Source organism: Acomys russatus, chromosome 9 (assembly GCF_903995435.1).
Source record: "Acomys russatus chromosome 9, mAcoRus1.1, whole genome shotgun sequence".
NCBI lineage: Eukaryota > Metazoa > Chordata > Mammalia > Rodentia > Muridae > Acomys > Acomys russatus.
Window position 1 is genome coordinate 26,253,369 of NC_067145.1, and position 72,089 is coordinate 26,325,457.

The 72,089-nt window shown below is 42.5% G+C and overlaps 1 protein-coding gene across 1 annotated transcript; it reads left to right on the plus strand.

Moving 5' to 3' along the window:
* The first annotated feature begins 52,633 nt into the window (after positions 1–52,633).
* On the plus strand, positions 52,634–53,569 carry Tas2r1 (taste 2 receptor member 1). Its single transcript, XM_051150888.1, has one exon. It carries the CDS (start codon positions 52,634–52,636, stop codon positions 53,567–53,569), a length of 936 nt encoding a protein of 311 aa, XP_051006845.1.
* Positions 53,570–72,089: the final 18,520 nt, after the last annotated feature.

Sequence of the window (72,089 nt, forward strand, 5' to 3'; positions counted from 1 at the left end):
TTTATGGTCTCTGCTGAGAAGTCGGGTGTAATTCTGATAGGTTTACCATTAAATGTTATTTGGCCCTTTTCCCTTGCAGCTTTTAATATTTTTTCTTTGTTCTGCATGTTTTGTGTTTTGATTATTATGTAGCAGGCAGTTTTTCTTTTCTGGTCAATTCTATTTGGTGTTCTGTAGGCCTCTTGTATGTTTATAGACATCTCTTTCTTTAGATTGGGGAAATTTTCTTCTATGATTTTGTTGAGAATAGTTTCTGGGCCTTGGAGTCTGATGTCTTCTCTTTCTTCAATGCCTATTATCCTCAAATTTCTTCTTTTCATGGTGTCCTTAATTTCTTGGATGTTTTGTGTCAGGAATTTTCCAGATTTGGCATTTTCTTTGATGGTTGCTTCAAGATCTGTGATTGTATCTTCTAGACCTGAGATTCGTTCTTCCATCTCTTGGATTCTGTTAGAGAAGCTCACCTCTGTGTTGCTCGCCTTCTTCTCTGAGGTCTCATGTTCTCGTTTTTCTTCCGTCTGTGTGTTTATCGTTGACTCCATTTTCATTTTCAGATCTTGAAGTGATTTTTTGATTTTTTTTTCATCTGATTGTTTGTATATCCCTGAGTTTCTTCCATTGCCTCTTTATAGATCTTCAGAGCTTGAACCATTTTATTTATTTCTTTCATTTGGTTGTTTGCATTTTCCTGCGATTTTTCCAATTCCACTCTATGTGCCTCTTTTATGTCTCTCACCTGTTTGTCTGCGTCTTCCTGGATTTGATTATGAATTTTATTTGTTTCCTCCATTATCATCCTCATTACTAAGGAGTTGAGGTCATTTTCTTGTATTTCCATTGTATTTGAGTTCTCTGAGTTGTTTTCTTTGGGATAGCTGGAAACTGGAGACGCCATGTTGTTTTGGGGTTTTTTTGTGTATGCTTTTACACTGTCCTTTAGACATCTTGCCGTCTTTGTTTTTGTTGGGTAGCTTCCAGAGTTGGATGGAGGAAGTCTGATGATAGATTCACCTGTTTTCTCACGATTTCCCTAGGCTGCAAGCTCTAATGCTTCACTGGTGTGGATGTTAGGAGGTTAGCCCTGTTGTTTTGGACTCTCACAGCCAGTGATCCTCAGCTCCCCTGTGCTGTGGGTCCTGCAATCGTTCTGGGTCTCTGAATGAGTGTTGGGTCAGGCCAAGGTATCCACAGCCTTCAGTGTCCCCCGCCAAGTCCAGCCCGGAACACTGGGCCCGAACCATGGGCTGAACTCAGCTAGATTCTCAGGGCCTGAACTGTCTGCTGAGCTTAGCTAGGGATTCTGGGCCCAAAATGCACACAGGGTCCAGCCAGCATTTTTGGGCTGGGACTGCGCCCCAAGCTCAGTTAGGGGCGTTTGGCCCAAAGTGCATGCTGTGGTCAGTTATTGACTCAGGGCCCAAACTGTCCTCCAAGCTCAGCCAGGAATTCTGGATTCAAACTGCACACTGTGTCCAACCAGAGTCTTAGCGCCGGGACTGTGCCTAAAGCTCAGCTAATGTCACTGGGCCCATCTGTCTGCCAAGCACAGTTAGGGACTCTGGCCCCAAACTGCATGCTGAGCTCCACCTGAGTCTCCGGGGCAGAATTGTGCACTGAGCTCAGCCAGGGGCTGTGGACTCACACTGCGCGCTGAGTTCAGCCCAGGACTCCAGGCCTAAACTGCGTGGATAATCCAGCCAGAGTCTTAGGGCTGCCGAGCCTGTGCACAGAGCTCAGCTAGAGTCTCTGGGCCCAATCTGCCCGGCAAGTCCAGCTAGGGCCTCTGGGCTAAATCTGTGTGCTGACCTCAGCCTGCGTCAGCGCCCCAGAATTGCCTGCCGAGCTGAGCTAGTGTCTTGGGTAGAACTGCTTCCTGAGCCGAGCCAGCGCCTCCAGTGGAACTGAGTGCTCCGCCCAGCCTGTGTCACAGCAGGGGAGCTGTGGCTGTGCTGAGCTAGTGCCTTGGGCAGAATTGTTTGCTGAGCTGAGCCAGCATCTCCACAGCACTGTGCACTGAGCTGAACCTGAGACTCTGGGGCCGAACTGTCCGCCGAGTCCAGTCTGGGTCCCAAGGCACCACGTGACCCAAATCCTGCCCAGAGTCCCCTCTCTCGCAGCAACTCCCACCGGCCACCACACCAATCGCCTCCACTGGAAGGCTCTGAGCTGCAAACCTCAGCCACCGCCGCTGCTGACGCTGGTGCCGCTGGTGCCACTGCTGCTGCTGCTGCCTGTGCCGCTGCTGCTCCAATCCAAGAAAATCTGCGCTCCGCACCCTGGTCCCTCTGAGCCGTGGAGCACTCCCGCTGCCGTGGTGTGAGGACCTCGGTGTTCCTGTCTCAGAAATCTGTGCAATTCCCTGAATTGTTCACTGGAGCCTCCAAGCATGGTCCACACTCCTCGCCGCCATCTTGGATCTAACAATGTCATTCGTATTTTCAAACCCAATTTAATAAGGTTACTATCATTGTGACCTAACCTTCTAGATTCTGAATCACAGTCAGATACACCACAGTCTGTAGAGACACTCACCTTATCAATCTAGTAGATTTTGTGTATTCTATTGAAAATATATTGCATGGTCAACGTTTCTTAATTGTATGTGCATTAGGGTATATATTTGAATTATATATTAATAGCTCAGATTCGTCTACTGATCAAAGAACTGCTGCAATTTTAAATATCGGATGGATGTTTTATATATGTTTTAAACACACAGAAAAATAATGAGGTATTGCTATTTCACTATTAAAGTAATATATGTTTATTTGGAGAATAATAAATAGAATAATACATTTAGCAGGAAATAAAATAATTCACAAATACTGTTAGCTGAGACACCATTACTACTCAGTTTTCTTTCGGTAGCCTCTGCCTACATACTGCAGCAATTTCAATGTGACTGCGATTATCTGACATATTCTACTTCAACTTTACTGTAAAAAAACTCACCATTGTGTTAAAGGGGCTCCCTATGGTATTGATATTTGGGGAAGCAAGTTTTAGTCATTACATGGTTTCTGTCTCCTGGATAAACTATAATCTATCTGCACATTTCTTCTTTCCTTAGTCTTTTTGAGTCATCTTTTCTTTCTCTATTTTCCTGTCTTCTCTGTTTATTCTTTCCCTCTCACTCCCCCTTACACTCTATACATATTTCTTGATGTTTTCTTTTTATTTCAATGTTTTCATTCTGTATATTTTGCTCATATGTATTCCCCTTTTAGCTCCTCCTAGACGCTACCCACCTACTTCCTACCCTACCCATCCAATTTTATGTTCTCTCTCCCTCTCTAAAAATCAAAACAATCAAACCCCAAACAATCCTCCCCACACACACACAGACAAAGAAAACCATGGTGTCCATTTGATTTTGTCCAAACTCTTGACCATCGAGCTTGCCCTGGGGTGTGGTTAATACACCTAGCAACACTCAACAGTTGATTTTTTCCTTTTCCAGCAATTCATGGCTGCAAACAGCTTCCTGGCCAGGAGCTAGACTTTGTGTCCATTTCCCTTTCTCAGTGCTGGGGTTTTGTCTGGTTTGAACCTGTGCAGGTCTTCTTGTGTGTGCTCTGTCACAGTATTTGTGAGTTCCTGTGTGCGTCAACCTGTCGTGTCTGAAAAAATGCTGTTTCCTGGGAGTCATCCACTGCCTCTGGCTCTTGAAATTTTACCACATCCTTCTCTGCACAGATCTGAGCCTTCAAGAGAGGGGTGGCATAAAGACATCTCATTTCTGAGTGTTCCAAATTCTCACTCTCTGTGCACTGTCCATTTGTGAGTCTCTGTGAATTCTATGGCAAGGAGAAGCCTTACTTTTTCTTTCCTCTTATTCTTGTAAATAAAGCTGTACTGAGCATCAAACTGCAGGCCTTGGGTGCAGTTATTTATATAAGAAAGCCTAGTTCAAGGGTATTTCAGGCATCTAGCTCTTCAAGGAGTGCTCCCATGGGGATCCAAAACCTATCCTTACCACTGAATCAACATTTCTCCTTTATAAAATAAAAAACTTTTTCAACAGTTACATTTCCCCCATAGCAACAGTTTTGTATTGTTAGCGACACACTGGCATCGAGGAGCTCTTAAAGTGCTGTGGGGGAAAGAACCAAATCGGAATCAAATAACCAGTTGGACAAATTTATTCGATTGCAACTTAAATAGCTGAACCAAAATGATGTTATGGGCCCGCAGGACTTGCCTGTGAGACCAAACACTGCTTGTTTACTTCTGTATGTAAGTAGATGGACTGCTTAAGCCATTTCTAAAGCGATCTTCTTTGGGCACTGTACAGCGAGCATATTCTCTCCTGCATCCATCATCTGACCAGGCAAGATCTGGCTGCATATGTGCAGAAACCATCCAGGGCTCTGAGCTATCTAAGAATATATGAGATCATGATGCCTAAACCTGGACATGGTTTTGGATACATGATACAGTCGGTCTATATGCTTGGCTTCCCAAACACATTTTGTCTGGTTTTGTTCATAATGTTGCAAATATAGTGAAATATTGCAGATACTGTTATAACATTCTATGCTGTATATGATATATAACATGTACTTTTATAAATATTGATGCTATCTTATAAATATTTATGGACATTACTATAAATACAGAAATGTAAATCATGTTAGCTATATAGTTTTCTAACCTTGTCTCCTTAACATAATTCCAACCTAGATAAGATGTCTCCTTTTTCTGTAAAGTTTTGTTTTATGACCAGTTAATCTATTTCAGAGAACAAATGTTCTTGCTTTTCTCATAGTGTCAGCTGCAGTTGTTTAAAATGGCTCAAGTGCTCTTTTGTCAGCAAGGGAGCAATCTGGTTAGTCTCTGTGTTAGTCTCTTAGCCTGGCTTGGCCTGTAAACTTTACCCTGATGTCTCTCGTCTCTGATCACAGGTGTGTGACTGTCCCCTGGGAAGTCATTCTGCATCCCACCCTGGTTCTGTCTGCCCTGTTAAACGCTTTCTGAACCATGTCAAACTCTGGTCTTCCTAGGATTGGAGGGAGATGTCTGCAGGGCACCCCTGGCTTGCTTGGTCCAAACCCGAACTGATCATTCTCTTAGATCACACTTGCCTTTCTCCTATAGTCTGTGAGTTGGGTTTTGGCACCATCTTTAACATGTTCTTCTATTCCTATAAGACAAATGTACAGCATTTGCCTAGATGTTGAAAACTTGCCATGACAGAACGCAAGCCTGTACTCTGAAGGAGCCACACCCAAGACTGAAACATATACAAACAACAAGATACCTATTATTGGAGAGAGTAGGGAATAGGAGTAAAAGGGGAAGGTTTCAGCTCTCATGGTCTATGGGATATCAGCTAGTTTTCATTTCAACTGCAAAGTCTAACCAATTAGTAGAGGTAGTCCTGACTTCTGGCTGAAGTAGGATACATCGAAGTCAAGGCAGAAGTCTGCTGTGATCAATTAGTAATGCCTGCCATAGGCAGTGGCTAGAGGTATATGGCCATGCATGCTAAGCATTTTACACGCTACATTGCTAACATGGCTGCTTTCTTGAGCATCTAGATGGATTTCTGGTATGTGGATAAGCCCACCCACCTTATCCAGGATGCCAGTAACCTGGATGGTCATATCAGCAAGCAAAACATCTAAAGCTATGGCTTGTGATAAACTTTACTGTATGTATATATACTAACACACTTATTAATACATAATATTTATATTATATATTATGAAGAATAACTGAAAATCACTGGGTAGTATGTCCTAATGAAATATCCTAACTCATAATATGAATATGTCACATATTTATAATATGAATATATAATATATATAGGTATATACATACATGATGAGGGGGTAAAATCAGATTGCTTTGGATAATCTACACATGGAATTTGGATCATGTATTCCCTGACTTTCCACAAAGCTGTACATTTGCAGAACATGGCATTCTGCCTGATTGAAGACTACATAGGAGGTGAAACTACGTAGGATGCTATTGTAATGTTCTCTTTAATGTTACATTATTAGAATATATTTTGCATTAAGATACAAAACAAATCTTTTGTAGCGAATAGAGCAGAATGAGCAAAAAGGATAAGTAATTCCTCTAGCACTGTGACTGTGGGTACTTGTACTTATGTCTTGACTGCATCGTAGCATGTTTTCAGCTTGGTGGGCTGGCACACGCTTGTAATTTCACTGCTTAGGAGACTTAAGAAGAATACTTTCGAGTCACCTTAGGTTACACAGTAAGAGCGTGTCTCAAACAACAGCAACAACAATAACAACAACAGCAAATTTAAATAATTTAAAAGATATCATACTCCTACCCTACTCAGAATTCAGCCATTGCTGCCTTCTGCTTAGAGTCATGGTGATTTTAGATGCCATAGAAGGCCAATTTTTCTGGTAGTTGGGAGATCTGACTCTTCTGGATGCTATAAAACACAACGATGCTTCAATGTCAGTTCCTGTGGGTACTACCAAGTGATGTAGGCATTTTAGACCACCTGGAACTGCCAAGGAAGCAACTCTGACCTAGTTTGGCTCCCAAAAGAGCAGGTTCAATGTTTCATCTCAAGGAGATAGGCTCCAGCCAGGCCAGGCACCTGTCTGTCCTGCATCTAATGTCAGCCTCATGGATGGTCCTGAGTATGCACAGCAGATGGGTGACATGACACAATAAAGAGGGATGAGATGACCTTGGTGGCAGCCGAGCATGGTGGCAGGACCTGCATTTGTCCCCATAGACTACACCAATTGTACAAAGTAAAATTACCTTAGGTTCTATGAGGGCTGATTCTCCCACACCAAGGGAAAGTCTGGCAAGCATTTTATCTGCCTAATGCTTGGAAAAGTACAAAGATGCTGCTTAGCTCTACAGCAACGGCACGCTTTGCCAGTTCAGCTTTGTCAGCAATAAATTTAATGTTTTGTACATAATCTGCCTGACCCTCAGCTATCTCTCAGTTGTCTCCAAATTTTGGCAAGGAAAAATAGTGTTAGATGTTAACCTACAAAAATCGTAAACCTTTGCAGAACAGCCTCTCATTTAATGTGTGCTTGAGCTGCTCATTAATTCAATTCTGTTCACGACTGTTCCAGATACTCTGATCACACTGCAGATAAAGAAAAAGAAAGAAAAGAAAGAGTCCCATCCTCAGTGAGTTCATAACTTGGCAAGGACACAGATAGTTTAAAAAAAAAAAAGCAGTCAGAAAACATGTGCTGGAGACTTGAGAAGAACAAAATCTTAGATACAAAAAGCACTTGAAGTCGAGTGTGACCACAAGTCTGCAAGTCTAAAAATAAAGCTTTTTGCTGCTGGAGTTCTGGAGTAAGGTAGGATTCAGGGATTCGGAGGGGCTCCCCGGTGATCCAATGCCATTGGTTACAAAACATACAGGGTAGAAGAAGGGCCAACAATGACACGCCATAGAAACCAAAGTGCAGGGAAAGAGTTTCCACATTCCTTTAAGGAGGGTGGGGGAGGGACTTATTTGAGCAGAGGACACTGAACTGAATCCTGCAGGATGACCTACTTATGTGGCAGGATCTAAAGGAAGGGGAGGGGCCGTGAGGCAAGCAAGGAGTCCTATTGGGCTGGGGAAGAACCTCATGCTTGGGGTTTTGGTGTGTGGACTGAGTGATGGTTACAGAGGGAAGAAAGATTAAGAACCACAGTCAGTACTTTGGCTGGATTTCCGCATTACCCTCTAATTAATAGAAAGCTGCGAAGGACGTAAAGGCAGTTTTTATTACCTACTTTAAACTTTAATAGATTTTAATTTTCAGAACAATCTTAAATTTATAGCCCAGCTCAGAAGGTACCTCAGAGGAATCCCATATTCCACGCATTCATTTCTCCCTGTTGTCAACACCTTACACTAGTGCGGTATCTTTGTTGTAATTAATGAGCTAATATTGATGTGCATCTTTATTAAAATCCATACTTCACTCTGTGTTTTCATTATGAATACCTAAAGTCCCTTTTCAAGTCCCAAATATTAACAGAAGGCCACATGACATTTAGCTGTCATTTCTCCCCCTGATATTTTTTTTCTCCCTTCCCGCCCCTCCCCATTTGGCAGTATCCTGGTTGAGCTTTAGGAGAATGACAGAACTAAGGGACTATTGTCACCCATCAGGTTAAGGGTGTATAATCCCCACAGGAACTACGGCTGGTGGTGTTGACCAACTTCCTGACTGAATTAGGTTTTTGCCAGTTTTTGCCTCTTGAAAGTTACCCCCTCATCCCCGATTCCTTCTGTAGTTCTGGTTTGGGAAGGTTGTCGCTGCAAGCAGTCATAGTGCTTATGTCCAGTCCATGTCCCCCCACCCTTTTGTTTTGAAGGAAGAATCGCTACATGAATTATATGTATATTTTTAAATTGCATTTATATGTATATGTATATGTTGTGTGTGTGTGTGTATGTACAGTGCTCCTTGCTGTTACATCATCTCATAGCCAAGGAGTCCACATGCTGGCATTGCCTGATTACATGGACTCTTCTCCTCTGACCTTCCTCCCACTGTTGATGTAAGTGTCTCTTAGTGGACAGACACTCCCAGAAGGAGAGGATCTTCTAAGCTGAGCAAGGAAAGTCTTCAGCAGTGGCGGATCACACTCTTTGGCTTCTGAGTGTTGCACAGAGTCGAAGTGTCCAGTCACTGGCCATGGGTAATTAGAGCAGCCAGAATCTAGAGCCGTGCTGAGCTTGCCTCCTATCAGACCTGTCCCGTCATGATCGCAGACTCCATCAGGCTCAGTGTGTGGGCTTAGCACCAGATAAATGGATAAAGCCTCAGACTTTTCCTGTTTAAATCAGATGCTCTGACATCACGACTGGGATTCACTGAGTTAGTTCACAAGAAATGCCATCAAGTAGTGTTCTTCACGTGTTGTGGATACTGACAGTAAAATGGCAGCCGTGTTGGACTGCTGATAGAGGAATGGCTTGGTGCCTTAGGAGACACTCTCCTGTCAGAGTTACAGTACAACACAACTTACCGTTTTCCTGTGGTGGTCAGAGGACAGTTTGTGAAAGTTGTTTTTCTCCTTTCATCTTCACTTGGGAATCACACTCAAGCTGTCAGACTTGACAGAAAGCACCTTCGTTTATGAGGCAGCTCTCAAACTCTGTATATTTCTGCATGGGAGATCAGTCTCATCTTGCCATTTGTAAACACATTTAATGACTCTTCTACATGGATACAGACCTGTGCACAATGTTTAGAAGTACCCTCAGCTGAGAACTCTCTCTGTGGCTCTCGAATCCCATGGACAGACTTCTCTCCCCATGAAAGTTTCCGTTTCATACTTCCTCGCTGTCAGGCTCACAGAGGTGTCTAATTCTTCTTGTGCATCTTCTGACCCATCTTAGAATTGGCCATTTACCCCCAGAAGTCTTGGGTTTTTTTGTAGGATGGCACTCCAGCCTAAATTTGAAATGCTTGCTTGCTACAGTGGTATTGCTTCGTTTAGGCTTCCGTCCAATAAAACAAATAACTGTAGGGATACATGCCTTCATATATATATGTATATATTTATACATATAAGCATTTATACATATATTACGCTAACTACAAGTTTATACTGATGTCTGTAATTAACTCACTATGACATGAACCATTCTGGTTGCCTCCTCTTCTTGTTTGTAAACTCTCATTCCTTCCATACGTTCAATTTCAGTGGTGTGTGTGTGTGCGCGCGTGCACGTGTGTATTAGTCTCATCATGGCTAACTTATTGCTCACTAGAGTTCCATGTTTGTGTATAGTCCCTTTTATCTTTTTTTTTTCTTTTGTAGATTTTACTACTTTCCAGAATCATGCAAGTCTAGAACTTTCTCACTCTCATCTACTGTTGGTGGATCAGTGTCACAGTTACCCCTTTTAGTCATAGGCCAAACTCCTACCTGGCATGTCCTAACTCCTAAATCTTTTTGGAATTTGTATGTACCAAGGTTGATTCCATCTAAACTATGAATTTTGACAAATGCACACTGTTCTGTATTTTGAATTGGTGAATGACAGGGCGTTGTTTAAGTGCCCTGAGTGTCCACTGCACCTCACACTTTTCATCTTTCTCTTCCTGCTCTGGACCACAAGTAACCATTGATAGCCATCTTCACTGGTTTTGCCATTTAAAGACCACTACAATGTATTTGGCATGCCACAGTATACAGCCTTTTAAGACTTGCTTCTTTCAGTTGTCAATATAGACTTGGGGTCCTCACACATCTTTTTGTGGTTTATAGCTCATTAAATTTTACTTCTGAATAATGTTCCATGGTTCAGACATATCACAGTTTATCACCTCACTCATTAAATGGTCTATTACTTTTAGTTTGGATGATTAGGAATAAAGTTGCTAAAACATCCACACCTATGTTTTTGTATGGACACATTTTCTAACGAATGAATTAAATGTCTCTAAGCATCACTGCTGAAGCATGTGAGATCATGGTTTGTTTTGGAAGACATTTCCAGTTATTTCCCCAACAGCTTACAGCATTTGGTAATCTCATGAGCACTGGCTACAAGTTGCTTTTCTTCTACATTTGAAGAATTGGTATTGTAAGCCCTGTTGGTGTTAGCCAGCTGGTAGGTGAGATTAATATCTGTCTTATCTTCTTTGGTGAAATATGATCCAGTTTGCCTAGGTTTAAGGCAAGATTTTTATTTTCTTATTTAGTTTTAAGAGTGCTTTAAATATTTTGGATACATTCCTTTATATAAAGATGTGCAAATAATTTTTATATGTGCAGATATTGCTTTATTATTTAAAGTGCGTTTATTATTTAAGGCATTTAGCTAATAGCTCTTATATCATTGCAACACTTTATGCATTTCAGAATACATGAAATGTTTTATAATATCTACTTAATTCAAGATTAACTAGCATAAAAGCATTGACTATGGCTCTCCAGTAGACACTGACACAGTGGATATGTAAAATGAGTGGCTGTCATTAGTGCATACATTTTACACATACGGACAGAGGCTGCGGGGAGCCTGGCTGCCACATCATTAGTGTTGCTTGCCAGTTCTGCACTGACAAGGCACTGAGAGAGAGGGACAGGGAACTGGGGAGGGGTCCTGTGAGTTTCCTCTCTTCTCCTGACTGATCGCTGTTCCCCAAAGTGGGATATGGACTGAAAAAGAAGTCCCTCACAGCACCAAGGTTTTCCCGTTTCCCCTTCTTCTCGTTATTAAAACATCCAGGGAAGCTCATCAAAATCTTTGAGTGGATCATTTTTAATTTCTAGTCAGAAGAAATAAAAATATAATTTACAAAATGTCTTGAAATAAATTGCATTTTATATCTTTCTGAATGTGAGCATGTATAAATACAATAATATGGTGAGTAGAATTTTTGCAAGACACAGCACACAAATCCCACATGCTGGTTTTATGGTATTCATGGTTATGTGGTTATAAGCAGAGATCAGCATAAATAAAGCAGATGGAAAGAAACCACAACACCTGACACATCTGTTGTGTCTCCAGTTCTTTCATATGTACATATAGTTAGACTTCATAAGGTCTCAATTTTTGTTTATTTGGTTTTTATCAAGACAGAGTTTCTCTGTCTAACAGCCCCAGCTCTCCTGGAACTCACTTTGTAAATCAGGCTGGCCTTGAACTCACAGAGGGAGAAATCCACCTACTTCTGCCTCCCAAGTGTTGGGAGCAAAGGCATGCGCCACCACTGCCCTGGCAAGTCTTGGTTCTTTTTAAAATATTTATTTATTTATTTATTTATTTATTTATTTATTTATTTATTTATTTATTTATTTATTATGTATACAGTGCTCTGACTGCAAATACACCTGTAGGCTGGAATAGGGCATCATATCATATTATAGATGGCTGTGAACCACCATGTGGTTGCTGGGAATTAAACTCAGTACCTTTGGAAGAGCGGGTGGTGCTCTTAACCACTGAGCCATCTCTCCAGCCCCAAGTCTTGGTTCTTAAAGTAAATACTGACTAGGTAAACTTTGAGAGCACCAACTAGATGTATGTCAATTTTTAATGTATGTTTTTGAGTTGGGGGATGGCTCAGTGTGTCAACTGCTTGCCACAGAAGCATGAAGACCTGGGTTCTGATTCCCAGCACCCATGTAAGTACTGAGCATGATAGTTTGCACCTGTAAGCCCAGTGCTAGGAGGTAGACGGACAGATCCCTGGAGCTCAGTGGACAGACAACCTAGACAACATGGTGACCCTGGGTAGGGTGAAAGACTATGTTTTAAAAGATAAGGTGGAGAGTGATGATACGTGAGGTTGACCTCTAACCTCCACAGTGCACACCCCCTTGACACATAAATAAGTAAAATGAGTGAAGGAATGAAAGAGTGAGTGAGTGAATGAATCAGTGTGTCCTTCTAGTTCCAAACACAGTGCTAGCTATGTGGTAAGTAAACATCAAATATTTGTGGGAACAAAGGACTAAAAAAAAATCATGATGAATTTTACACTTAACCTTCAGGATAACGCTGAGGCGGGATTGCCCCTGAAGTGCTCCCATCTGAAGGAACATCTGCCATCCACATGGAACTACAGTTTTCATTCATTTTCTGAGGTCTTTCCCCTGCACTTGGTCTTTTGGGTATGGTACTGTCTCCGGTGTCCTCTGGCTTGCATTGTTGCCTACAGTTGCCCAGAATTCTCTTTCAAAACCAGGTGTTATTTTGTTTCAAGTGTCTCTCTTAGAACAATGCACAGGAGAATTTGCTTCGTGGCCTTATGAATCTGTGGCTGTGTCGTAAGTCCAGTTATATTATGCTACTACTTAGTCGTAAGGTTTCATCAACATATTTGAGTCTGTATTTTTACAAGTTTGAGTGTATAGTTCTTGCCTTCACTGTAATTATCTGATAAACATCGCATGCCATTCACCAATACAGCCCTTTATTAATCTTACATATCATAAATATTCACAAAGTCCCTTTGTAAATGTTAAAGATAGCTCTGCTTGGAAGAGGACATGGCGTTTTTGGTGCAACTGGGAGCTTTATGGCTACCTCCACTATGTACATTAGCCAGCCATCTGCTGACAAGTCTGCCACAGCCGTAGCTGAGGACTTGAGCCATGGAGACTGCATAGGCCAGCCACAGCCACAGCCACAGCCACAGCCACAGCCACAGCTAGGGACTTTAGTCATGGAGACTGCATAGGCCAGCCACAGCCACAGCTGGGGACTTCAGCCACAGTGACTGCATAGGGCAGCTACAGCCACAGCTGGGGACTTCAGCCACTGTGACTGCATAGGGCAGCTACAGCCACAGCTGGGGACTTTAGCCACAGAGGCAGTGTTAACTATTTCTTAAGCATGCTGTTGTTTTAGTTCCAGTTAAAGCACCCTCCAAGCAGAGAACACCCCTTATCTAAAACAAATGGAAGGCCTTTAAAAAGATATAGAAAATTCCTTTTGTAATTGTTTAACTAGCTTGTGACCTGCTTGGAAATAAACAGCATAAAATATTCACAATGTCTCTGTTACATAACTTTTGAAAATGCAATTAAACACTTAATTGATTAGTGAGCATAAAATGTAAGTCCATGGATAGTAATATGTAACGGAGGCTGAAGGAGGAGAGGCTCCATCACACACTTGTATTTCAAAAGTGGGACAATGTTACAACCACGGAGAACCCATCTATTTAAAAAGTTAGGAACTATCCCAATGGAAGATAAGAAAGTATCTTCTCAGTTGTCATACCTTATGTTATATGCCAATTTCCTTATACTTATTTAAAGGGAAATTTTTATGTTTTTGTAAGAGCACTTCTATGTATGCCAGGCCATGTTGTGAACAACCACCTAGCAAATATGAGGTAATTTCATCATCAACTGTACAGCGAAGCTCTGTTATTCCATCCGCTCTGTGACTACAGACTTGACTCCGGGCAGTGTTGTCCACTGTCTGTGGTCCTGGCCCTTGCAGTAGTGTCTCATCAGCATCCACAGCCTTGGGTTTAGATGGGCTTTAGGGGTGGAGCAGGACGTGATGCAAAGACTGCATCCTAAGCCATGGTCTGTCTCTTATGAAGTGTGAGTGGAAGGGATAGTAAGCAGAATTATGATCCTCTTCTTTGGACAGTCCACACCCTCTTCTTTGGAACCGTGACTATAACGGGGACGCTGTGTTCAGGAACATGCTTGTTACCTTACATGGCATAAAGGAATTTGCAGATACAATTAGGCTTGCTGATAGCTCATTTTCAAGTAAGGTTGTGCTGGCTTATCCAAGTGGCCTTAATGTTATCACACAGCGCTTAGAAGTATAGGTGGGAATGGTGGCTAGCGAGATACTTGATGTGCCATTGGTGGCCTCAGGAGCAGGGGATCTGACGTCAGTCAATGGATGTCCGGCTTCTGGCTGTAAGGAATGGGTTCTGCCCACAGGAAGAGTAATTTTTACCCTCACACATTGCAGGAAAGAACACAGCCCAGGGAACCCCCTCGTCAGATTCTGGATGGAGCATCCAGGCGTTCTGACCTGTAGAATTCGGGGAAGATAAAGCGGAGCTCTAAGCTGCCGAGTCTGTGTGCTTTATCATGCAGCATGGACGTTCTAGCACAATGGCTTTACACAGTTCCTTCACACACACCGCGCCCGACAGTAAAGCGGCTCCCATGGCTGGCACACGTCGGCAGGTGAAATGAATCAACAGGACAGTCCTAGCGTGCTTTGGCAAATGTGCTCGTATTTCATCAGTGCAAACAACACAACTGGGCCGAGGGTGCAGCTTAGTGGTAGAGAACCTGCCTCGTATGCGCAACGGCCTTGGTTTGATTCCTGCATTATAAATAAAAAAGTACACTGAGAGTAGAGGGCTGGCTAACGGAGGGACTGAATGAGCGAAATGACATTTTCTCTAAATTTTAAATAAATAGGCTGAGTTTTGAAAAACAATGCATATTAATATTTAACCAGCGGAGAACTGAGAATAGAAAAATCTAACCGTTTGCCCAACGCTGTCACAATCGCATAGAAGTATGAATTTACATTTTAATAGGCTGAGGGAAACAACAGATGCCAGGCTAAGGTCCCTTCCAGGGGCTACTTTGAATCCGGAAAAACAGAATAAAAACAAAGAAAACAGAACCCAGCACAGAGTATACACAGCGGCTGCTTACCCATGTATGCACATGGCTGGTGGGTGTGGCTTTCCTTTCATCTCTGCCTGGTGCACTCTGCGTGTGTTACCAAGAAGTGAACGTCTCCATGTATGTGCATGGATGTACTCAAGGGAAGGCATGGCCTCAAATCCACGTTTGTCACTCGCACGAGAAACATTTGATGTAAAAATCACTGCTTTTCAAAGTCAAAGGAGACCAGGCTAAAATGAAGCCAGTGAGATTTCAAACAGCGTCAGTTCAGAGTCTGCAGTTCTGTGGGCTTGTTGGCAAAGATGGCGCTCAGTGGGTAAAGCACCCCGAGTTTGACTCGAGGACCGTTGAGGGGAGCCAGCTGTTCTCTGACTTCTACACATTTCATACACATGCACATAAAATAAACAAAATGCTTTTTTTTTTCTTTTTAATTTAAGAAGTGAGCACTAGAAACAGGATGACTTTAAACAATGGAAATTCATTCTCTCGTAGTTCTGGAAACCAGAAGTCCAAAGCCAAAGCTTTCCTCGGGTTGCTTGCTTTTTGAAAGCACCCAGGGAAACCTGCGCATGCTTTTTAGCTCCGGGCAGCTGCTGGCAAGCCGGGGGCTCTCCTGGATTGTGGCACGGCCATCTCATATCCTCATCTGAGATGGGAAAGGACCATGACCACGGGATTCAAGGCCTTCTCTCCAGATGCTTTATTCTGAGACTCAGATTGAGTCATGCCACTTTTGGGGTCTCCTCGTGGCAAAAGGTACCTAAAATCTAGAGAGAAATAGCAATACACCTTTGCAAATGTGGGGGACATAAGAGAAAACCAGGATACGAATGTGTTATTTCTTGTCAGTAGCAAATCAAACTCTCCAACAGCAGCAACTTATCTAATATGGACATCATGTCAACTTCAGTGTCATCTTCAACAGGAATAGAAAAACTCCTTCTTAAATGGAAAAAAATTAAACTCCTGAGAAATGGGATCAATTATGCACAACTGGAGTATGCAGCCCTTCCCTGACCCCGATTTGTGAAAAGTCTAGTACATTTTGTTTCAAATTAAGAAAAATAATACATTTAAATATATACATTTTTTGCTTCAATTTAAATAAGCTTGGTTATTGCAATTTAAATTAGTATTTGTGGCGATAAAAAAAAACACCCAAATCAAAACCAACCCATGTTTGTACAACTATTTTTTTTAGCCAGATTTGATTGATATTAAGCTAATTTCCAATGTTATCACTATACTTTTGTTGTGTTGTAATGTAAGAGTGTTTGCAATGGAGTATTTGATGGACAAATGTATAATCAGCTCTCAGTGGACAAAGCAAGTCATGGTAGCATATTTAATTTAAGTGGCTGAAGGTCTATCCAGGGCTGCGAAGGATAAAAGGATATCATGTCTAATGCTGTATACAAACTCTGTATACAAAGAACTGATAATGTATTAAGTACAAAATGACCACTGCATTTTAAAATTATTTGCATATAAAATCTTTGCAAGCCTTCCCAAAGGTAATTAGCTATTGACAAGTAAATTCTATTCATATAATTGTCTCTAGAACAAATAAAAAAGTGCCACTAATAAAAATTTCACACAGAAATGGCAGTATTTGCAATCTTTTCTCCTTTCTTAGAGGAGATCTAATTTGAGTATAGGCTCAATTTCCTTAACAATTATACTTTATTGTAAACTTATTAAATGAGCATACATCCCTTATAACCCAACTAGCCTAAATAAGAGGGATAGGAGATTAAGGAAAATAAGAATGAAACCTGGGTATCAGTTCTTAGGAGCAATTCTCCTGTTGTCATCAGCAGGATTTCAGAAGACCAGCAATTCCACCAAAGTGCTGCTGGAACCTGAAGCCTCAGCCACAGCCCAAAGCCTTGAAGCCTTCCCTGGAGCAGTTCTCTCTAGGAGTGTCTCGAAGTGGAGTGATGAACAGCCAAACAATATCAAATCCCAACAAAAAGCCCAGCCTTTTTGGATATATATATATATATATATATATCCCTGTTTTATATATATATATATATATATATATATATATATATATATATATATATATCTTCTCAGTCTATTCAAGGATGTTTTTCATCTGGCAACAACCAAGATCCCCCATGAAGTGGTTTGACTTCTAAGTGGATAAACAAAATCCAGCTCTCTCACATCTGAGTGGATAAACATCCTGCTCTCTTCCCCATACCACTCTTGGGATCAAGACAAAAACATGTTTATCACCCCTACATTTGAGAATATAATTTTCACTGCATTAAGACTGTTCTGAATAGTGCTAAATAGTTCTAAACAGGAGACTGCTATAAGAATGGCAATGTGTGTGAGTGTGGAAATGTGTAAGTGTGTGGGTGTGTGAGTGTGCTGGTGTGTGAGTGTATGGGTGAGTGAGTGTGTGTGTATGAGTGTGTGGGTGTGTAAGTGTGTGGGTGTGTGAGTGTGTGGGCATGTGAGTGTGTGGGTATGTGAGTGTACAGGTGCTCCTGTGTAGTGCTACATATTAAGACTATGTTGATGATTAACATTGATTGCTACCTTGATGGGGCCTAGAATCACCAGGAGATACAGCTCTTTGCACACCTTTGAGGGATTATCTAGATTAGGGAAGCCTCTGGCAGTGTTCTAAGAGGTTGTCCACCCCTAGATAATTGATGTAGAAAGACCCACCCTATTAGTAGACAGTACCATATTCTGGGTATCAGCTTTCTCCCCATTGATGGACTATGCCCAGTCTCCTCTTCCTTCTGTCATCAAGATTTCTCCTTTCCCATGAGAAAGTAAGCCAAAACACATACCCCCAAGTTTCTTTTGTCTAAGCACCAGTAGTTTAACACAGGCAGACCATTCATTCATTCACACACACGCTACCTTCTTCCCAGGCATAGGTGGGAATTCACCTCCCATGCCACTACATGAGCCTAGTGGACTTTTCCACATCTGCTTTGGCATGTTCATTGGTGTCATCGCTGCTGAGCTCATGGTTAAGCAGTCATATTGGTGAGACTTTATGATTGTATCTTATGATATTCCTAGGAGACAATCTCAGAGCTAACTCCATGATCGTCCAGCTCTTAACAATCATTTTGCCCCTTAGACAATGTCCTCTGAGCCTTCAGGGTGGGAGTGTTTTGTAGATGTATCCATTATGACTGGGATCCGGAACTCTGTGTTATTATTGGTTGTGGTTTTTTTTCTGTAGCGGTCTTCACCTTTTGCAAAGAGAAGTTCCCTTGATGAGAGGTGGGGACTACACTGTCTATGGGTATAAGGATGAATGTTGTAGATTGCTCATAGGGATTATGATTGTTTAGTAAGTTAGTGATTGCAGATTCCTTTCCAGTATCCATGTACTCACTAGCTCTGAGTAGTTAGCTAGGTTTCCAGTCCCATGTGTGATTTCTGTCTTGCTGATTGGGTCTTAAGTCCAATAAGAGAGCTGTTCATCACTGATGAGGCACTCATGCTACTAAGCTTAGAGTTACGGCGTCGTGCTGGTAGCTGATGTGGTTCATAGGCACCATAGCTGGGCAGGGATACCGATTGCCTCCCTTGTATGAAAGCTAGTCCTCTGAGAGGGAACATTCAGGTCAGTTCCAGCTTAGGGGTATCAGCCCTTTTCTGAAGTTCATAGTGTCTTCGACAGTAGGGATTTCCATTCCACCTCTGGCAGAGGAGGTCAACAAAAGGCAAGAGTTATAGGTTGTATGTTTGGGGGATCTCTTGGACTGCCCTGGCCAACAACTCAAAAGAGGGCTTCTCAGGCCTGGCTTTGAGGGTTTTGTTGGGTGGCTTTTGGCTCTCTGAAGGAAGCACTGTATATACATGACTGTATGTATTACGTGGTTGTCTTGGGTAAATAGTTAATGATGTGGTTCCTTGTCGTTTTTCCAGACATCCTGATTGTTATTTTACCTTCCTCTTTCTTCTGTATTTACCTCTGCTCCCTCATTCCTAAGGAGCCTCCTGTCCTGCCATGTTCTTTATCAGATCACCTGTATCCTGTTATTCCCCTTCATCTTTTCTATCCTCTTGCGTATTTATGTCCATCTCCTGAAAGAGACCACAATTTTCCCATTTTCCCTATCAGATTATTTGTACTCTGTTATTCCCCTTAAACATGCCCCCACCTGGTCCTGTCTGTTGGTGGTGCTTCCTATTTTAGTGGGTTTTTCTTTTTTCTTTTTCTTTTTGGTTGATTGGCTGATTCATTTAATTCTAGAGTTTGTGTTTTGTTCCTTTTCTAGAGTCTAAATTCCTTTGCATTTTTTTTTTTTACTCCTACACATTTTAAATTTCTCCTTCAAAAACACCAACTGATTCATCTACTTTGACTTTCCTCCATGCATCTGCTTTTTTTTTTTTTTTTTTGAGCCTTGTTTGTGGTCACTGATGTTTTTCAAAGATCACACACTGAAATTTTTCTGACATTCAGCTATCTCATTAGTGTTTGTTTCTGGTATTGAGGAATTGTGAAACATGTAGATGTATCAAAGAGAATTGGTATCTTATATTTTTTGTGTTTCTTTGTTGTGGTTTATGTCTGTCAAGTTTAATGTGTCCTCTAGTTTTTGTTTATATACTTTTAGAATTATTTCATTCCACTTATATATTTAGTGTATGTGTATATGACACAGTACTTATATGACAATCAGAGGGAAAGATGAATTGGTCCTCTCCTTCCACCATGTGGGTCCAAGGGATAAGGATCAGGAGTTTTACTTGGGACAAAATGTCTTTACCCTCTTTCCCTTCTTGTCTGCCTCACTAAAAAAATAATAGGCATTTGATTATGAATATAACATGTATTTTTTCATTAAATAATTTATAGGTTTACTTTATATTCTGATTGGCTCTTCCCTTCCTGTCTCTCCTCCATGTCTCTCCCTCTAATATCCCTTCTCCCATGCCTCCCTCCCTTTCTAAGTGGTGACCTCCCATGGATAGTAACTGGGCACATCTTCTTCTAATGAGGCTAGACAAGGCAGTCCAGATAGGGGAAAGAAATCTTGCTGTTAGAGGTACCATATTTGGGCCAAGCTATAGATCTGTTAAATATGTGTACGGGTTTTAGGTCCAGCCCAGGCATTTTCTCTGGTTGGTGGTTCAGTCTCTGTGAGCCCTTATGGGCCCAAGTTAGTTGACTCTATAGGTTTTCTTGTGGTTTCCTTGACCTCTTTGCCTTTTTCAATCCTTCCTCCTTCTCTTCCACAAGATTTCCCAAGCTTCACCCAATGTCTGAATAAAGGTCTGTACACCTGTTTTTATGAGCAGCTGGGTGAAGCCACTCAGAGGATGGTTATGCAAACCTCCTGTCTGCAAGTGTGAGAATATAACCAAAAGATGCCCCACCATACCATAAGAACACTTGCTCAACTACATTTATAGCAGCTTTATTTGTAATAGCCAGAAACTGGAAACAACCTACATACCTATCTACTGAAGAATAGATAAAGAAAATATGTTACATTTACACAATGAACTATTACTCAGCTATTAAACACAATGAAATGGGTCTCTTCTCATGTTCGTCAAGGCTGATACTCCAGGAACACCACCAAAATATCCAAGCATGCTGTACCAGTTACATCCAGCACAAGGCTGGCCACTGGACACCTGATACAACCAGGAACCTTCAGGTTAGGCCCACCTTCCCAAAGCCTGCTCTACCAGGAACATCCAGGTTAGGCCCACCTTCCCAAAGCCTGCTCTACCAGGAACATCCAGGGACAACCAGATGGCTGAAGGTCAATGTAAGAACACAACCAACAAGAGCCAGGGCAATATGACATCTTAAGACCACAGCTATCCTACTACAGCAAGCCCTGGATATCCTAACACAACCAAAGCACAGGAAAATAAGTTTAAACCTAACCTTTAAACATGATAGATGACTTTAAAGAGGAAATGAATAAATCCTTTAAAAAAAAATAGCAAAATATAATTTACTAGGTGAAGGAGAAGAACAAAACTGTTTAAGGCTTGAAAATGGAAGTAGAAGCAATAAAGAAAACACAAACTGAGGGAATCCTGGAGATGGAAAACCCAGGGAAGAGAACAGGAACAACAAACATAAGCATCACCAACAGATTACAAGAGATGGAAAAGAGAATCTCAGGCATAGAAGATACAATAGAAGAAAATCAGTTAAAGAAAATGCTAAATGTAAAAACAAACTTCCAGACACAAAACATACAGGATAGTATGACAAAAAATATAACCTAAGAATAATAGAAATAGAAAAAGGGGAAGAGTTCCAGATCCAAGAACCAGACAATATTTTCAACACAATTATAGAAGAAACTTTCCCCAACCTAAAGGAAAAAATGCCCATAAACATACAAGAAGCTTACAGAAAACCACTTAGATTGGACCAGAAAAGAAAATCCTCCCCCCCACACACACATAATAATCAGAACATTAAATCTTCAGAACAAAGAAAGACTATTAAAAACTACAAGAAAAAAAGGCCAAGTAACATACAAAGGCAGACCTATCAGAATTATAGCAGACTTTTCAAGAGAAACTCTTTAAAAAACTACAAGAGCCTGGACAAATGTCTTGAGGCCCCTCAGAGACCACAGTTGCCAACTTAGGCTACTATGTCTGCAAAACTCTCAATGCCATAGGTGGAGAAAATAAGATATTCCAAGGCAAAACCAAATGTAAACAATATATATCCACAAAGCCAGCCCTTATGAAACCTAAGAGCTTCTGCAAGGCAAAAGACATTATCAATAGGACAAACAGCAGCTCACAGACCAGGAAAAGATCTTCATCAACCCTACATCTAACAAGGGGCTAATCTCTAAAATATATAAAGAACTAAAAGAAATTAGGCACCATCAAACCAAATAACCCAATTAAAAATGGTGTACAGAGCTAAACAGAGAATTCTCAACAGAGGAATCTCTAATGGATGAAAGGCACTTAAAGAAATGTTCAACATCCTTAGTTATGAGGGAAATGCAAATCAAGTTGACTCTGAGATTCTTACACCCATCAGAATGGCTTCCACCAAAACCGGAAATGACAGCACATGCTAGCAAGGATGCAGAGCAAGGGGTACACTCTTCCATTGCTGATGGCAGATGCAAACTCATACAACTACTGTGGAAATCAATTTGGAGGTAAGTTTCTCAGAAAATTGGGAATAGCTCTACCTTAAGATCCAGCTATATCATTTCAGGGCATATACCCAAAAGATACTCCACCATATCACAAAAACACTTGCTCAGCTGTATTCATAGCAGCTTTATTCATAATAGCCAGAAACTGGAAACAACCCAGATTTCCCTCAATTGAAGAATGGATAAAGAAAATGTGATATATTTACACAATGGAATATTACTTAAGCCATTAAAAACAAAACAAAACAAAAAATCATGAAATTGCAAGGAAATGGATGGAATTAGAAAGGATCATCTTGAGCAAAGTAACCCAGACTCAGAAAGACACACGTAGTAGGTACGCACTTATAAGTAGAAACTAGCCATAAAGTACAGGATAAACATGCTACAATCCATAGCCTCAAAGAAGCCAAGGAGGTCTTAAGGAAAGATGCTTGAATCCCACTCAGAACAAGAAATAAAATAGACATCTAAAGTACATTGAGGGAGGGAACGGGATGGGAGAGGGCATGGAGATGGTAATAAGGGTAGGGATCAGGTATGCAGAGAGTGGGGGAGAGTGGGGAAAGAGAGGACCCAGGAAGAGAACAGAAATCAATCAGTGGGGAGCATCTCTGGGACAGGGGAGGCTCCCAGGAGTCTATGGGGGTGATCCTAGCTGAGACTCCTAGCTATGGGGGTAAGGAGCCTGAAGTTGCCACATCCTATATCAAAGTGGAACTCCCAATGGAGGGAGGGGGACACTAACCCAACTATAAACCCTTTGATCCAAAATTTGTCTTGCCTACAAAAAGTGTAGGAGTAAAGATGAGCAGAGATCGAAGGGATGGCAAACCAAGGACTGGCCCAACTTGAGACCCATCCCATGGGAGAGAGTCAACCCCTGTCATTTATTAACGATACTATGCTATGCCTGCAGAGGAGCTTTGCATAGCTAGCTGTCTCCTGAGAGGCTTGACCCAGCAGTTGATGGAAACAAATGCAGAGGGCCACAGCCAAACAATAGGCTGAGCTCAGGAAGTTACATGGAAGAGTGGGAAGAAGGATAGAGGTGGTCAAGAACACCACAAGAAGATCTACAGAATAAGATAACCTAGGCCCATTGGGAGCTCACAGAGATTGAACCACCAACCAAAGAGCATGCAGAGACTGGGACTAGACACCCTAAATATACGTAACAGATCTGCAGCATGGCCAATATGTGGGTCCCCTAACAATAGGAGTAGGAGCTATCTCTGACTTTGTTGCTTACCACTGGATCCTTTTCTCCTAGCTGCGCTGCCTTGTCAGGTCTCCATGGGAGAGGATGAGCTTAGTTCTGCTTCGACTTGAGGTACCAGGGTAGGTTGATACCCCTTGGGGGCTTCCTCTTCTCTGAGATGGAGAGGGGGGAATGGGAGGAGGGGGACATGAGAGTGAGACAGGGAGAAGAGGGAGGAGGGGACTGGGATCAGAGTATAAAATGAAAGAAAAAAACCCTACCCCCCCATACTATAGTAAACAAAACACCTGGTACAAAACTATTTAGGATATTGACTAACCTTGTCATCTATTGCAACTGAAATATTATCACATTGTACTGTCAGAATTATATTGACCTAAATTAAATTTTTATAATTAAAGAGAGAGAGAGACAGATACAGAGTTGAAGGTACACTGATGTCCAAAGTAATATTAATTAAATTTTAGTTATTAAGCAAATTAAAATAACAATGATATCATTACATTTGCAGGCAAATGGGTGAACTTTGAAAATCTCATCCTAAAAGAAGTAACCCAGACCTCGAAAGACATACATTGTATATACTCACTTATAAGTGGATATTAGCCATATGGTACAGGATAATCATACTACAATTCAGAGACCCAAAGAATCTAAGTAACTTGGAGGGCCTGAGAGAGGATTCTTGAGTCATACTGAATGGAAAATAAAATAGACATCTGGAGTGAATGAAGGAAGAAAACTGGGTGGGAGAGGAGTGGGAAGGGGAACAGGAGGGATCAAGTGTGGGGAGGATGCTAGGAGGGAGAATTAGAATTAGTGGCAGGGGTGTGTCTTGGGGACTGCTAGAAATCTAGGACAGTGGAAACCCCCAGATATGTATGAAGATGACCCTAGCTAAAACCTTTAGTGATAGGGGATATAGAATCTGAAAAGGTTGCCTCCTGAAACCAGGCAAGACATCTAATGGTGGGGATCCAATCCAGCCATAGAACCTTTGACCCACAATTTTTCCTGCCCATAAGAGGTGCAGGGATAAAGAAAGCAGAAAGTGAGAGGATGGCCAACCAGTAACTGGTCCACCTTGAAGCCCATGCCATAAGAGAGAGCCCACCCCCAACACTATTAACAATAATCTGCTATACTTGGAGAAGGAGCCTAACATTTATTTTTATTGCAATGAAGCAATATATTTTGTGATTTTTTTTTGCAATTTTGTTCACATTCCTTAATAATATATAGTAATTGGTTACAGTCATACAGTGTCATATATGTATGTATTTCTATCATCTATGTAACCCTATGTGATCACCCGCTTGTTCCCCTCCCCTTTCTGGTAACCCCCATCCTTTTCTCAGTTCCCTCTCTATTTGCATGGGTGTTTTGTTTTCTACCATTTATTTTGGTGACTCGGACCCTTTGGGGAACTATTCTTTCCACATTTGAACTTTCCGTGACTGGAGATCTGGGGAGAGTTGCAGGGCTTACCCACCTGCATCTGTTCATGGGAGGTTGTTTTGCTCACACACATCAGGATACTGAGCCAAGTTCTGAGACTCATAGTTACATTCAGATAAAGGAGTGTGTGTGTGTGTGTGTGTGTGTGTGTGTGTGTGTGTGTGTGTGTGTGTGTGTACACATGCGTGCCTACTCTAGCAAGTATCATATAAACACTGTTGAGAATCTCTCAGCTTTGAGCTCCTGTACCTCTCTTATACTTTTATACCCACAGCTGTCTTTCTTAGGATGCTTTATTTACATTCGGTCTGTATTCCTAGACACAGACTGCTAGGTCTGGCCACCCATGAGAACACGAGGAATATGGTCTAGAGGCTGTAGCTGGCCTGACCCAGTACATGCAGCATGGTGCAGTGAGGTGCTGGCTTGGCTCCTGTTTTGTGGGGGAAAATCCTTCCTAATTGTGTTTCTGTTTTCTTTAGCTCTCCATCTTAGAGGAATAGAATCTCTAGCTTCGTAGCTTCCTCCTCTTCCTCCTCCTCCCTTCTTCTTCTTCTTCTTCTTCTTCTTCTTGCTCTTCTTCTTCTTCTGTTTGATCTTGCAGATGTGACTTCTAATCTGCCATCTTACTTGCAAGTTTCATCTTTCCTTTCTGAATGAAGACTAATGTGGAACAGAGGTCTATTGAACCACAATGGGCATGCAGCATCACTGGAAACAGAGCTTTGCAATTGGGGGCAAGGGTGATGCAAACAGCCAGAAATTCCTCCCGCCCCTGGTGCAAGCACCTTTACATGTGACATGGTGTTTCTTGTCAAGGGGAAGAATCCCTTTCTCCATCCCTGAAGCTAGGCTGGGCCTGTGCCTTGCGTGGATCAGGGATCTGAAAATGGGAAAGAAGCAGTTCTAGCCAAGGACATTCTGAGGCCTCACAACTTCTGTTGTACCTCCTCCATGGAAACCCCTTTGTGAAGTAGAGCATCGGGGGAAAGCGTGAACTAGGGGACCCTTTGACCTAGGCATGTGGGCTGATCTGCCTTAGGCCATTCGATTCTAGCAGCACCAGCCATCTGAAGCTGCATCAATGACTTGCAATCAAAACCACAGAAGAACCTTCTATTGAGCCCAGTTCAACCTACTGCATCATAGAATTATAATGGAAAAATAGGTTTTAAGCCACTAAGTTTGAGTGGTTTGTATGTGGCAGTGGGACTAATACAACATCAGCAATAGCCATGTGTGTCTGTGTATAATATAAATCTGCATATGTCATTTACAGACATATTCATAATATATCAAGTTAATCTTATCAGTAGACTACACAGTGTGATCTAATCTCTATTACATTTGTAAAGAAATTCAGATGTTAACTGACATTTCCCTCATTTCTATTGAGATAAATTCAACAGATGGCAGGATTAAAGGGGTCTTTTAAAGGGAATTTGAGGAAATCACTTTTTAATAGCTGTTTCCTCTGTAGACAAATGATATTAAAACCAGATTGTGAGGTCAGTAGATCGCTATCTTTGTTTTCCTTTCATCGTGCTGATGTACCCCATAATGCATAGTCACTCTTTGCTGGACTTGATTGGAGCCACCACTGGGGTCAGAGAAGATGGCGTCCATTTGCCTTCAAGAGATAGCGTTGTGCCTCTCTTGGCTGCTTCTGTTATGATGAGTGAAGCCCAATGTGTCCAGGTTACAAGGGGCATGGAAATCCACGAATGATTTTCATCTAGAAAAATTGGAACAACAAAAAGCTGTAAGGAACTTTTGACATTATTTCTTCTGAGCAGGGTGGTTTCTTAATGGGCAGAAACCAGAGTTCACACTGATTAGGGCCCATGGCCAGTAAGAATATGATTACCTCAAGTGGAAATGTTTTAATTAAAGGGGAAACTTAAATGGAAACTATGCATTAATTTTATGTTGTTGCTATAATACATGACCACAAAATTAGTGGTTTATAGCAACTCAAATTTATTAACAGATATTTCTGTAGGTCAGAAGTTCAGGGGAGCTCTGGGGCTGAAATCCAGGCATTTGCAGGGCTGGGATCTGTTATGGACACCCTATGGAAGAGGTGTTTCTTTGTTCATTCCAAGGCAGCTAAAAATTATTCTATGGTCAGTTTGATCAAGGTCTCCATTTCTTTTCTGCATGTCACTTGTGAGCCAGAACCGTCTTCAACCCTGGCATGTTGTCTCCATGTCTCCGCCTTCCTCAAGCACTCTTCCTGCCACTGAGTCACTCCCTTTCCTTGATCTTCTGACCTTAAGTTCTTCACTGGATAGCATTATAGTTCTCCCAGTCCAAGGTAAGGTAGGGCCTTACTTATATTGTCAAATTCCTCTTTTCCTTATAGAGTGACACTCAAGTTCTATAGATTGGAACACGGACATCTTGGGGAGGATGTCATTTAGCACTATGATTATAGCCTACAAATTGGCCATGAGTGATAAGAAGTAAGGATGTCAGGAGCATTGGCTTTTATATTTCAGGCTATTACTGTGTGGAACTTGTTGCCATGTGATCACTAACGAGGGCACTTTATTATATAGTTTTCTGATGCTATGATAAAACACCAATGTGCAAGGCAACCTGTGGAGGGAAATGTTTATTTTGGGCTATGGTCCTAGAGAGAGAAGAGTCCATCATGAACAGAAAGGCATGGCAGCAGGTAGACATGGAAAAAAGGACCAGGAAGCAGAGGGACCTGGATCACCAACATGAAGCAGAAAGAGCAAAGGAGAAGCAGGGGAGGCTATATACTCTCAAAGGCCACCACCACTGGCATGTTTTCTACAGCAAAGCCATACAAGCACAAATAGTGTCACCAACCAGGGACCGAGTTGAAGCGTTTCTCTTTCAAATCACCGCAGGCATGATCTGTGTGAGGTTTGGCTGTCAGACTTCCAGTAATTCCTCTTCCTTATGCTCCAGCAGGACACTCCTCCCTCCCGCTGTTCACTAGCTATGCCCTAGATGAGTGTTTCACCTTGTCCCATTCCAGCTGTGTAAGACTCACTGGGGGAGTGGATGAGCCTCTGAAACTCCATCTTCTTACTTGTACAGACAAAACTGTGAAACCCAAGATCTCCCACAGCTTCTTGGTGGGGAGTGGTTCTGACCTATCTCTCTTTTCATAGCAAGTGCAGGTAATGAGAGAACAAACCAGTAGATGACGCTTGCAGGCCAGTCCTAAAGGGCTATCAGAGTCAGGGTGACACAAAAGGGACTGTGTAGCTCACAGGGTTCACAGTTGAATGGGCAGCTGATGGTTTTTCTCTCTGTGTAGTGTGCGTAGCCCCTTCTAGCACTGTGAAACCTAGCCAGCAAGAACGAAGCTTCCAAGTTGGTGCCAGTTTGGTTTCTTTATGTCCTGTGATGCAAGCATGTGACATTTTTGGTAATAGGGTCTTACAATCAAGTCCCAGGGTGAAATCAAGAACATAGCAACAACCTCTTCACTTATGAGTCCAAGGGATCCGCTAACCAACAAAAAAATTAGTAACCCACCCCTGCTATTGGGCCTTTCATTTGATAGCTTATGTTGTCTGGGAGAGGCACTGTTTCTCCTCCTGCTTCATAGAGGATTTCCATTTAAGCTACTTTAGTAAGTACATGTACATGAATATAATTTAGGAAGTCTACGTAGTAAAGGCTTTCATATGGCTCTTTTTGAAGGCCTTTGGTGTTGTGTTTCCTTTCGTGTTTTCTTCCTCATTGCTTTCCCACCCCCGATGCCATCCAACCTTTCTTGCTCCATTATTCGCCATTCTTCCTTTACAGGACCTGCATTCTATCTCCCCTCCCATGAGCACTCAGGGGCCCTTACTAGCTTCCTGACTTTTGTGGGTACTCAAATTTAAGTGCAGATGTCTAAAGACTGAAAGCTAGCATCCATGAGAGGGAACATGCGCCACTTGTCTTTCTGGATCTGTGATACCCGACTCAGAATGATTATTTCTAACTCCATCCATTTATTTGCAAATTTTATAATTTTATTTTCTTTGCAACTGTATAATACTTCATTGTATATGTGCACCCCACTTTCATTTTCCACTCATTTGTGGATGGGCATCTAGGCTGCTTCCATTTCCTAGCTATTATGAATAGAGCAACTATGAATGAGCAAGCATCTCTGTAGTAGGATGTAGAGTCCTTTGGGTACATGCCCAGGAGTAGTGTAGCTAGATCATATGATAGATCTATTTGTAGCTTTTTGTGGAGCATCCACACTGATTTACATACTGACTATAAACCTGTGGGCTGCAATAGCAAGTGTCCTGGGGAGATGAAGCCACTAATGAAATAGTGGCTTGAATGTTACAACCGATTTGATTATAACCAAGTAAGCTTTCTGATTGGATGTAAGGCCATGCAACATTAATGGGGAGAAGCTCCTATGGCTGCCTAGAGCATACTCATTAGGAGAGAACCTACTCTTATTCTGCTAAGTGAATATAGTATCAAACCTCCCCCTAAGCCGTGACCTTTACACTTATAGATTAGTGCTTCTCTCAGCCCTTACCAGAGACAATAGATGGAGATCAACACAAAGAACCACAAGTGATAAAGGTGCAGATCACATGAGACTAGAGTTCTCAGCCCCAAATGGGATTTCACACACTCCTCCCTCCCAAAGCTCAGGGCACATCATGGAAGAGGAGGTAGAAAGGTTATAAGATTCAGAGGTAAGTCGGGCATGGTGACACACTCTCAGCACTTGGGGAGGCAGAGGCAGAGGCAGAGGCAGGTGGATCTCTGTGAGTTCGAAACCAGCCTGGTCTACAAAGTGAGTCCAGGACAGCCAAGGATACACAGAGAAACCCTGTCTCAAAAAATAAAAACAAACAAGCAAACAAACAAGGATGCAGATGTAGCAATGACTGTAACAAGTGTTTTCCAGCTGCCACACAGAACAGTTGCAGATGATTGCAGAGCAGCCGTGACTGCTGCCCTAGACCTGTATAAGAGCAGTCTTGATAGAAAATCTCAGGAGGATGAAGGGAATGTTATGAAGACTCAGCCCTAGCTGAGGTGATGTTGGCAATTGATGGATGCTGAGAGAAGGAGAGTCAGCTCCTGGTAAGCTATCCATGTGCCAGTGGATGGCCCCATGCATTTATGAAGCACACGTGGTAGAATTCTACACATGGTAGAACTGAGATGGACTAGCGGTGACAGGGGTGAGGGAAGTGTTGCAGGGCATGGGATGGGGGTATATTTGATCAACACACATTATTTGCATGTATGAAATTCTGAGACAACAGAAAGAGGAGAACCTGTGGTGCATGCTTGAAATTCCAGCACTTGGAGGGCTGATAAAGGAGGTTTTCGGCAAGTTTGAGATCAACCTACTACTTACATGTCAGTATCAAGACTAAACAGTGAGCTCCAGGCCAACCTGAATTATAGAATGAGATCTTACATTTAAAGAGGGGAGTGAGATGCGCAGGTAATAAAGTGCATCTCGTATTGAGCCTGGCCCCTTGTGATCTGGTATAAACGTTCATACCACTTCTTCTTCCTTCCTGTAGCTCTACACAGTCGGTGTAGTGGGAGTAAGCAGGCCACAACATACCCCCCACCCCCGTGGTTTCTCATACTTAGGACAACCCGAATGTGAACCACATGAGAGAACTGGAAGATCCCAGGCTGTAGAAGGCATCTCTGTGGCCTCAAGGCTGGACTGATGACTCTGAGTGGAATGTCCTTAAGCCTGAGGTTTGTCACTGAATGTAGCACTTGCCACCCTTCTCCACAGGGAAGCTGCTCAAGTATGTGGCAGGTCATACTTAGGGATGCAGTTTTTCAGGAACCAGCTTATCTACTTCAGTCCCAGTTTCTCTGCTCCTTGTTACCCTGGGATGGGAATTCATGGTTTCAGGGACTCCCCCAGTAATGTGGTCCTAGGGTTCAACTGCCAACTTGGGGAGTCCAAAGCTTATTTTATCAAGTTTTTAAAAAAGATGTTAGCAAACTTAGGGGGGCATCATCCTTGTTGTCAAATTAATAACAGGTATATTTATTAAATCTGGATGCCAATTTGCTAATATGCCACAGGGGACAGGCTTTGCATGCCCAAGGATGCTTGTATCCAAGGCAACCTCTCCCTCAGTAGCAAACAGAGCAAAGGGAAGGAGAGGGGCGAGATATTGTAGTCATATGGCATCTTCTGCAGCTTTCAGAATGATGCTTTGGTGATTAGCAACCATATTGTACTATTAGGGTGTTTTTTGTTTTTTTGTTTTTGTTTTTTTTTACAGTAAATTCTATTCCTTGATTTTCCATTTCTCTAGACTCCCAGCAGGCCTGTCAGGAGACACATTGCCTCATATTGGCTGCAATATAGTTAAATAAGTAACAGCTTTTAAATTGGATTATCAACCAGTGCTGCTACCAATTACTCACATATCAATATCAAGTCATTTGGGGTAAATTAATCTGATCTGCGGGTTATTCATCCATTATTGATTATTTGCTAGATTTAACTCTGGAAAGTAACTGGTATGCTTCATCACAGCACTTACAGCAAACACATTATGAACTTACTCAGCCTGTGGCTGTCAGGCTGGAGGTACTGGCATGACCTACAGGCTTGTCGGAGATACAGGGTGATGTGCTGACCATTGCTTACTGAGTCTCTAAGGATAGAGCCCAGGAAGTGACTGTAACAATCTTTCATGTGACAGTGAGAACTGCAGTGGTAATGCTTACGGGTTTGTATCCTGCCTGCTTCACTGCTGGGTACCCTTCAGAAAGCTACTTAACCTCGGAGATGCGTGTTGCTCATCCATAAAATGAGGTCAATAGTAACTGTCACCTCACAGGGCTGTGGGGGATTATATTTTTATGTACAAGCTGTGGGTTGAATGAATAGGTCCTCAAGTAGTCGGCACCCTTCATGTGTCTGTCACTCTTCTTGCCATTCTGGATACGGCAGAGTAAGATACGGGCGCTATATTCATTGCTCTGATTCTCTGGTCCCCCAGACACTCATCAGCTGTATGGAACCAATCAAATCACACATGGTCTACCAGATCCTCTGTGTGTGTGTGTGTGTGTGTGTGTGTGTGTGTGTGTGTGTGCTGCACATATGTGTTTATGCATGTTTGCATGTGTGTAGGTGTAAATGTGTATGGGTGGGAATGTACCTCTGAACCCAGAGCTATCTGCTATCACTAGTTTCAATAGCCAGCTTGCTCTGGGGACCTGTGTGTCTGAAGTACAGGCTGGGTCCCACACTACTCACCAGGTGTTTATACGGGTTATGGGGATCCAAGCTCTGGTTCTCTCGCTCATGTGGAGAGCACTTTAACTGCTGAGTCATTGACCTAGCCTGTGTCAGCTTGTACCATATTGCAAACGTAATTCACACACAACATAACTAGTTTCTTAACACAGTTTAAATGCATATGCTTACTGTGCTCCAGATCCCAGGCAGCATTTCCATCCTGCAGGTGTGAAACTACTCACCTACAGACTGTAACTCCTCACTCTCCTCTCCCAGGCTATGGCTATCGTCACTCTATTTTCTGTCTTTGAGAATTTGTCTATGCCCCTTACTTCATATCAATGACATTGGACCGTGCTTGTCCTTTTTCTGGCTTATTTCACCTTTTATAGTGTCCACCAGGTTCACCTATATGACAGTGCTTTCTCCTTGTTCAAAAAGACATAGTATTCCTTGTATGGACATACCATGACTCTACGTAACCTTTGAGAATAGTCTGTCTTTAGATGTATACTCAACACATCCCAGTCTCTTGTTCTATTGGAGACACATGAGGTAAAGGGGTATACATCAATGTACATCAACCAAAGGTGGAATCTTTGTAGTTGGGACAAAGCTTTCTCTATATAGAAAGTATTGCTTTATTTTCTCAGGAAAATACAATCCATTTCACCTTCCCCAAAGGCTACTCCCACCTGTGCTTCTACCCGTAGAAGTGCCACAGTTTGAAACCTTGTCAACACTGGATACTCTTTCCCAATTTAAGCACACTGTCTCAGTCTGTAAACCCAGTTATTGAACACTGATATGTGCCAGGCACTGGGCTGGACCCCCAGAGTATAGTAATATGGCTGAAACAGAACACTCTACCACAAAGACTGCAAGAATATTGTGTACTGAGCATGGTACTGATGGGTGCTTTACAAGGTGACATGTCTCCTGGCAGAGTGTTGCAGGTGGTTGGTTACCAGTCAACTCAGAGCAGACAGCAGAAACCGTAAGCAAAGGGGAGACTAAATTAAGTTAAAAAAAAAAACAAAACAAAACAAAACAAAACAAAACAAAAAAAACAACAACTAATAGGAACCACCTGGGCCTCCAGCTGAGACACTGTGGTCCTGGAAAGAGAACGGAAAATCCAAGGGAAGTTGAGAAAGCATTCTGTGCTTATCATTTGCATGTCCTCCGTTTCTGGAGTGGCTGAGCATTATCTTGTTCTCTGTTGCTCCTTTTATTGTTGTTACTGTTAGTTCTGCATTGTTATAAAAAGAGAGAGAGAAGAAAGAAAGAAAGAAAGAAAGAAAGAAGAAAGAAAGAAAGAAAGAAAGAAAGAAAGAAAGAAAGAAAGAAAGAAAGAAAGAAAGAAAGGTCCAAAACACACAATTTTACCAATGAAGGTTCAGGAGCCAGATGCTGGAGTAAAAGCCTGCTAGCTCAGAGAGGCAGAGAAAGCACCCAGCTGAATTTCCTACTCAGCTTATGTTCCAGGGGAGAAAACCTTACTCAGCTCACTCAACAGCCCGGGAGGAGGAAGCCATACCTGAAGAGCTAAAGAGCTTCTTCTTCTCCATGCTGCTTAAATACCATTTCTCAAAGTCCCCTTTATCTACTTAATCCCCGTCAGCTGGTTCCTTGCTCTGCCTCTTGACCTAGGGTTAATGTTATTAAATCCTGTGTACAGAAAGTTCTTGGATTAAAGGTATGTGTTAAAGCTGGCTCAGCCACACCATAATCACCTGTTTACAATAAACAGAATGTTCTTGGATTAATGGTGAGTCTTAGGGTTGAACCACACCAAACAAGAAAAAGGCTTTCACAGTTCACAATAGAACCAAATAACCTGCAGCAGTTAAGTATTCTTATCTTTTGCCCTTTTAAAAGGTTAAATGTTCCTATATGTCCTTCCTTTATCTATGAGGACCTCTTTGCACATTAGACATTGTGGTAATTTGAATTAGAAATGTTCCCCACAGGCTCAAGTCCTTGAACACTTGCTCCCCAGTAGGTGGTGTTGGTTTGGGCAGGTTATGGGGTCATACAATGGGCAGCCTTGCAAGAGGAAGTACATCACTGGGGGAGGACTTTGAGTATTAATAACCTCACCACATTTCCTGTGTGTATAAGAAAGGTGTGATCTCTCAGTTGTCTGCTACAAGAACCTGCCGGCATGCCTCACCCACCATTATGGACTCTTCTAGAACCATAAACTAAAATAAGGTCTCTAATCTGTATGTTACCTTTGATCATGGTATTTTTATCACAGCAACAGAAAGAAATTAATACAGAGGTATTTCAGCCTCTGGTTCATGAATTTGAAATAGTGCTATGGGACCTATATACTTTTTTATTTTATTTTATTTAAAACTGTCTATAATCTTTGATCATTTTTCTTCTGAATACTTCTTTGCTTCTTCCACCCAGCTTTGAAATTTCTTTCCAAATTAAGTATATGAACCGAGCCACTTATACATAATTATTTGTTTCTAGTTATCAATTATATTTCAATATTGCTTATGGTCTGTTTGATGACACCGAAGTTTAAATTTTTATATAATTATATTTATCAATCTTTTGATATAATAGCCATCTTCAATTACTTTTTATTAAGATATGTGATGCATATGGAAAGGCTTGAGGTTGGATGAGGTTTGACAAACACAGACCTCATGGAACCATGCCTGCAAACCAGATGTGGAATAGCTCCCTTCCCTGAGAAAGAGCCTCTTGCCCTGTTCCATGTATTCTCTCCACATTCCCTGGCTGGTCCACAGACCACTGCTGCCCCGACTTCCATCACGAGAGATTAATGCTGCCTCTTTGAAAAATCCTTAGGGGTGGAGTCTTAAGTAAGCACTCTCTCCTGCCTGGCTTTTCTCCTGCATATGTTATTTTTGTCTGTCACCCTTAACGTAGAATGTGTGTGGCTGTTAAGAGTGAAGCCACCATGGAAGCCCTTTCATCTGTCTTTCTGTAGGCATATTCATTTGTTTGAGGATAAATTACTGGGTCACAGACACAGGGTGGTCATTCTGCCTTACATAAGATGACCGACTCTTGTCCAGAGCGAATGTATCATTTCCTCTACACCAGCAAGAAAGAGTTGTTCCCACTGTTCATGTCAACCATGCACTTTTCGTGTCTTAATTAACTTCTCTATGAACTCAGAGGCAACAGGCTATAATTAATCCTTCTCGGGGGGCTGCTATTTGCCTCAATAAAATTCATTAACTAGTCCATGATGGCTTGTTGCTTTAAATATTGAAATGCTTTTGTATGTGTTTTTCCTTCTTGGATAGTGTCTTTAGACCTTGGCTTTCCTGAGCTTGTCTCTCAGTTTTCTTTTTATTGCTTCACAATACACTTTAATAGCTGACAGTGAAAGTTACTCCCCTGTGCTTTTTAAAAAAAAAAAAAAATTTTAATTCAAAAGATTTCTGGTTATCCTCATGCATCCAATTCTGCAAGATGTTCACAATTTCTAAAATTTTGATTTTCATTATTCAAGTAACAATGCAATAGACAATGAAGTCAAAGTGCTACTGCAGCATCTGACAATTGCTGCCTATGAGATAATAACCCAGGTTTGCTGTGTGAAACGTCCTCTTCCTGACTCATAATAACCATACATATTGATGGACTGCAATGTGATAATTCCATAAATGCATACTATGTGTTTTTCAAGTTGTGATAATTATCACTTATGTCTCATTGTTCCCTGTGTTTGGAATCTTAAGATTTTTCTAATTCTTCATAAACATCTGGGAAGTTTGTGTGACTTATGGTCACATATTGTGGTATGTTGCTCCCTGCTGATTCTGACTCACTGTATTTTAGAACCCATTGACCAACCCCTCCCTTCCCTCCAAGCCTTTATAACCTCTAGTGATTAATACTGCATTCTAGCACCTCTCATCCCAGTCAGAATGGCTATTAGCCAAAAATAGAATATAACAAATACTGGTAAAGATGCATAGAGAAAGGAACTTATATTTTAGTAGAGAGAATTTTGATTAATGATGCTACCACTATGGAGTACACTTTGAGGTTACTCAAAACACTAACAGCATGTCTAACATGTGCTTTAGCTATCCCACATCTGGGTACATATGCAGCAAAAATGAAATTAGCATATCAAGTTATATTGATGCACCCATATTTACTGTAGCCGTATTCACAACAGTTGAGAGATGGAATCAGCCCAGTGTCCACTGGCTGGTAAGTAGGTGAGCAAAATGTGGTGTGTGTGTGTGTGTGTGTGTGTGTGTGTGTGTGTGTGTGTGTGTAGTGGGCATGTTAGCCATGAAAAGAACAAATTTTAAAATTTCATTTTTGATTAGTTTTTCATTCCAAACAATCACCTATAATGCTGTATATGAATCTTGTTTGTAAATTTTATTTTTAGTTATGGGAGGAGAGTAGCATGTGCACATGAGTTTATTTTGCCTGCAGAAGCAAGAAATCCCTCTGGAGCTGAAGATAGAGGTGGTTTTGAGGTGCTTGATGCTGGCGGTCAAACTCAGGTCCTCTGGAAGAGCAATAGATGATCTTCACCACTGAGCTTTATCCCTGGCTCCATCTTGGGAAATGGATGGAACTAAAGGGCATGATGTTAAGCAAAAAACAGCAGATGTAGAAAACCAGATACCACCTATTCTCAGCCATATGCAAAAGCAGATTTCTTATTTCTTTTAAAGGAAGCATTATTATTATTCCAGAGAATACCCAGGAAAGGTGTAAAAATTCCATATCTAGTTGGAGTTCAGAAGCCTTTTAATTAGAGCCTCAGGCATCATGGGAATTCCTATGGAAAGTAATTTAAAAGTCTATTTTGGGAGGCAAATTTACATTTCTTGTTAATCTACTTCAGATATGGCTATTGCATTCTCAAGACACCTCACAAAGCCAGCTCCACGTGGTGCCAGGCTCGAGCATGAAGTCACCTTCAGAGGGTACAAGGCTGTTCCCAGGAGATCACTGCCAAACACTATGCTGGCTGCCACTGTCCCTTCAAACCTCCCTTCAAGCCATTTGGCTTGAAGGCTTTAGGAGAGAATGGTTATGACTCAATATAGAAGGGACAGTATATTTTTAGATATGTGGGACCAGTTCTTAGTTTGGGGCCCATTTTTAGAGATATTAATTAAGATATGAGATAGAAACTGGTGCTATGCCTGTACACGTAGTTGACTTTCTTGGGCTTTGTTTTATTTTGTTTTCTTTGGAGTTGGGGTAGAGTGTTTGCTTCCTTGTTTTTCTGGGAGAAATGAAACAAGAAAATTACAAATATCAGGATAAAACTGAGTGTGTACCACAGCTGGGAATGTACGACAGCGTAGCCACTATGGAGCACAGCAGACTAGGTTCTCAGACAACTAAAAATGGAATTTCCATGAGCCAGCAAGTCAACTTCCGGATAAATGCCCCCAAAGGGCTGGTGGCAGGAACAGAGCTCTACAGCCCAAGCCTGTGGCAGAATTGCTCACAACAGCTATAAAGGTGACACAGCCCAAGTATCCATGGACAGATGAATAGGCAAAACAAACATGGTATACACCCACAGAAATGTTACTGAGCTTCAAAAATGAAGGGAATTCTAATGCATATTACAGTATGGCTGATCTAGAGCAATGATCTCAACCTGTGTGCCATGACCCCTTTGGAGGACCCTTTCCTGGGGCCACATATCAGATATCCTGTACATAAGATACTTACATTATGGTTTATAACAGTATCAAAACTATAGTTATGAGGTAGCAATGGAATAATTTTATGGTTGGGAGTCTACAGCATGGGGAACTATATTAAAGTGTCACAGAAGTGGGAAGGTTTAGAATCCCTGCCTTAGAATATATTCACCTGACATAGCCATATTCCATGGCAGGTCCTCTGTCACAGGATATGCCACTGCAAGCCTTGCTGGGAAATGCCTCCGAGGGGCAGAGGACACATGTATAATAACATAGAAGCATTAAATCTAACTTCTTACATGGCAATATGTAGCTATATGATTGTCCACAAAATAATTTCAATCAATACATATTCTGATCAGATGGCACGTGAAGGGCACGTGAGGTGCCCGTGAGGTGCCCTGGTGTGCGTGGAAATGTACAGCAGGGCAGTCAGGGCTCTTTTGAGGCATCCAAAGGGACATTGATCTCAGGGGTTCAGCCCTAGGAGGAATGGGGATGGTGCAGGAGGCTACAGGGCCACAGGTGTGCATCGTGCACATCAGTGAATCACAGGTTGGCCCATGTGGTGTCACGCTTCTCTTATTCTAATCCACATGGGAGCAAAGGGCGGTGTACCATGACTGATGAGTGGAGCCACACTCACACGAATGTGATGACACAGATTTTCCACTGGTGTTGTAAGTGTATTTGTAAAGTTCATGATTTGGTTTAATCTTCTAAGGGAGAAAATTTATAGTATGCCAGAGATGTCTTCATCGAGTATGCTTGCCCTGACCAGCTCTGGTGGTGCAAGCCTGACAACACAGAAGATGCAGAAAGAACTGCCACAGATTAGAAGCTGGCCTATGCTTCCAAGTGACTAGGGGTTGGCCTAGTCTTCCCAATGAGGTTTTGTCAGTTTAGTGTCTGGAATATACGATGCCCTTAAGTCATTGAGAAATGACGTCATGCGTTCTCTCACCTCTTTCTGGCTTGGCTATCCTTCTACAACACAAGTACTATTGCTGTCTATGGTGATGTGCATTTGAGTAATTATTGAGCTCATTATTTAAAACATAACTTTCAACACAGACTGTTTCTCACACTTATCACAGTGAGAATCATTTCAACGACACGGTTTCAGAACTGGTTACTTGGTCCCTCTCCAGGTCTGCCATGATGTATAGAGAGATAAGATCTGATGATGACAGATGCTCAGTATGGGATTGGTCTGCACCACAGACTATGTTTCTGATACTTTTCATAGTATAAATTCTTCTCAAGTACATAGAAGAAAACTTGATATTGCAAAGCATTCAAAACATTAGCCATCATTCCCTACCAATACACATGATGCCATTTCCAGGACAATTTTCTGTGATTTTGCTGACAGATGTATTTTTGCTTCAACTGTTTAGTGATGTACTTACTATGTAAAACTTTGTGCTTTCCTTCTGTGCACTAAGCAGCAGCTAGGTCTTTGGAATATAACAGTGAACAGAGGTCATCTTCATTTCAATACAGCTCCACTTTCTAGGAAGAGGGGCAAGTGAAAGATGAAGCATTGATTAGTGGTAGTAACAGGAGAGGAGACTGAAACAAAGTGCCATGGCATGGCATGGGCTAGTCCACCAGGTCTTCTGGGGACAGAGCCCAGGAGTGGTTCAAATGAGAAGAGGACATGAGTCATATTAGAGTGGAGAAAAGAGATCTCCAAGTCTGTCAGACTTCAAGCCATGGAAGATATGAAGTGCATGCCAGTGCACCAGCCCGTTTTTGAGTGCATTTTGGTCTCAGGTGTGAAAGAGCTAGGCCTCCACAGAGGATTGGCAAGACAGTAGCAGTGGATCCACCTACCCTTCATGGCGAGTATGCAAGAGAAATCTTTACACTGTGACTTTTATTTTCCTCTCTCCTACTGCCACTTTTCTCCATTTTAAGGTACAAATGCATATTTTAATTCTCCACCGTTGAGAATTTTATACAGGCGTACAATAAAATATGATTGTATCTATCCCCACATTTCTCCCTTCCAACCCCCTTATGCTTCCCCCAACAAATTGATGCTCTCCAGGCCCCACCCCTTACTAAGATGCTGCGGCCATGGATGGACAGCCACTGGGGAAGGAGAATCTTTCTTTTCTAAGGATGTGGTCACTGTGCCCCATTCTCCAGTGCATAGCCCCACACCCTTCTAATGTGGTCAGCACTTACTAAGCTTAGTGGGTTATTTTTTTTTTTAAAGCACTTGCTATTTTTAATGACTCCTTAACAAGGAAAACAAAAGTTTCCTTTGATGAAGGCAGCAGTGAGGAAGTCCTGTACCTACATTGGATTATAATTCTTGAGCAATGCTAGAATAGTTTCCTTTTTCTTTTTTTAATCATCTTAGAAACACAAATTCTACTACCGTTTTACTATTTTTATGTATTGAGCAAAACTCCTTAGAAATAACTTGCTGTCCTTTGCTCTTATTGAAAATTGTATTTTTTTGTATAGCATTTCTAAGAGCAATCACAAACTCTGTAATTGTCTCCACTGGGCAGTGAAGCACTTATAATAGGCTTGCATTTGTTACCACGTGTTTACACGAAGGCTACTCTGCTTGGCTTTCATAGACAGCTGCAATTGTTGGACATTCTCAGTTCATGTAAGGAATAGCTTTTTATTATTTTTTAAGACAGACTTATAAAAATCTCTTTGGAAAGTCGGAAATGTTAGATGTAGCTTTAATGACATTGCCTTTTGCTCCAAGACACTGACAAAAGTAGATGTAGTTTGCATGTTTCAGCATCTTTCAAAACAAATGCAAAACAAACAAGAGTGCAACTCAGTTTGCATGGTGCAAAGCCACTTCCTGGAACATGCGGCCATTTTTATGTTTCACTAATACTCCCTATTTGAGACAGAGCCAGCCCTGGGACATGTTGCTGCCGACTCTTGATTGCACCACAAAAATATGAGAAAAAGGAAGGTGATATGGTACATTTCTGAGAAGTGGGAGAAAAGTCATCATGCAGGAAGAGATGCAGTCAGGATCTGCAGGGTCAGAAAACTTTGCCTAAGTCTCTCTCAAATACTCCCAGCTCTTGTGCACTAGTATAATTTTCTACGTAGCATTTGCCATGTTCTGTCCAAAAATGGGTAGCTAACAGACCGGTACTCTGTCCTTTGAGTAGCTACGATGCCCTTCGCATTGTTCTGCTACTTCTGCACATTGCTGGGGCATAGATCAATTATATGCTCAGCATTTGACCTGGTCAAAAAATATCCGTATAGTGGACAAACAAAAGGAAGGCCCAAAGACTGATGGCTGCTCTTAGCGAAAATGTAATTCTATCCTGCTTTGGCCAGGTGTGCTTCTTATGTTGTTCCCTAGAGGGAAGCTCATGTTTCTAGCTTGGCTTTAACAATGAGGAATTGTGGCCTTCAGGTCAGACTCTCTGTAAGAACTGCCAGATAACAGGATGTTAGGGCAGCTAACAATGAGCAGCAAGGGGAAGGTTTTGCAGGGCAGACTGGAGATGCACCCCCTTTGAAAGTTCCTGGCTGCTGGCTCTGCTGCTGCCACACAAGCCCATGACAGTGCTGGTGCTGAATTTGGCTCATGGTCCAAGTGCTTCAAAGAGCGCATTGGTCACTGATATTTATATGTATCATCATGGTATAAGTTGCTAATAAAAGAATGACAGCATTTGAGATTTTCACTTTGAAAAGAGTTTGGTTTGCAAAGCATGACTTGGACCTCGTTATTTCCACCTACAGATAAGAGATAAAGGGGTCCCTCAAAGCCTAGCCTGAGAATGTGGCCTCTGCTGCTATCTGAAGCAACTATCTCACGGCCTGAGACTTCAGATGCCTTGGCTCAGCACAGAGAGCTCATCACACGACTCTATGGAAAGTGTGTTTGTGTTCATCATCTTCTTGCCAAGTTTTAGGCCACCAGTGATAAAACAGGCACAGCACAGGTCACTGATGGCCCAGTTCTGTTAGAGTGTTGCAAAGAGTGGAGAGTGTGATACGACTTTCTCACGTACTCTGGTGCCTCACATTTGACCATGTCCCCTGGAGGGAGAGACCTGGTGGCACTCAGAGGAAGGACAGCAAGTAGCCAAGAAGAGACTTGATACCCTATGAGAATATATAGGGGGACGTAATCCCCCTCAGGAACAGTCATAGGGGAGGGGAATAATGGGAAAATGGGGCGGGGGAGGAATGAGAGGATACAAGGGATGGGATAAACATTGAGATGTAACAAGAATAAATTAATTTAAAAAAAACATGCATATAAACTGGCTCCCCATTTTAGAGTTGGGTGTGGTGACACATGCCTTTAACCCCAGCACTGGGGAAGCAGAGGCAGGTGGATCACTATGAGTTCAAAGCCAGCCTGGTCTACAAAGTGAGTCTAGGACAGCAAAGAGAAACTCTGTCTCAAAAAACAAACAAACAAACAGAAAAACAAAAACAAAAACAAAAAAAAAGAAAAAAAAGCATTTTAGAAACTAAAATTTGGCTATAGTTTCTGTTCGCATCAATCCAGATCAACAGGAGAATGTAAGCTGCTCCTGTGTAAGTGTGTACAGTTAGGATTGCTTTTTTCTCGTGTGTCTTGGCTTCTTCCCACTGCACTTCAACCTGCTGTGTATCTGTGGTTATATTCACTTTCTCTGCTTTAGATCAAAGAACGATGTGCTTTAAATATATCTGACAACAATTACTTTTGAAATAGATTGGAGCTCATCTTGTTTTTATGGCCCAAAGTATTTATTTCACAGTTGTGCAAGTTTGTAGGAGGAAGTCATCCTTATGAATCACTGTGTTAAATCACAGCTAGAAAACAAAGAGTGGACCAAACTTAACTGAAGCTGCACCCCAAGCGCTTGCTGGTTGCTGTCTTGCAGTTCTCCCCCTTCAGCACCAGGATCTCTGATCATCTGAATTATGTTTCACACAGGGAGGAAAATACATTTTAAAAATAGCATTATCTTGCTCTCTGATTGGATTTGAGAACTGGTCCACAAGAAGAAAATCATAGCAGATACTGTGAACCTGCCAAAACCAAACCACCATGGCCAAGGAAGTCTTGGGCCCTAAGGGAGAGCTCACTACTTTGTTTGGCTAAAAGTTGTTAAGGCACCAAGCTGCTTTCCTAAATATTCATGTTTATACCCACAGACAAATGCTACTTACTCCCAGCTTTAATCAAAGAAGCTTCATTTTGCAATCATCACAGCAAATGAATGCAGAGATACATGACTGTTCAAGGAGCTTGGAAGTGGTGACAACAGAGTGTTCCTTTTTAAGCATGGCATTTATACTGCCCTCTGTGATGTTCATGGCTTATCACAGAGGAGGAAGGGGCAGGGAGAACATCAGAGCCAGAAGACAGGGAGCGGGGATATGAAATGCATCGTCTCCTGGGTAGGACCCAGACAATGCTTCTCTAGCCTTGCAGCAGACATTGCTGTCTGCAGTGAGCCTTTACAAGACTGAGCTTAAGAATAAGCCTTCGAGGCTTAAGGCATCCACAGGGCACTACTACTCTATGTTAAACTATTGGCCACTGATGGATTTTAGGGAGGAGCAGTCATTTTGGCATTGTTGTTATTGTTGTTATTGTTTTAGTCATATACCCCAATGAGGAGCCCTCCAAGCTCCAACAAATAACTCCTGTCCACTTCTCACACAGAGAATCCTGGTCAAACTAAATGACTCCAAAATGAACTCAAAAGTCCTGGATCTGGGAAAAGTGACTGGTTGGGATGGAAGAGAGGGTTGTTAGCGATGTGGGGGGAAGGTGCAGGGGGGATGGGGGGCAAAGGGAGAGTAGGAGCAAGTGGGGGAGAGAGTATAATCAAAATGCTTTCTATAATGTATGAAATTGTCAAAGAACAAAATCAATAAAATTAAAAAGCAAGCAAAATAACAAAAGAAGGGTATGGATGTGAGAACGGAACATGTAGCAAGGCGGGAGGGAGCAATAGGGTGGAGGGAGATGAGAAAGGATCTGTTTCAGTAACCAGACTGCATTTTATATGGGGATGAAGTTGCCAAAGAGCAAATTCAATAAATGTTTTAAAGACTCCTCTCAGAGCACATGTAGTGTTGTCTATTTAACTGAAACAAGACAGTATTCAGATCTGTAATAACTGAGAAGTGGGATTTCATGACATAACACACTTATGTCATACAAATGTAGGGAGTCCAGCACACCAAGCAAGGATGATTAATGACTGCAGAAGACTCTTATTATCCTCCTCCCTAATGTCTTAGGCCACTGGCACTCAGGGCTGCCTTCACGGCCTTGGCCACCTCTGCTGCAAGCTCCTTTGCCTTTCACACATTCTGAAGCAGCCCATTAGATACCTGTAGTCTTTGAGTCAACAAAGAGGAGATGCAGGTACACGTGTGTGGGTATACACGGAGTCTTGCTGTGCTCTTGTGGAGCTGCCATGGTGGGTATTAGGCCAAAGAAACAGCATTCCATGTTCTAGAATCCTAGCATTTGAACACTGCCTAAGCAGCAGAGTATCTGTCATCAGCTCTAGAATTCCAGCTTCTTTCACTCAAGTAAAGAGCAGAGCAAGCTCCTGCTAATATCCTTCAGCCTGATGTGACATGGCCCTCTGTCAGGTTTACTGTACTCAATTCAAACAGCCAAAATCCATGGCTTCTCCACATATAAGATAAATTGTGGATGGCTACCGCTGACAGAGACCCAGTGCTGTGACCTAACAGAAAAGCAGAAGGGCAAGTGGGGGTATGAGAGAGGCGCAGGGCTGGCTTTGGGACCACCCTCCCTCCCATAGAAAAGACATGAGCTCTTTTCAATAGCTCAGAACCCACACCTCTCCAAACTGTTGCAGGGAGAAGCAGATTTCAATCTGGGTTGTATAGGGATAAACCATGTTCAAGCCAATGTAGGTAGTGAATAAAGTAATATTTTACAGCCCAGGAAAACCCACAAAGTTTATACGTACTAAAATCCCACCATAAGCACCTTTACAAAGGTCAAAAGCTTGGCTTTATTCTTTACTGGCCGTGCAGGAGCTCTTCCGGAATATCTCTGTCACTAACCACATACATATTCTGTTTCTACATGCAAAGAGTAATTCAGAGTGACCCCCAACTACATGAAGTAAGAAGCCACAAAGCCCATTCCTTGGTTCTGGAGAAACAAAGTGAGGTGCAGCATCTGGGGTTGACAGAAACAGTGGAGAGATGCTTCAAGCAGCCAGGAAGCAAGATTCATGGTGTCCGCTGTCCATATCACCCTGAGCCTTATTCCTCTATTTCATGCATACCCAGGGCAGAGTTTCCATGTCTGTAAAGCAGGAAAATAAATTCTAGCATAAAAGAGAGATTTGACCAGGGCAAACATGATGCTATGAGTTTTAACACAGCAGATGCATCATAGTTTTGAACCATGTGTTCAATCCAATAGTTGCAACCAACATACTTACAGATGCGTATTAAAATCTATGTGGCCATGTATCTTCTAGACAAAGACAGCCAGTCAATGCCACGGGTGTTCTGTTTAGTGGAGAGTGCTAAAACCTTGGATACACATATGGCAATCTTATGCTTTATTAATTTCTTATAGTGTGATACAGTCTGAGAAGCCATAGTGAATATGTGTTGGAGAAGGAATGAGTGATTAAAGACCCCCCCAAATTTTCTGTATTCCTTCATTTTAAAATAATTGTTCTAGTGACATAATAAAGAGAGCTTTGAATTCAGTGACTAGAGTGTTCAACTCTAAAGTAGAAATAACAGGTTTGAGCCCTTGGTTCACTAAATGGCTTTAGACAGGTAACTCTTCTGACTTGAGTTCTTAAACGTGAGCCATGCAGAGGACATTGCTGCTTTTCCACTTAGCCCATAGCCATTATGATATACTTCACTCACCTCAGGCTCAACTCGCTAACAACCACTAGTTTATGAGTTCATTTAAATGTGAAGACCAGAATTAAATGAGGGCTGGCCTAGAGCACCCTGAGAAGCACCCACGTTTGAGCTCCTGTTTTTCTGACTGTGGGGGGGGGGACTCATTCTTAGACAGGTTCATGTCACAGTCTCACCGTGGCAAGATGGCTGCTAGCATCCCTTGTGCAGAGATGAGTATCTTGCTCAGAATACTCAATCTAAACCTCGATGATTAATTCAGACGGCAAATTTGGGCTTCGTGTTGATCCCTCAATGGATGGTCTTGAGCACGTGAGGGATATATTAACTGTCACACCTGGAAACTATGCTCCTTCTTGAGCAGAGATGAAGCTGGAACCCAAAAAAGTTCGTAGGCAGGAACATAAGGAAAGGGGGGCCTCTTCTGAAGAGAAGCAAGGTTAACAGAGGAACAGGTACTCACCAAGCTATAGCTGCAGGTTTCTGCTCTCCATGCCTCCACTACTGAACCGAATCTTCATTAGTGGTGGGTGTCCCTGAGCCTAGTGATGAAGCAGTCAGGCCTTAGAAACATAGTAACAAGGCATCACTGAGAGCAATCCCCAGGTCTCTCTGCCCCTCAGTATTGATTTCATAGAGTTGTCAGAAGGGCAAATGGATGTTATTTTCCTGTTGTTTAGCATTTTAAACACCAGATAGATTGTAAACATTTTGCTTTGTCCTCAAAGCTTGTGGCCCCAGATGTTTTCACTGAGCATTCTATCCTCTGAATTACAGTTCATTTCTATGCAATTTACATTGTGCTGGTACAGATAAAATTTACAAACATTAATAGTTTTGGATACATCCAGCAAAACATGGGTCATTGAATTTGCAAAATAAAAATCTTTAGATCAGCCTTCCTTATAAATAAAGGGACAGATATTTTCAATGAAAGAGCAAATAGCATCATCTCTGAATGAAGAGCTTAGGGTCCCTGGCTGCTAGGATTGCTGTCACGTATGCAAGAACTATGTCATTGGGGTTTCCTTCTAGAGACCAGGCAATAGAGGGGACAGACAGTCAGTCACATGAGTTCACAACGCATTATGTCGCCTGAATTTCCATTCAGCAATCTCTTCCCTGTAGAGCCTTAACCAGACTGTGTGGCTCTGAGGATCATCTTCATGCAAGCCAATTCTGAGAGCATGTTTCCAATCCCGTGCCTCCACAAACACCACACTTATTACTTAGTGCGTAATAACCTTTCTAACCTTGTGGGTATTTTTGGCGGATCAGGTCCTCAGTGAAAGTCTTGTCCTCTCATCTTCCCTATCTTAGCAAACAGGACCAGTATTCATGCCAATGACCCAAAAGTATTTTTTTAATTTCTCTTGTTTCCTCCTTCCTCCTGTCAATGCCAAATGAAATTCCTGTTGCATCCAGCTTCAAACCATATCCTCAATTTAGCCACTTCTTCCTTCCAGCCACAATCCCATTTAAGCTGTTAATACCCCGTGCTGAATCTGCTGCAGCCTTCAGAGGGGTCTTTCTGCTCTGTATTCGTCCTCTCCTGCCTTTCATGTTCTATCTCCAAATTAAATGGCTTTCTCCCCTCCTATTCCTTTCTTGTTCTTCCTTTTACTCTTCTTCTTCTATCCTTATTATTATTCCGATTCTTTTTCTTAGATAAGGTCACACTCCCTAGTCCTGGCTAACTGGGAATGTTTTACGTAAACCAAGCTCACTGTCGACTCATGCGGCTTCTGCTTTCCCAGTCCTGGGATGAAAAGCATAAACCACCACACTAAATAATGCGTTATAACCCAGGTCTTCCTGGATAGCACTTCCCCTCAACCGAACTTCGCAATGACTTTTACACATTAAAGTTGAACTGCAGGGCTGGAGAGATGGCTCAGTGGTTAAGAGCACTGTCTGTTCTTCCAGAGGTCCTGAGTTCAATTCCCAGCACCCACATGGTGGCTCACAACCATCAATACTGGCATCTGATGCCCTCTTCTGTCATGCAGATAGAGCACTCATATATATAAAATAAATAAATATTATAAAAAAAAAGAAAAAAAAAATAAAGTTGAACTGCAGCTGTTTCTGCAGCCCAAGTTTTTGGCTATCCAGCCGTGCTCACCCACAGGCGCTTCCCCGCCTTCGGTTCCTTCTGTAGTCTGTGCTGCTCCTGGCAAAGCGGAAGTTTGAACTTGGGTTTGTTGATGGCGCCAAGCTCTTTTACGATGGCAATAGGGCGGGGACATTCTAGCTCCCGCTCTCTCTGCCTGAAATGCTCATCCCTAGGCCTCCCATCTGAACCTTTTATCTTTGTATAGGCGTCAGCCCTCCCTGGCCACATGCTCTAAAAAAAAAAAAAAAAAAAATGTTTCTTTCTCCATTGCTGGAGCCCACAATTACTTTGCACTTCTTTATTCTCATCTTCTCCACTGCAATGCAACTTCCAAGATGATGGAGACTTTACTTTTATTCCCTATTCTGTATTCTATGCTTAGAAAAAGAGCCTTTCCCCTCTCACACAACATGAGCATGTATTTAGTGATGAGAAGAAAGAGAGAGAAGAAAAAAAGCAACAGAGAAGTGGAGAGAGAAGGAGAAAGGAGACAGGAAGGGTGGGAGGAAGGGAGGGAATGAGAGAGGGAGAGAGGGAGGAGGGAGGGAGGAGGGAGCGAGGAGGGAGCGAGGAGGAAAGCAGCAACAGTGATTGGGATTCCACAGAGGAACTTGGGATAGAGCCCAAGGCAGCAGCTTGAGGACTCTTGCCACCCTCAGGGGCAGCGTGTCTGGCTTATGTTTCCTCATTGTTCCTCACAAGGGACTCTTGTTTGTGAGGACTGAGTCCTGGGCATGGAAGACTTACATTCAATGTAGTGTACGTCTCCATCATCCTATTTGCTGCAATGTGAACAAACCTCAGTGTATTGAACCTCAGTGTAGGGGAAGCAGAAAAACACATTAAGGGGATAAATGTGAGAGAGGGGACAAGTATTTAGAAGTGACTTGAATATTAAGACAGCAATTTTAGTCCCAAAGATCAACTGCACATGCAAGTGGAGAGATGAAAATGATGGGATTTAAAGAATGATTAGGCTGAAAGAGCTTGGTTTTTTTTTTTTTTTTTTTTTTTCCAACCACCATGTTGTGAATTTTAAAAGAAATACATTCCATGGCAGCTTTACACAGGGTGAGCCATGGTCCAGAAAGGAATGCCTGCTTTTCACTGCCAAGGATGTATTTCTTTCTTATTTGAAAGATCTTATTAGCTATACAAGAATGTTAATACATGCACATGTTTCTAAAAGTGAGAATTGTTCCCCTGATAATGAAGTGGGAACCCCCCCCCCACCTTAGGAAGGACTCTAAACTGTTGCTCACTTTCATGATGACTATATCAAAATAAATGTCTGCATGTGGCTGGAAAGCAGAACGCTGCAGCCTTTACCTGCTGAAAAACCTGCCTGCATCCATCCAGCTGCACGTGAAAAGGATCACACTTCCTTTTCAGCAGCTAAATGATTTGAATATAAATAAGCAACTTTTTCCGCCTGTCAGTTCCCTCCAGAATATTTAGTGCTGTCTCCTTTAATGAGTGCTCATTACAGATGAGTGCGAGTGAACACATTTAATCAGGGTAATACGGGGTAACGAGCATGTGAATTTCTCCACATCGGGTCCTGCTCCATCTGTTCCAAGCCATTTGTCCATGTAAAACTGTCAACATTTTGAGCTGCTGATTGACAGGTGAAGCCAGACGTGCATGGTTTTCATCTCAGTGCCAGGGATTCTCTGATATTTTTTTTTTTCTTGCACTAGAAGAGACCTCCTGAAAGACCCAAAGGGGCTCTCTCCTTAGGATCGTCTTTTATTTAATTCATTTCATTGATCATTAAAATATTTAGCTCACTCTTACCTAGTACAACAGTGCAGCTAAGGTCTGTAGCTACCTTGATTGACAAGGTAAGTTCCTAAGAGAGCCCGGAAGACCTGACCTCGGAGGTCTTTCCTGAACACTGATAGGTAGCTTCCTGGTGATGAACGGGTCATTCACATAGCAATCCAACAGTATCCAACGGCCACTCACACTCTTATTTTACCACCCTTTAGTATAAGTTGTTCCAGGCAAGGAGGTGTAGCTCAGTGGTAGAGCCCTGGCTAAGCCAACGCAAGGCCCCGTGGAAAGACTCAAGAATTACAAAAAAAATCACCAGATGTGCTTTTGGGATCCTGGCTCAGCTGGTAGAGTGTTTGTCTTGCAATTATGAGGACCTGAGTTCAATCCCCCAGAACCCAGGTAAATAAAGTTAGGTGTGGTGGCATTGCTAGAGAGGTGAGAACAGACGGGTTTTTGTGGGGTTCACTAGAGGTCCAGCCTAGCTGAATCTGTGAGTTGTGGTCCACTGAGAGACCCTGTTTCAAAAAACAACATGGCTCAGACTCTAAGGAACAATACACTGAAGGTTGACTTCTGATTTCCAGTCTCACATGCATGCACATGCACCAAACACACACACACACACACACACACACACACACACACACACACACACACACACACACCCCTTTACACACATGCTCCTGAACATACATGCACATCTGTGAGCACATAACACACACATTTGGGGTACTTCTTTCAACAGAGGAAGAAGAATAGGTCTTGTCCCACCATCATGCCCCAGTTTGGATCTGCGTGGAAGTGTCCACTCCCAACCTGCCTCCCTTGACTGCTTGAGGGCTGTCCTGTTGGTTCTCTCCACCTCACAAGAGATGAAAGCCTGCATGAAACTGTTAAAAACCCTCAGAGCAATTGTGCCACAAGGAGAGTGACTGCCACTGTTACTTTTTCTTCCTTTCTCTTCTACTTGTCTGTGAATAAGGTTCCAGTTAGCATCCTTTCTGACCCGTTAGGGTGAAGTAACACATGTCCGGAGGACTCCTGCCTTGTTGCAGGCTCTGGTGACCATTTTCATTAAGTGCTAAGCTGGAAGAGTCAGTTTCTCTAACATTTATAACTCTCCTCACTTTTCACTTTGCTGATGACTTGTCTGAAGAACTTAGCTTTATGACACATTAAACACCAGAGTCACTCACTGTGCCTTTAGCCTTATGTCTTAGTTGGGGTTTCTATTGCTGTGAAGGGACATCATGACCATGGCAACTCTTCTAAAGAAACACATTTAGTTGGGGCTGGCTTACAGTTCAGAGGTGGCAGACATGCTAGAAAGTAGCTGAGAATTCTACATCCTGATTGGCAGGCAGCAGGAAGAGATAGTGAGCCACCAGGACTTCTGAAACCTCAAAGCCAACTGCCAGTGACATGCTTCCTCCAACAAGGAAACATCTAGCAAATAAGGCCACATGCCCTAATTCTTACAAATAATGCTGCTCCCTATGAGCCTAGGGTTTTGTTTTTTGTTTTTTGTTTTTTTTGTTTTTATTCAAACTACCACATCTTAGAATGACTCCTGGAAACTGCATTGTTCCAGCTTTTGTTGGCAGGATAGTTTTCAATCAGGGTGGTTTTGTCACCTGAGTCATTTGGTAATGTCTGGAAATGCTTTTGATTGTCACAGCCTAAAGATGTAATGTAATATGATAGTAGCATCTAATAGGCAGAGTCAAATCTGTGATAGCCATCCTCCATTGATTACATAGGACTTCCCTCCATCCACCAAGTAAAACAATTTTCCATTTCAAAATGTCACTATAGTTGAAGATGAAACAAATATGGTTTAGCTCAACATGTGGCACATTATAAACATTAAAATGCTAACTTGTTTTTCTCTAATCTGTGGGACAATGATGATAGCGGCCAATCACTTGCCCCTATAACTCCCAGCTGTTGTAAGGTTGTCATTATTTTGGAAGGAAAGCAAAGCTAAGGTTTCAAACCCTGGATTACCAGCAAATGGTGACTCACACAGATCCTAAGTGGGTGTCTTCATTTTCTTATGCATGACCTACCTTCCTTAGGCTTTGCCAGGTGTCTGTATATATGTGCAGGATCGTGTTGCTGAGCTTTGTGTACATGTGTACTGCATGTTCATATTGAGGTTGCTTATTTGTGTGGAAAACAGAGTCTAACCATGGGAATGTGGTCCGCCATGTTTTTATGATATTTGGCTGAACTGGCTCTGTTGGGAGAGCAGTAAGCTGAAGATCTTGCTCAGATGGCTGACCTGTGAACCCGGAGATCGGCCTTTTTCTGCTTCCCTAATTCTGGGAGGCAGGTAAAAAGGAAGAGCTGGCTTTTCTTAAAACTATGACTTCTGGGGGATTGAACTCCCCAGGCTTGTGCAGCAAGCACATTACCAACTGAGCCATCTCCCTAGCACCCATGTAGCCTTGTGTTTTATCATATGTGGTTTATTATTTAACAGTGTTGGAAGTCATTCTGAATTACTGATTCTACAGCCTGGAGGGCTAATATGAGGCATCTTACATTCCTACTTCTGCGACATCGCTTGACAGAAGTGATTTTGGCTTTTTAAGTTGCTTGAGGATGCTTCATTAGCATTAAGTATAATCATAATTAGGTAAGGCTAGTCATCAAGGAGCTCCTCACTAGCCACCTACAGGGGTCTGGTCACACCATTTACTTGTGATGACTTTGACACCCACACAGACCTGAAAAATGCAAAAGCCATCAGAAAGACACAATTTGTTTCTGTAGTATCTGTTCCTCATTTGACTGCGTTGAATTGAGAAGGCAAGTGGATAAACAAATGAGCCCCACCTTCCTCTTCCATTGCCTTCTGTGTTAGCATCATCTCCAAAGGGGCCCTGATCTAATGGAAAGAAGTCAGAAATCGTACATAAATGGTGGAGACTGTACAGAACTCCGTGAAACATTTGAAGAAGTCATTGGTCTTTTCTTTTTAAAATGCTGGAAGGTCATATGCTCTTCCTCTTTCTGGTAGTGGTGTTGCAGTTTATCACTGGGGTCCTGGCAAATGGCCTCATTGTGGTTGTCAGTGCCATTGATCTGATCACTCGGAGTAAAATGGCACCATTGGATCTGCTTCTTTCTTGCCTGGCAACTTCTCGGATCATTCTGCAGTTGTACATCCTGTTTGCACAACTGTGGCTATTCTGTTTGGTGAACCCCTCTTTATTTACTGATAGTATTAACTTTGTTTTCTTTGTAAATGAGTTGAATCTTTGGTTTGCCACATGGCTTGGTGTTTTCTATTGTGTCAAGATTGCTACCATCCCTCACCCACTCTTCTTGTGGCTGAAGATGAGGATATCCAGGTTGGTACCATGGCTGATCCTGGGGTCTGTGCTCTGTACAGCTATTACTGCTTTCATTCACAGCAGAGCGATATCAACAATCCCTAAAGAACTCTTTATAAACCTCTTTGCTAAAAATGCAACTCAGGTCAGATGGGTATATGCCATGCCACTCTCCATCTTCATCCTTGGGCTCTCACTGCCATTGCTCATCTTCCTTACTGCTGTTCTGCTCTTGATCTTCTCCTTGTGGAACCATAGCCGGCAGATGAGGGCTACCGTGGGCACCAGGGTATCCAGCAGACATGCTCTCATCAGTTCAATGCTGTCTGTTATGTCATTCCTCATCCTCTATTTCTCCCACTACATGGTAGCTATTCTTGTCTCTATTCAAGGCGTCGAGTTTGGAAGCACAGCCTTTCTAATCTGTACATTGGTGGTTGGTATGTACCCCTCACTACACTCAATTGTCTTAATTCTAGGGAATCCTAAGCTGAAACAAAATGCAAAAATGTTCACTGTCCATTGTAAATGTCATTGTGAGAGAACTTGGATCACTTCAAGGAGCCTGGGGCTCAGTGACTAGACAGTGCCCACTTCTCATTGCTCAGCCAACAAAACATCCTTCTCAGAAGCGTGTATAATACCATCTTCATTGTCCAGGCTGAGGCTTAGTCCTGAATTTGCTACTTTTTCAAAGGGCTAAATGGATTATCAAAGCATATCACATGTTGGTGGCTGGCAACAAGCTCCACATCCCAGTTGTCATGTGGTAGTGTCACCTTGCAAGATGATGCCATTGAGGAATTGGGATAAATGGAGCATAGGTCTTTCTATATGATTTGCTGTAGCACATGTGCATCTATCATTTTCTCAAAGTAAAAAGTTTAAAGTAGAAGAAGAGCACAAGATTAAACTCACAATACCAGAAGGATAGAATCCTATGAAGTACTGTGTTGGTTGCTTAGACTCAGACACTGTCCCAGACATGAATGGTTTGACTATGTATATCTTGATGACAAAAAACATGAATATCTTTTCTGTTTTGTTTGTTGGAGTCACTAACAGTATGATCACTCTTCTTTGGAGCATAAAGAAAGCTGAGCACAGCCTTCTCAGTCCTCATGAACGTGTTCACCTAATCCAAGAGCAGAAAAGTTAGTGACACATCCCACTGACTGATAAGAGGGATAGAGGAGGAAGAGGAGGAAGAAGACAAAGAGAGAAGATAAAGGACCTTGTCATTGTCATTTCCTGTAATTGAACACCCTCAGGAGACAATGGCTTTCAAAGATTTTTTTTACTTTGCATTTGTGTACTCAGCCTGGGAGTCCTTTGGACATCACACACCTTCCTAATGAAGCAACACCAGTTGGTGTGGATGGAGTTCATGGTGTTTCCATCTGCTTGAAGACACAGACACATTTTCTGTTTGGAAGATGACTTTGGAACCTAAGCTACATAAGTGTGTGTGTGTGTGTGTGTGTGTGTGTGTGTACGTGCACGTGCACATGCATACATACACTTCTAAAGCCAACTCAGAATCTCTTTATTTTGGGGCAAATGTATAAAAAGATGCCTTCAGTCCGTAGTTCAGGTGTGATGATGTAAATGTACCTGGGTTTATAGTTGACAGTCACCAGGAGCAAAGACTAAGCTACAGAGTTTCTTTTTTTATTATTAAACACATTTATTTTATTACACATGTATAAAACAAACTACACACAGCAGGGAGAACCATGTGACAACCATGAGTTCTATAAATGTTACATTCATAGTCGTTTGGCTATTTGTATTGTCCAGCTTGAAGTAAACATCTTTCCTGTCTTCTTGGGTCTAAATTTCTGAATGAAATTCAATAGCTATTCTATCCCAACTCTAATAAATTAACTTCTTTATCTTAATCTAAAAAAATCTTATCCCCTAACCAACTAAACTTGATTGTAAAACTAAACTATCTGGCCTTCAATGCCCCTCAGAGACTTGAGAAGGAATAAAACTTAAATTCCTGAGTGAACCAGCAGTGTGGGTGAGCAGCTTCCAGAATGACCAAATTGACTTTGACAGTTTACTGCCTGAACAGTCTCCCAACACTCTCTATAACATTGGAGCCTCATCTTCGACTTTCTAGCCTGATATCTCTGCCAGATTTATTCTCAGGGCAGAAACTATTGAGGATTTGCTTACTCTGTCTTGGCAGAGTGCAGCCGTTGACTCTGCCTGCATCTAAGTTGCCCATTGTTAGGCAGATTCTGTTTGTGGCAGGAATGAGGACATTTTGCCCAGTGGCTGGTTTGCCACATTTGAAGCCATCTCCATAAGGAAGCTCCTTGATGCTCATCTTCTTCTTTAGGTCAGCTGGGTGTTGTCAGGAGTTAAATTGTCTTGTTGTCAAAGAAATTTAGGATTATAAAAACAACTTTAAATTACCCAAGACATACTACTCACAGAAGAAGATTCAAAGATAGGTGCACCCTATTGGGAACAGGAACCATGGCACCTTGGATTTCTCCATAGTCTCAGACTCATTCCTCCAAGGAACAAAGCGGCAGCCTCCACCTTCCTGCCCTCCCTGTCCACACATCACACTGTGTGAGCAGGTTTGTAGCTGACCCTTAAATCAGGCAGCTAGTTAGTTCTAAAAGGAGCATGCTCTGGAGGAGATATCGCTCTCTCTTGAAGAAGGGATAAAGGAGAGTAATTTGTTCTTCCTGGGTCTTGAGTCCAGTCAGTTTCTGCTCCCTGACTCTCAGGTATGCCCTTGCAGTTGGGCAGGGGAGGATGGGAGCAGCTTTAAACCCTCAGGAAGAAACGTGTAATTATACAATTTGCTTTCTCCAAATTTTTCTTATTCACCTTTTCTTAGTATATATCGACTATAGAAAACAGTGGTCCTACTGTGACATTTGCCTACATGCAGAAAATGTTATTAGTCACACCTGTTTCAGCACCCTCCTTAGTTACATCTCTCTGTCCCCTTCCTTCTCTCTAAGTTTCCCTTCCATTTTTATGTCTTCTTTAAAATCTGGTTTCTATATATGAGAGAAAACATGACATTTTGTCTTTCTGAGATTGGCTAATTTTGCATAACATGATAATCTCCAGTTCTAGCCATTTACCTGCAGATGACATAACTTTACTCTTCTGGCTGCCTGTTCAACACTCTACCGTGTACATTGTATTCATATCACATTCTCTTGTTCATTGTTGATTAGCACAGGGGTTGGCTCTTGGCTGTTCTGAACAGTACTATTCAACCCCAGATTCTGACTGTATTTCAACAACTCCTGCTTTAATAATGCTAGCTAGTGAGATGGCTTTTAAGATATGACAAAGTATGATACTAATATTAGCAATAATTTTTTGGAAAAATCAACAAAATAATAATTAGGCATTCTGAAAATATTTTACAGTCTACTTTCCTCCCAAACTCTACTCTGATTATTTTGTTTCTGGTGTTGTAGAAGAAACCACTGCTCCATTTTAGAAGTGAAACACCCACTGGCTTCATCCCTCTCTGATGGTCTTTGTCTGGTTTGCCAGCTCTCTGCACAAGGTCTGCTCTTTACTTGCCCCCTTGCTTCACGCTAGCCTTGCTGTGGTTTGGAGATGGTTTCATTACCAGATTCCCAGGCTCCTGTACTGAAGTTCCAATTCCATTCCCAGTGGATGGAAGCATCCAAATTATTTAAAGGTGGCACCTTTAGGAGGTAATTGTGATGAGATAAAGTTGTCTGACTATAACCTCCATGATTGATCTCTTGTTGGAGGTTGGCCTGGTGTGTTTTGATGCTAATCACTGCTTGCTGTCTTTTAATGTACCCCAAATATTGCTTTGTAACCTTGCCTAAGAACATATTCCTGTTTGACCAATAAAAAACAGATACACCTGGCCAGGCAAATGGGATAGGCATGGGTAAGGTTGATAGGCTTTTGGGACAGAGAGGTTCTTTGGAAAGGAATAGTCAGAGGGACTAGAAGAGGATCTTGGGATGGAAAGAAGAGAGGGAGAGGAGAAAGAAGGAGGCTGCCACCATGGGTGAGGTGGAGAAGAAGCACATGGCCACTGTGGATGAAGAATTTGGCCCAGATGAAGAAGATTAACAAGTAATTGGAATTATGGATGTGAGGTTGCTTGATAGCAATTGTTAGAAGCAGACGGCATGGGGTGGCGCCAAAGTATGGGATACCTACCCCAATATGGGAGGTAGTTTAGGGGACTAATATCTGTCCTGCCCCAGGTGAATGAAAGCTATTTTAAAATATAGCAGGCACCTCTGTTTTTATTGATTGATAGCGGGTTAGAAAATACTGCTGTAGTAATTATAACTAGTAATAAATATTTATTAGACCCTACCTTTAAGTGAACAGCAACAGTCTCTGGTGGACTTATCAGAAAGAGAGCAGAGGAGACATGTGTGTACACTTCCTCCGCTCACCGTGAGAAGCTGTGCATCACTCCCAGACTGTTATCTAAAAAGCCATTGGAAGGCATCACACCTGCCATTGAACCTGAACTACAAACCCAGGTGCACCTCTTACTTATCTTCTTTGGGGGGAGGGGTGGTATCATAGTATAGTATCATTGGCAATGAACATGAAGAATGTTGTGGGAAAGAATAAGCCTCGTCACAGGTGGGAGCAGTCTTGGCGGGCTTCACCCTTGGGGCACCCCATGAATACCTTGTGACAGACTGAGTGGAGCCATCCTGGGTCTGGAATTCAGGAAGCAGACCTGGGAACCCCACCTGGACTATTGTCTTTCTAATGGACCCTCACCGGGAGAAGGAGCCGGTCCTTCCCACGTGACTGAAGGAGTTGGAGAAGAGAGAATAACAAAGTCGGGAGCGGAAAGAGCGTGCAGGGGCAGCGGACAAGCTGGATCAGCACGCTGGCCAGAGAGACACCTAAGGATCCGTCCCGTGGAACGGCTACCGAAAGGTTCACTCTTTCGTCCCTTTAACCCTTTTCCTTCTTTTATAAGCTAGTTGGGTTGCATAATAAAGTTTAATTGCTAAGAAACAGAGTCAACAGAATGTGCTACAGCAGGGCTGGAGCCTGGGGCTCCTAGGAGCTGTGGCAATGGCAGGTCCTGCGTGTCTCCCACAGAGACCTCATAACTGAGTCCATCGCGCTCATGCGCAGTTGAGTGGGGACCAGGAAGAAGGCCATTTTGAAAATGGGCCAGCAGGAATATTTTGCTCTGTTTGGGGTAGAGAAGAGATGTGAATCCACAGTAGAATTCTCTCCATTCTTGACCATGACATCCCCAAACCCCAGGAGATCCTTACAGCTTCCAGTGGACAAAAGATGTGACATCAGTTAAGCATTCGGATTCTACTGGATTATCCACATGGACTTTAAAAACCATTAAAGGTCATCATTTGACTATTAAGATAATAAACAATCTAGAATGTCTCACAAGTGATAAAATAGCTCATAAATTTTTTCTTATGGAAAAACAGGGACTGCTTGGTGATGGAACATTCAGGACTTGGAAGTGCTGGGCAGAAATTAGCATTTAATGATTACCCTTGGACTTGAGGCTAACGATTTCTTGATGCTAATGACCAGCCATTCTCAGTCCTCCAGACAGTTCAACGGTTACACCCAGTTGAATGTTTATAGTCTTATTTTTTAGATTATGAATATTCTTAATTTAGGTTTGGGCAATATGTCCTTCAAAAATTTGTCTACATGTAGCTAGCTATACCTCTTTTGAATGAAAGAAGACAGGTCATTAGAAAGGTACATGAAAGTCAAAGACCCTTTCCACCATGTGGATTGATTGTGGTAATCAGTGAGATAACAGATGTTTCAGACAGATGGCACCATATTGGAGACAAATCCAAATGGACAAGCCAGGGAGAGTCACAGGCTTTAAATGGTTTTCCTAGGAAATGGGTACAGAGGATGGTCTTATGCATTGTTTTAACATTAGGGTGTATTTATGTACACCTGCTGCTGCTGCTGCTACTGCTGCTGCTGCTGCTGCTGCTGCTGCTGCTGCTACTACTACTACTACTACTACTACTACTACTACTACTAATAATAATAATAATAATAATAATAATAATAATAATAAAAATAAATACTTACCCTCTCATAACTGTGGACTCATCAGAAAACAATGCCATAGGAATGTATGTCCCAGGAAGAACCACCATGACCTTTTCAGTATTAAACAATGTTTACTTTTAGGCTGTGACAGTAACATTTTTTAAGCATCAGAAGTTGGTGATCCCATCCCATCATTTTAAACATATTCAAGTCAATGATGCATGCATAGGTTTCCTTTTATTCTCTGCTGTATTTGTTTCTATCCTAAACATTTCATAGCATGGAATCAGGTAGCAGGCCACAGAGCCCTGGTCGCTATGAGCTGATAACATGTCTGTTTTTAAGTGACTGAAGGTTATTTTATTTTCCCTCCAACCTTTCTGAGAAAGAGATTCATTGTGACTGTTTCTGTGTTGAGGATGCTAGGTACCTCTACAACAGAGCATGTTAATTTTTCTTAGATAAACTCTCCATTGGTTATGGAATATAAATATGAGACAGATATGTGATAGGGTAGAGTGTGCATCTGGGAGCAGGCAGGAACAAAGTCTGGTAGCCAGACTGAACTTGGCTCTTGGCAAGCTCTCCCTGAACAAGCCAAGTTGCTGAACCATGGGGAATGTCCTGAGAGGACAGGCAGGCAGAAAATGGGGCAGGACTCAAGGCAGTGGCCACAAATGAACCAGGACCTGGTTCATCTGTAGATGAATGACATCCGCTTCGAGTCCTCCCATTTGGACACCAGATGCTTTTAAGTCCTCCTCTGCTTGAAATGCCACATACTTATAGTAGGACTTTCTTGGACTCACCAGTGCCTTAAAAAAATAGTAACACAGAGTCCTTTGATACAGTTTAGAGCTTAAGCCTTATGCTAGGCAGGCTCTAGATAGCTTTCTAGCTTAACGTGACTAATCCTGGCAGTCCGTCCAATCACCTCCATGTCTGCTGGCGAATACCGCATTTGCTTTCTTCTCCCAACCCCCGCCCCCGTGTGTGTGTGTGTGTGTGTGTGTGTCTGTGTGTGTGTGTCTGTGTGTGTGTGTGTGTGTCTCCTTCTGCCATCTATTTCCTTCCCAGTTATCAGCCATCAGATCTCTATTAGAAACCAACAGGCAAAACGAGGAAGTATGAATATTTACAAACTATAAGGCCAGTGATGGGCCATAGAAATAACAATACTGAGTTCCAGCTAGTACTTAGCTCTCTGTCAGGTTGGTAATATACAGAGGCACACCTTCACACAATGCACCCCAAACACATACTGGCTTTAGAAACACTGTCCAGATCTGATTATTGGTCTAATAGTTCAGCTTCCGAATATATACTCTGTAACAGTCATCACGCTACTCTGAAAAAAGCAAATGGAATTTCTAAAATGAAGACTCAGGCTCTGATCACAAGGTGTGAGGTTTTCAGTGATGCTTTCCTGGTGCATAGACACAGACAACCATCTCTAGCTCTCTGGGATGAGGCAGCCTTGGGTATGACATGATTTGTGTAATACCAATAGCCCCATAGGTAAGCCAAACCACTGAGTTTACAAAACCAAAGACTTATCTCATCAGCCTTCCTCATAAAAAGGTCTCCACCTGCTGATCCGTGTCACTATGTCAGTGTCTTAAAAGCCTGTAGGTGCCCACTAGTAGCAAGCCTCAGTTTCACTATCTGTAAAGTGGGGAGAAGAATGGTGATAGAGCAAGTATAACAAACCCTCAGCCTCACTGTTAGCACAAAGAACATCACTGCTAAGACAGGGACTGTATTAACAATGAGCAGCAGCGTGATACATAGTGGCTAAAATTTGGAACAAGTTCATGGCCTCTTCTTCATTATTTGTAATCGTGACACATGCAGATGCACATGTTTGTCAACACAATATAGGGAGATCATTTAATGTGGTTCATATGTGCTTAGGGATAACCTCTTGAGATTCGCCGGGCAATACGGAGTGTGTCCCTGGAGAAGAATTATATTCTCCTCTCTCTCTCCAACCATCCCTTGCCTATGGCTCTTCTTCTAGGAATGATAATCATAATTAAAGAATAAAAGGCCAGGAGTTTGAGAAGCAGTAGAAGGTAAATGGTAGAAAATGGAAGAAAATGGAGGGCAGGGAGGTAGGGGTAGAATGATTTAAATGCAGTATTCTCAGAAAACAATGTGGGAGCAACCCGAATGTCCATCAGCAAATCCACAGAGCAAAAAACATGTGGCATGTCCATCCCATGAAATATTATTAATATTTTATTAAAGGATAAATATATATTCTTCAACAGGGATGAACCTTGAGGACAATACGTTGTCCAGGAAGACACATATTGTTAAGCACATATATATGATCTACTTAGAAAATGAAAATCCATGCAGACAAGGTAAAATGGGATAACCTGTGCTAAAGTGGAAGAGGAAATGGGAAGCCAGTGTTTAAAGATAGACAATCTGTGTGAGATGATGAGAAGTTGCAGAAGTTGATGGCATTTGGTTGCCCACTATTGTGAATGTCCCTGATTTGTTGGAGACCTGAAAGGCCAAACATTACAGTACATGTAACATGTATGTATATATGTTTATGCATATATATGATCATATATATCTATGTTCATATTTATGCCACAGTAAAATAATTCTACCATAACAGAAAAGAGGCTGGGTTGGATGGACTTGTGCCATTGCATCTGCTCATGGACAGCCACAGACAATAGAGCCTCCACTGTGGGCTACACACAGTGAGACTTTCGTGAGTCCTCCCCATTGGAACCAGCTTCTGTCTTAGATAACCAACAAAACTATTGGCCTAGCAGGCAATTTTACTCTTTTCTGTATGCTTCACCTTTTCCAATACACTTTCTTTGGGGTTCTTTAAATGCTTATACCTCCCTTCCAACCAACCTACCCCAGATAGGAGAGAAAAGAGGCTTAGGGGAAGAGGAGAAGTAGACCTTTTTGAATTCAGTTCCTAGGAGCGATTCCCCTGGCATAGCAGGCAGGATTTCAGCAGACCAGCAATTCCACCAAAGTTGTGGCTGGAACCTGGAGCAGCAGCCAGAGCCCGGAGCTCAGAGCCTCGTAGTCTTTGCTGGAGTGGTCTCTCTAGGAGCGTCGCAAAGTGGAGCAATGAACAGCCAAACAATACCAAGACCAGAAAGCCCTGACTCCTGTTTTGGGCTATTCAGAGTCTGTACTAGGATGTGTTTCAGCTGGCAAAAACCAAGACCCCGCCCCAAGAAGTGGCTCTACCTCCAAGTGGATAAACATCATCTGCTTTCTCACAAGTCTGTTCCCCATCCCACAATTTTGGGATCAAAACAAAAGCATGTTTATATCCACTATGGTTTCCCACTTTTTTTCTAGACAGGGTTTCTCTGTACAGCCCTGGATGTCCCGGAACTCCTTTTGTAGACCAGGCTGGCCTCAAACTCCTCTAGCTGGCCAGACTGCCCTCTGCCTTCCTACTGCAGGGATTAAAGATGTGTGTGTGTGTGTGTGTGTGTGTGTGTGTGTGTGTGTGTGTGTGTGTGTGTGTGTGTGCTGCCACCTATATGTGAGCTAACCCTCCTTTTAAGGTACACAGCTGAATTCAACACAGAATATGCCATGGTTATTGAAAACATAGAAACTCTCAAGACCTTTAAAAGGTGTTGCCTTTAAAAGGGGGATATCTTGAAACTTGAAACACATCTGTAGGATCAAACTCAGAGAAATCTAAAAGGCAAAGTTTTCTCCCCTCCCCCACTGTCTCCCCCTCCCCCCCTCTCTCAGGTCAGGGAATAGACTTTGCTTGCAGTTAAATATTTAATCAACTGCAGCTGGTGCAAAGTGAACAAGTTCTGACTGGGGACGGTATGTCTCCAAGTATTAGAAAAAGACATTTCCCTGGGCGAGATCTCTTCCCTGGGCCAGATGAACCCACTGGGGAGTTGTGCCTTGGGCCTTATCAGGGTAGCATCTGGGCCTGCACACGAGGTCAGGCAGGGTTTGGCTCAGCTCAAGTGGGACAGTCCACCTGAAAAGCCACCTCCTTTTCCCTTTTGCCATGCTTCTGTTTCTATCTTCAGCTCCATCTCTGACTCTGCCTTCTGTTTCTGTTATACTCCCGGTTTCCAACTCTGCCATCCACACTCTTCATGGGTGCCTGCACAGATATCCACGCAAGTGCACCGGGAGGTGAAAGAGTCAGATGCAGGCCCAATGCTGTGCCTTCTCAAGTATTCCCAACGGGACCAAGTAGGAATGCCTCTCTGTCTCCCTGTCTCCACAGGAAGAAAATGAATGGATGTCTTGTGAAATAACTCCAGTGTGTTACTGTTGGAGTTTTAAATCATATCACAAAGAACAAAAGTAAAACAAAGGAGAGAGGGTACAAGAAGCACCTTCTGGGGAAGGCAGCCTGAGACCCACAGGGTGCAGCCTTCTGGTGGCCAAGGTCAGGAAGGGGCTGGATGGCCATGTCCTGCATGGCTCGAGGAACTTTACCTGACTGGGGCTGCAAGGGAACAAAGACAAGACACACAGCGAAAAATCTGCCTTTTCAGATGGAGCAGCTGCACCATCCCAGAAGCTCAGCATGTTTATTATACAGTTGAACAGAGAGGTGGCGCTATTGCATACAGGTGAACAAAGAGGCAGCATTGTTATACAACTGAGTAGGGAGGTGGGCTTAGTAGAAGCTCTCTCTGTAGGGAGCAGTCTTTGAGCCATAATCGTCTGGGGAGGGAGATAACCTTGGTAGGCATGTCTGCACGCACTATCAACATGCTCAAACCAACCATTCCCACAGGCCCGAGTCACTGGGGTCCTTGACATGGCAATGCCCATGATACATACATTCCCTCAGGGCTCCATGCGTTCTCTACACCGAGTGGCTTCCATCTCTGTGATCCAGAACACAAATGCCTGAGCAGGTCAAGTGCATGCTAACAGTGGGCAACAATACCACAAGTTTTGCATGTTTAATTAGATTTTTTGTTATTATACATAGAATAAATTAACAAATTATGTCAAAGAACATCATAGTGAATTCATCTCCCTGAAGAACCATTGGTGATTTTTGATTTGCTGATGCTTCTATTTAATTAAGAAAATACAAAGGCTTATTCCGTATCATTGCCACCATGGCTGCCATGTGTCTTTGTAAATTGCCTTTCGTGTTCTATGTTAAAAATGTTTTGTTGATAATTTTAATGACTACAAATACTTTACTAAGCTGATGTAGTACAGTATCTAGAAACAGAGGTCTTTTGGTAAATACACATTGAGAAGATGAGTCATGTTTGTCTGCTTCCTTGCCAAGGGAACTGTGTAGCTGGGCGGTGGTGGCTCACGCCTTTAATCCCAGCACTTGGGAGGCAGAGGCAGGCGGATCGTGAGTTCGAGGCCAGCCTGGTCTACAAAGTGAGTCCAGGGCAGCCGAGGCTATACAGAGAAACCCTGTCTTCTAAAACCAAAAAAAAAAAAAAAAAAAAAAAAAAAAGGAACTGTGTTGATCCACTGTCATGCAGTGTTTTTCTCCTTATTCTTTGTGGCCCATTATAAGCTTTAAGGGCCAAAATGGCTAGGTGCACCACTATGGTTTATACTGGCAGAGACCTCCTCCTTATAAGGGAATGAATTTATATTTCTACTAGGAATGAAGTGGTGCTCTGGGTCTTTGTATCTTGGCCAGTACTACTAGGGCTGGTTAATATTTTTTTTTTCCTTAACACTTGCTAATTTAATAGGTGAAGAGAGTATGACTTTAATTGCAAATATCTCTTTTCAAATAATTATGAAGTAACTTTTGCCTTTCATCTTCATTTAATAAGCCTTTTCCTTATGGCCTGGCAGAACCTAATTGGCTTTTTAAGTTTTTGTGATAAACCTCATTCCAGCACATTAAAGATTTTTCAAACTGAGCGTGTGGGCAACTCTGGGCACATGCTTTCCGGCTGGAAGGCCCCAAGTAGCCAGACTTGCTGGAACACACTTTTCCCTGAGCTTGGCTCACAGTGACCATTAGTACCTGCAGCCAGGGTAGTAATAAGGCAGAGGTAAAAGGCACAGGGCTCATCCTGATAAGCAAAGAAGGTCACAGGTGGTATGTCTGTGGAAGAGGGTGCTGCCACTGTGGAAAACCCCCTTGTAGTGGTAGGAGGTTGACAGCACCTTGTGTTTAACACGAGATTCCTTTATTTCCATCCTCAGTTCCAGGAATGGAAGCAGTGGCAGAGGACGTTGTAAGCTGATGCGCTGTCGTTTAGCCATTGGACTTCAGCTTGTACGGCATGATTGGCAGCTCCTGATCTCAGCACTTGTCCTTGCAAGGCTGGGCACGGAGAGGAGATGTTTGATTAATGTGTGATTTTCCAAGCCTTGGCATACAGAGAGAAGGACACAAATATTTTATTGATGACATGTTGTCTCTTTTCTTGGTCTCTCTAGAAATTAGTATCAAGTCTCCAGTACATTAAGGGACCACAGACAACGTCCAGGATGAAGATGATAGTGATATCATTGACTTGATCCTAGATCTTTATTTTTAACCTTTTTTCTTAACAAACATTAATTGTACATATTGAGGGTAGAAAGTGTGATTTTTGCCTATGCATAGCATGTATTGAGCATGCTGTGCTCCCTTTTCCCACAAACCAAACAACTCCAACAACTGTGGTTTTGCTTTTGAGTCGTTGCCTTTTTCCGGATTCAAAAAATTAAGATGCATATGCAGGACTTGCCTTTGTGTATCTGACACTTCTGTACATTGCCCTCCAGTTGTATAGTGCTATAAGTGACAGCATTTCATTTTTATGGCTGGTCAATGCTCTATGATGTACCACACTTTCTTTCTTTCTTCATCCATGTGCTGTTGGGCACTGTGGTTGCTTCCTTGCATCTTGGCAAGGAAATTGTGTAAATATGCCACAATACATGCGCAAAGTCCCTCTGAGAATATACCCAGAAGCAGGATCTCTCTGGTGCTAATTCTTTCAGAACGTGAGATCCGAGGAAGGTACTAGTGACCCCCCAGAAATGAGGAATCTGGGACCCACGTCCTGTCACTCACTCTCCTGACTCACCTGAACAGTGTACTGAACTGAAAGGCTACCACTGTGGTAGTGAGAAGCAGGTGATTACACAGACATACAGCACACGAGCTAATCAATAATAGGAGCAGCAGCGAGTGAAGGCCACATTTGCAAGAAGGTGAAAGAGAAGTCAGGAGAGGAGCTAGAAAGTGGTCTTAAGGGAAGGTGTGCTGTGTAGAAAACAGAGCTGTAAGGAGAAGGAGCGTGTGAGAAGGCAGAAAACGAAGGGAAAGGAGAAGATGCACAAGACCCCTTTGGAACAGGCATAAGTGGGACTAAAGGCCTAGGGCTGGAGCTAACCTTGGCCAGGAAGAAAGAAGAAAGGATATCATGAAGAAGTGAGTGCAACATGGTTAATGTATCCGTGGGAGCAATTGCCTGATATATGCTGAGCTCTGTGTACAGTCAAGGCAGCCTAACACTTGAAGAAGGCACCTGTGTCCTTGTCCACAGACAGCCTAGAATGTTCCACACAGTATCGCAGGTCAAATGTGTAGAACGGAGGGAACTTGTGTCACAGAGTTGATATGAAAAGCTCCAAGGCAAGGGTCTATGCACTATCTCCTGTCCCTGCGGGCATGATTTATTTCCCAGGATGTTCCCATCTGCATAGCAATGATTCCTGCCTTCTCCTGGTTTTCTTTCCCTGTGTTATTTCCTCCCCCCGCCCCCAGCCCCTGTGTTGGGGGTGTGTGTGTCTTTGTTTTAAGGGGAATAGAGGCAGGGTCTAATCTGAGCACTGTGGCATGATAGGTAGTTTCTGTGGTTCTACTCACTAGGTTTTGGTAGTGCCCTTTTCAGTTATGACAACCAAGTTCACTGTCTGTCCCCATTTATGTCCTGGGGTCAGGACTCACAGGTTGAGAGCCACTGCAGAGACTGCTGGTTGTTTTTTTGTTTGTTTGTTTGTTTGTTGTTTTAGCATTATCTGATGCTCTAAGAGGCTTCCTGGGTCACCAACCAATGGGGCATCTACAGAGGAGAAAGACCAGGCTCAGAGGTCTTCTTCCAAGAACACCTGCACTCAAGGGTCACTGGGTTCCAGACAGCTCTCTGTAGGGAGCCTAAGGATATCACCAGCACAGCCATCTGTCACCTCCTCAGTGATACCAGTTATATATAAAAACAGGTCTCACTAAATAGGCAGGCCATCATCCCTCATCTCCTCCAGGTGTGTGAGAAGCTCCATGTGGCCACAATGAGCTATGGAAGGTTCTCACCTGGCTCTTCATTCCTGTCCTCCATGGCTTGAAGAACAGAAGGCTTGGTGACTGTGTCCTGTCTGAAAGAAGCCTATGGGTCCTTCCTTGGTGCTGATTCAAAATCCAAAGACTCTCAGGAGACTCCCTGACCACGAAGGGGACACTAGAGTAAGGAGGACCAACTGTGCAGCAGACTAGTGTAATGGGAATGCTAGTGGGACAGACAATGCTGCTGCACAGAGAATGGTAGAGTACTGAGAAGTGCTGGGTGGCTTGTTTTAAACATTTACTCATCTGATAATAAGACTAGGGTCACAGTAGGGCACATCAATGCTGATTTTTTTTTTTAAACCAAGAAAAAGTTAAACTCGGTATTTGTAGAATAAGTGGATAGTAGGGTTTTTTTTTTTTTCTGTGCTCAGTGTTAAAGTCAGAAAAATCACATATCTGGCTCTATATTAACTATTTATACAGGAAAATGACAGCTCTCTGATAGTGAGATACTTGGAGACTGTCACGTAATCTATTAACAGTGACTTTAGTGTAGCAAGAGGCCTTAACAATGAGAAAACTACACATGTGCTCAGTAAAACACGCAAAGGATGTCAACCAGGCAAATCCAAAGAGGCTAGAACTTGCTCAGTACCAACAATGCAAGCTCATAGAGGTGCGGATCAGCATAGCACCACAGCTGGCAGATGGCTCAGTGAGTAAGAGTGCTTGCTATGCAACCACAAAGACCTGAGTTCAAATCCCAAGTGCTCAAAATAAAACAAAGAAACTAGCTAAATGACAACCAACATGACTATAACTTGTCTATAGCCCCAGCAGGGGAGGGAAAAAACAGCAGATCTTCTGATCTGGCTAGCCAGTCATACTAACAGACCTTTAAACCCAATTGAATGGGAAAACCTGTCTTAATACAAGGCAGAGAGAGATAAGGAATATATTGATGTTTTCCTCTGGCCTCTGCATGTGCACCCACATATTCATGAGTGTGTGTGTGTGTGTGTGTGTGTGTGTGTGTTAAATAAGCAAGCTTGTAAGTACCGTCAATGCACATTTGGAGGAGCCCCATTATTTGTGGAGGTAAAATATATAAAAACTTAAACATGGGTAAGTGTGACTGATCTTGTATTCATTACAGATATTAATGCTGACTGGACATAAGAATGCCTATAAAGCATAAAATGCAGTCAATCATAACCAATATGACTTTATTATATGAAAATTATACATTTATATATACTATAATGAATATATAGAACAATTGCAACTACACAAAAGCAAAATATAACATGATGAGCTCTTAGTTGTAATTAAATTTCATCCTACCTATAGTGTCTAATTTTTATAAATATTAAAATAATTATAATTAATAGTAAACAACTTTTATTTATCTAACAGGAGAGAACCCACTTAGAACTTGCTCATGGTTTTTCCTGCTCAGTTAGGGATCTCAAAGCATTCTTCTCTGTGAGAGTAACTCCATTTGCCTCCTAATCTGTGCCCTTTATTCTGAGTCTCTGCCTGGCCCTCTCTCCCTCCCACTTTTCACAGGGCTGCAGTTCAGGTGCACTCTCCGCCCAGTTGCTGCCCCTATCTTCTTGCCCCATTCCTCTGGCTCTGGGTCTATCTTGATTTCTCTTGAGGCTCTAACTATGACTTCGAAATTAAGTATTCAACTACCATTTGTAACTTCTCCCAACCTGAACAAGTTCCTTGAAAGTCGAGATGGGCTCCATCTTGGCTGCAGCTAAATTTCTAAACATTATCTGGCCTGTGTTGGTTGGCAGAAAGTTAGAGGTGGCGATAAATCGAGACTGAATTGGAAACAGACAATATCCACATGAGCAAAAATCTGGTTTCTGGAGAATCTCATAATAGAAAACTACTACCAAAGATAACTAAGGAAGAGGAGAAGAATGCAAACAAATCACATTAGCAAATGCAAGGAGTCAGAACAAAGGCTGGGAAAGTTCCACATGGCTTCCATGACCAATTTCATGATGATAATTTGGAATAGTCCGCAGATGGTCCTGTCTAGTCTAACACCGCCTGTGCAGTCTTTTTTGCTGGTGGTGGGTACAGGACAGGAACCAGGGATGAGGTGTGATGCTTATGCGATTCGTAGACTGCTGCCCTGGTTAGCGTTAACTGTCACCTCGACACCGGCTAGACTCACCCGAGAAAGGAGTCCCAGCTCAGAAACTTGTTGTCAAGTTGGTCTGTGAGCCTGTCTACGAGGGATTGTCTTTCCTGCTACCGGAAGGCCCAGCCCACTGTGTACAGTTGCTCTGGGCTGTCTATCAAGGCAGGGGCCTGAGAGGGAGCTGGCAAAACAGTGTTCCTCTAGGATTTGGGCTTCAATTCTTGCTTGAGTTTCTGTGCTGACTTCCTTCAGTGAAACATCTGTGACCTGGAAGTGTAAGCCATATAGACTCCTCCTCCCCTAAGTTGCTTTTGATCTGTGTTTTATCAGAGTAGCAGGAAAACAACAATAACAATAACAACAGAAACATTAAGACCATCTACTTAGGCGAAGACTAGAATTAGATAATAAATGAGACAAAATCATGCTACGTACAGTGATTAACCTCTCATATCCTGAGAAGTAGCATGGACTGGCTACTGCTAACCATTGGCTGCCTGGAGCCTGTGATGCTTGTGGCTCCACGTTTTTTTTTTTTTTCTCCACATACTCTTTTATTGCCTCCTCGTAGGAGACAGCAATTTTGTAATATCATTTTCTGGGGTAGAGAATAGAAAACTAATTCCATCTTTCCCGTGGCAAGGTTGGCACATTTGTTTTCTGTTATTGATGGTCTAGGAAGCTCTTTCAGCATCTCTCTTCATATTGGAAATGCTGCTGTGGTAGCTTTCTGTGCAGTTTCTTGCTCAGTGGCATTTTCTTTGGAGATTGGAGGGGTGCAGGGGTCAGGGCACCCTCCATGTCTCCGTGTTTCTTCAGTGGTTGGAATAGGTACGGAATGAAGACACCTCTCAGAAGCCTCAGGCTCCAGCTTCTAGTGGTTCTGCAAATAGATACTGTACTGGTTACTTTGTTGTTGTTGTTGTTTTGGGGTTTTGTTTTGTTTTGTTATTATTTTGTTTTTTGGTCAACTTTATACAAACTAAGGGTACTCGGGGAAGAGGAAACCTCAACTGATTGATATAGAAATGCCCCACCCAGTGTGGGTCATGCTATTCCAGAGAAGGTGGCCCCAGGTGGTGTAAGAAAGGCAGCTAAGCCTGCCACGAGAAGTGAGCCAGTCAGAAATGCTCCTCCATGGTCTGTGCACAGTTCCTGTCTTGAGTTCTTGTCCTGAACTTCCATCAAAGATGTACTGTAAGCTGTAATGTGAAATAAACCTTTTCCTTTCCATGTTGCTTTCTGTTATAGTGTTTATCACAGCCATAGACACGAACTAGAACAGTCACTAACAGCCATAGCCTCAGTGCTCCAATCCTACCCAAGCATCCTCTTGGTTTCTAGCCTTGTTCACCCCATTCAACTAGCAGAGTCAAAGCCAGTGATGTGATTCTCAGCAATCTACATGGATATATGGTCACTGGCAGAACTCTGCACCCCATTTAGACCTCTTGTAACCCATAGAATCAGGGCTTCAAGTCATACCTGGGCTGGGCCAGCGCACCAAGCATTCGGCCAGTGCCCAGAGCTGTCGCATCCTCCTTGCATCCTTAGAGGGGAATATAGCCAGAATAAGTTCACTATCTTCATGAAAACCCTACTGTTGGATAGGATCCCATCTCACATGCGGCAGGCAGCTCAAGAGCTTACAGAGGGAACAGATGGACTCCCTCTTGGACTGACCAGGGCTTACCAACATGTTCTGTTCTTGACCTTTCCTCATTTCCATCGGTCCCTGGGTACTGGCCAGCTGTGTTTGCATCAACTACTTTCTCAGTGCCTGTACCAAGAATGCTCCTCTTGTTTTTAATGTTATTTCATTATTTTCTCTCTGTGCTTTGTGTCTTTGCGTTTAGCTATTCTTCTATTACTGCCTTCTAAATAGACATATCTGTGTATACCCATATATACACTAGGGTAGCTTTTCTCCTTGTCCTTATGTCACTAAATTGCCCTTTAGTTATTTTGACAGCTGCTACTCTTAGGATTACGGTTCACACCCTAGGACTCCCTGACCTACTCTTCCTGTGCAGATGCTGGTACTGAGCAAGAGTGTGAGCTTAGCAAACAGTATGAAGGACGATGGCCCTGGTAAGGCCTTGGACCTCTTTGAGCATAAGGTGGCTACAAGGTCTGATAGGCCAGACCTGGAATCTGATCCATGTCCTCCCTCATCTTTTAGTGAGGTGGGACCTGTTGTTGTCCAGGGCCTCAGCGAGGGCACGTGTCTGGGAAGTTACTCATTCAGTCACACTGCGACAGTGATGGCTCTGCCGTTCCACACCACATTCCCCACGGAGCTGCAGACTAGGATGAATCACGTGGTGATGGTGATGCCCGGTGAAGACTGCTGGGTTTGTCTAACGGCATATACCGTCTTCTTATGTCTGGAAACTCGCTACGAGAAGGGTCCGAAGACATGTCTCCGAGAACAGAAAGATAGTTTGTTGTCCCAAAGCCTCCTCCTGACAGCTGCCATTGGGAAAAATTTTTTTTTAATTACTGAAGGAATAAATTAATATAGGAATGGAGACAGTGACTTCCCCTCCCTCAGAAGGCACGGTGGCAGGAGTGGGGGGGCACCTGGTAACATTATACCCTCAGTCAGTGTAGGACACTCGTCAATGGAAGACA

What these genes read in the sequence shown, in the direction of transcription:
- Tas2r1 (XM_051150888.1), top strand. Translation starts at nt 52,634, where the DNA reads ATGCTGGAAGGTCATATGCTCTTCCTCTTTCTGGTAGTGGTGTTGCAG.